Source organism: Engystomops pustulosus, chromosome 7 (assembly GCF_040894005.1).
Source record: "Engystomops pustulosus chromosome 7, aEngPut4.maternal, whole genome shotgun sequence".
NCBI classification, from domain to species: domain Eukaryota; kingdom Metazoa; phylum Chordata; class Amphibia; order Anura; family Leptodactylidae; genus Engystomops; species Engystomops pustulosus.
The window spans coordinates 145,422,709-145,494,797 of record NC_092417.1 but is presented as its reverse complement, the minus strand read 5'-3'; the positions used below and the strand labels follow the sequence as shown (position 1 = coordinate 145,494,797).

Sequence of the window (72,089 nt, the reverse complement as noted above, 5' to 3'; positions counted from 1 at the left end):
AGCTGTGTTCCTTGCCCTGTGTGATTATCCTGATTTCCCGTTGTGACCTCGATTCCGTTGTCTCTGCTTCACGATTCTGCACCTCGCCTTGGCTACCCCTGCGAACAAAGCCGCGCATGTGGAGCGACCTGGTGGTACCACGCAGCAACAAGTCCAACCCAGTGGGGGTGAAAATCAGCTTATGTCATCGTCCGCGGTGCTCCAGTGGGTCTCCCCCTGATCCTGACAACATATATATATATATATATCGGGAAAATACATTTATGTTTGTGGCTGTAACATTTAAAAAATAGGAAATGTTGAAAGGGTAGGAATAGTTTTGAATTCCACCATATAATTATTAAATGTTTTTATCCTGTCATTGATCATTTCGCCTACATTTACCCTAAAAAGTGAGCCCCAAGTGATGACAATTTGGACTTCATTTTGCATTTTCAATTTTCACATTCAACGATTCTGAAATTTGTTCAAATGATTAATATGGAGATTATTTCCTTCCCTCACGTACAGTTAAAGGGGTTGTCCATTATTTTGTTTTATTAGTTACCTCAGTTGCATCACTGGTGGTTTTTGTTGAAGTCATGTAGACAGGGGTCACCCGCTACTGCCCAATACAATTCTCAGCCACAGTCCATGCTGTTGCCGGTGGTGATAGAAGAAGCTACACTGGACCTGGCTCATACAGAAACATTCCCCTTTAATATACACACAGAGAATGTGTGGCCGACTCAAAATGTTTTTTAGGTACACAAAATACGTTCTTGCTGGTTGCCGCAGATTTGACCTGTGACTTATTACCTTTGAACTTCCACAAAGCATCGTGATGAAGGTATGCTGCCTCATAATACTGCCCAACTAAGTGTTTTGGACTGTGCAGACTACTATGTTTTCCTATATTACATGTTGAATGTCTTTTTGGCCTCTCATAACTTTAGACCTTAATTTATTTTACAAGTGAGATCTATCCTAACAGAAAGCTTGAATGCATTGTACCAATGCTTTCTAAAGCCAAAAAAAACATACCGGTACATGGTTTAGTAACAGAGGGCAGAATTGTGTCAGTCTGAAAGCGGATTTCTCACATTACATTCAGACCCTATTCACATGATGAAGAATAAGTATCTGATCGCTCAAATCAAACTACTTGGACCCCCACTTATTTCCAAATATAGGACGCAGATGCTCAAGTATTTCTCCATTCACTTCTATGGCAATTCCAGGACAGCTTTCCAAGGGTGAATTTAACCTCTCTGCAAAGGTCCAATAGTAATGCTTCATGTTATTTTTAATTTACCCTTCCGACATTGGATGGAATATTACAGCATGGCGGGAAGTGACGTCCAGCATTATGGAGTACTATCATGTCAGCTTCTGGCACAGGCCCAGAAGATACGGGTGTCAGCTGTATATTACAGCTGACACCCTTCTCTATCACCGGCGACCAGATATACCTCCGATCAAGGATATTAACCCCTTACATGCTGCTTTCAGGCATGAATGTGACGTATAAGATGATTCTGCATGTTCCCTTTGTGGATCAAACCCCTATGATCCAACTGGGAGGATCTGATCCTTCCTGTGGCAGCCCTTTGGTCTGATGACTGTGGCAAGGGGTTAAGTGTTTTGCTCATGCTGTGCAACCCACCATCATACCCTCCAACTTTTGTAATGGCCACATTTTTGGTTCACATTGGCAAAGCTAATGCAAAGACAGCATGGCAATGTGTAAAGGTCTACAGCAAAACTGCCAAATGTAGACGTGTACCTTACCTGGGAATAACAGGCACAATTTGGATGTTGGAGTAAAGGTTTATTCAATTACCAATAAAAAAAAAAACCTTAATGTTGTAGGGTAAAAAAAATACAGAAATATGTCTTTTTTTTCAAATGGTTTTTATTACTTGTCTGCTAATAATAAAATGAAAAAAATAAAACAGCTAATCTAGCAGAAAAAATGTATCATAAAAACTGCTACATTATGCAAAGCTAAGAGATATTATAATTTGAAAAACTTATGTGCAAAATATAATTATATAAATATATATTGCCCCCGATCTACCCCTGCATTTCTTCATGCCCTGTCTAGACCCCCACCTAGCGAGCTGCTCCTATAGGAGGAACCAGGGGCCGATTAAGACTGGGCTCTGGGTTGTATGAATATTTTTGCCCCTACAAGTCTGGAATCACTTCCTACATATGGAACTAGAATCCGCTTCTTGGGGAATGGAGGATGTGTCCCTGCTTTCAATCTGCGGTTTAAGGACCTTTGAAGGGCCACATGGCCGTGTGCTTCAGGTTTGGGCAAGCACACTACTGTGTGAATAAGGTTTTAGGCAGTTTGTAACTCTATGCTATGGGCACCAAACCAGAATTTTTTCCTTGCCATTTCTGCCACTTTACCTTGCCTCAAAAGTAGAACTGAAACTGCAGCAACAATTATGCACATTTCTTTAAAGACCCCAAAATCAAAGCATCCAATAAGTTCTGATCACAAAAAGAACACAAAATCCATATTTTCTTGTTTCTAAGTTCAGTGTATATGCCTGGAGTTTTCCTGGGGCATATGTTGAACATATCCAAAAATTTTGATGGGATTTTAGCCTTAGGCGTAACTTGAGGGGGTGCAGAGGATGCGGTTGCAACTGGGACCAAGAGGCTTAGGGGGCCAAAGGTGTCACTTCCCCATATGAGAAGGCTACTACTATACACCATACATTATAGTTTGGGGCCTGGCACAGACTTAGCGCTACTTTAACCTCTTAACGCTCAGCGTCCGATATATCGGACACTGAGCGCAGTGACTTAGCGCTCAGCGTCCGATATATCGGACGCTGAGCTGATGCAGGTTCGGCTCAAGATCTGAGCTGAATCGGCATCGGGAAACACGGGGTGCCGGCTGTGACTGATAGCCGGCACCCCAGTGTAACACCCGCGATCGGAGTTGTCTCCGATCGCGGGTGCTTAACCCATTAAATGCCGCAGTCAGCGCGACCGCGGCATCTAACATGCAGCTGGGGGTTCTTTCCCCCACGATCGCCCCGATCGTTGCTATAGTAACTTTGGGGTCCAATCTGGACCCCAGAGTTACCTGCAAGAATTGCCAGTAAGATGGCGTTTGTGACGTCATCTTACTGGCACAGTGCCAGCCTATGCAAGTGTATAGGCTGACACTGATAATATTCTGCAATACATCAGTATTGCAGAATATTATCATGAACAAGCAATCAGATGATTACTTGTTCATGTCCCATGGTATAACAGTGAAAAAGTAAAAAAAAAAAAGTTATTCAATAAAAAAATAAAGTAATAAATCACTAAAAATGCCCAAAAGCCCCAAAACATATAAAGAGACATATAACTCAAAAAAAAGTCTAAATCATAACACAAACCCCACATATATAGTATCACCGCGTCCGTAACAACCTGTAGAATAAAAGTAAATCATTATTGAACCCCCACGATAAACGCCGTAAAAAAAACCTGTTATAAACCCTCCAAAATTTATGATTTTTACCTTTTCAATCCCACAAAAAATGCTATAAAATGTGATCAAAAAACCATATGTACTCCGACATGATACTGGTGCAAAGTACAACATGTCCCGCAAAAAACAAGCCATCAACCAGCTCCGTAGCCAAAAAAGTAACAATGTTATGCCACTTGGAAGACGGCAATACATAAATGATAGATTTTTCCCCACATTAGGGTTTTGTTTGACAAATTTAGTAAAACGTAAGAAAATATATTCATGTCTGGTATCCCCATAATCGTATCAACCCATAGAATAAAGATAACATGATTATTAGTCTATACGGTGAACACCAAAAAAAAAAGAAGTAAAAAATCCAGTACAGAATTGATGCTTTTCTACTCATGTCCTCAAAAAAAGTTCCTAAATTTTCAACAATAGGTGATACAAACCCAAAAATGGTAACACTGGAAAAAGCATCTCATCCCGCAAAAAAAATGGCATCACATGACCCAAATAACGGAAAAGCGAAAATTTTATAGCCTTCAAAAGGGGCCAATGAGGAAACTAAAATCCTGGCAGCTGCAGGGCCCTCCTTCCCTTCTGCGCCTCGCTGTGCGCCCATAACACAAGTCACAGCCACATGTGGGGGGTCTTTGTACTCAGGAGAAATTGCAGAACAAATTGTATGGTGGGTTTTCTCTTTTTATCTTTTGGAAATGTGTAAATTTTAGGGCTAAATGAACGTATAAGGGAACAATATGACCATTCTAAATTTCACCTCCATTTTGATTCAATTACTATGAAGATCTCAAGGGGTTAACAATCTTTATAAAAGCTGTTTCTGATAGCTTGAGGGGTGCAGATTTGAAAATGTGTTGGTTATATAGGGAAGTTTTGATGCTAAATATGTAAAATTTCATTCAAAACTGTATTTATCCCCAAAATAGTCAATTCTGAAAATCCGGAAAAGCGATATTCTATTTGCAAGCCGCGTGACATCAAAATAAATTATCCAGAGATTTCAGAAATTATGAAAATGTAAAGTAGACAAATGGGAAATGTTATTCAGCAAGTTATTTAGGTGGTAAATCGATCTGCCTGAAAACGCAATGATTTTGAATTTCGAAAATGGCTAATTTTTCCAAAAATTTATCATATTTTCTTTTTTTTTGTAAATAAACGCAAAACTTATTTGCCAAAATTTACCACTAAAATGAAGTACAACATGTGGGGAAAAAAACAATCTCAGAATCGCTTTGATAAGAAACAGTGTTCAAAAGTTATAACCATATAAAGAGACGCAAGTCAGAATCCAAAAAATCGGGCTGAGCCTTAATCTACAAAATGGCTGCGTCCTTAAGGGGTTAAGTAGAAGGTCCTGCTTTGTAGAAGCCGCCTGTGCACCTGATGCTGCTCCACACTATTTACTTGTGGTGGCGCCCTGAGGTGTTAGGTTCAACAGGCTTAGCTTAAAGCGGTGCACCTGCAGTTATCATCGCTTTATTACATCAGACACTTTTCCCTATGAGTGTGCAGTCACATGTTGCAGTTAAAACTGCATCACAATCATTTTTAAGGTGGTTTTAGGTGCAGTTTTGTCAATTTCCCAGGTGAAAGACATGAGCTGAATGGGTGAATTTGATTTTGAATGAGAAACCTGTTCAACAAATGTCATTCACCTGTTGATTTGATTTCTTTCACTTGTTAAAATAAGTAATACCACCTAAAACCACCCCAAAACTAATAGGGATGCAGTTTTAACTGCAATGTGTGACCGCACCATCACCGGCGACCAGAGATACCTCAGATCATGTATGTTAACCCCTTACACGACACGTTCAAGCATGATCCTGACATGTAAGATGATTCTGCATGTTCCCCTTGTGGATCAAATCCCTATGACAGTGATGGTGAACCTTTTACAGACCCAGTGCCCAAGCTACAACTAAAATCAACTTATTTACCGTGAAGTGCCAACATGGCATTTTAAGCAGTAACGTATTGCTAAGTGTTCTTCCACATCTTTTAATCATATCAGCGCCTGAGGCCACCAATACAGTTGAAAGAAGTAGGGCTAATTCAGACTATAATTGTAGCTTCTCTCCATGGTCTCTCTGTACAGGAAGAATGAAGGGTCTAAAACAGTTCCAAACAGCCAATGAAGTGTCGCTTTAAAATAGCGCTGAGAGCAGCATCTGTTAAGTTGCCTGGGACTGCACCAAGATTTAGTGGATTTGTTTATGTCTGGTGAACTCTGTCCTGGGGCGATGGCCTGAGTGCCCACAGAAATGGTTCTGAGTGCCAGCTCTGGCATCCGTGCCATAGGTTTGCCACCACTACCCTATGATGTGACTGGGAGGATCTGATCATTCTTGTGGCAGCCCTTTGGTCTGATGAGTGTGGCAAGGGGTTAAGTGTTTTGCTCATGCTGTGCAACCCATGACCATACCCTCCAACTTCTGTAATGTGAAATTTTTGGTTCACATTGGCAAAGCTAATGCAAAGACAGCATGGCAATGTGTAAAGGTCTACAGCAAAACTGCCAAATGTAGACGTGTACCTTACCTGGGAATAACAGGCACACTTTGGATGTTCCAGTAAAGGTTTATTCAATTACCAATAAAAAAAAAATTAATGTTGTAGGGTAAAAAAAATACAGAAATATGTCCTTTATTTCAAATGCTTTTTATTACTTGTAAAATAAAATGAAAAAAACAGCTACCGTAATCTAGCAGATAAAATGTATCATAAAAACTGCTACATTATGCAAAGCTAAGAGATATTATAATCTAAAGAACATATGTGCAAAATATAATTATATAAATATATATATAGCCCCCCGACCTGCCCCTGCATTTCTTCATGCCCTATCTAGAATTGAGGATGCGTCCCTCCTGCCTGCTTTCAATCTGCGGTTTAAGGACCTTTGAAGGACCTGCAATGGTCCGGAAAAGACTCTTGATTATTGATTATATTGGACTATTCCTCCTGCAGTTGATCCCAGCTGGTATAGATGCAACCCTGGGAGCGCTCACCCATCCTACCTTCTCCACCTGGCCATGTGCTACACCAGGGATCCGGTCTGGGCAAGCACACTACCGTGTGAATAAGAACTTAGACAGTTTCTAAATCTATGCTATGGGGACCGAACCAAAAATGTTTCCTTGCCACTTCATCTTTACCTTGCCTCAAAAGTAGAACTGAAACTGCAGCAACAATTATACACATTTCTTTAAAGACCCCAAAATCAAAGCATCCAATAAGTTCTGACCACAAAACGAACACAAAATCCATATTTTCTTGTTTCTAAGTTCAGTGTATATGCCTGGGGCATATGTTGAACATATCCAAAAATTTTGATGTGATTTTAGCCTTAGCAGAGGCGTAACTTGAGGGGGTGCAGAAGGTGCAGTTGCAACTGGGCCCAAGAGGCTTAGGGGGCCAAAGGTGTCACTTCCCAATATGAGAAGGTTAGTACCATACACCATACATTATAGTTTGGGGCCTGGCACAGACTTAGCGCTACTTTAAGTAGCAGGTCCTGCTTTGTAGAAGCCGCCTGTGCACCTGATGCTGCTCCACACTATTTACTTGTGGTGGCGCCCTGAGGCGATAGACTAAACGCCCCTGACTGCAGGTGCACCGCTTTAAAGGGGTTATCCGGGTTTAAAAATCTTTTTATGGCCGGGCTGGGGAGGGCTAGTTAAACATAATAAACATGGACTTACCTCCTCCGGCGCCGCCGATGTCCCGCGCCGCGGTCACTTCGATCCGTGCCCCTGTAAACAAACAGGGTCACGGAAGCCGCGCACAGGGAGCTTCCGGTCCGCGTTGTGGACGGCTCCTCCCATCCGTCCCTATCTCTCAGCGTTGTAAGCGCTGGGAGATGGTGCACATGGGAGCATCCGGCCGGCCGGAAGCTCCCTGTGCGCCGGTGTAATGAAACCGGCGCACAGAGAAGACGGGCCGCGGGACATCGGCAGCACCGGAGGAGGTAAGTACATGTTTATTATGTTTAAATAGCCCTCCCCAGCCCGGCCATAAAAAAATTTTTTAAACCCGGATAACCCCTTTAAGCTATTACCTCTATTCATAACTAAGTCAACAGCATGTGGGTGTATCTTGTGCGCCGGGTCTAAACCTACAGTACATTTTATTATGTCTGTGGCCAACATTTAAGGGGCAAGTAAAAATATATATAATATATTGCAGCTAATTTCTGTATTTTTAACATCCCAATATTACCAGGCCACAGAGATATAAGGACAAATTTACAAAATTGTGTTACTAGTAGAATTCGATTAAAACTTGTTTAACCTCTTAACGCTCAGCGTCCGATATATCGGACGCTGAGCGCAGTGACTTACCGCTCAGCGTCCGATATATCGGACGCTGAGCTGATGCCGGTTCAGCTCAAGATCTGAGCCGAACCGGCATCGGGAAAGACGGGGTGCCGGCTGTGACTGATAGCCGGCACCCCAGTGTAACACCCGCGATCGGAGTTGTCTCCGATCGCGGGTGCTTAACCCGTTAAATGCCGCGGTCAGCGCGACCGCGGCATCTAACATGTATCTGGGGGATCTTTCCCCCACGATCGGCCCCCCCGAACCGTTTTCGGGGTGCGCCGATCGTTGCTATAGTAACTCTGGGGTCCGATCTGGACCCCAGAGTTACCTGCAAGAATTGCCAGTAAGATGGCGTCTGTGACGTCATCTTACTGGCACAGTGCCAGCCTATGCAAGTGTATAGGCTGTGGGGATTTGGCCCGGTAGAGACCGTGGTAGCGGGGTGCTGTGATGCAGTTCAAGACAGTGACACCAAGGTACAGTCCAAAACAGGTCTAGCCTGCGTTTATTGCAGCAAAAAGTAAAATAAAACAGCCTTTACACTCAGGCATCCAAACAAAATAATATCCTACCCGTCAGGGTGCTAACTAAACATAAGATCACTAACTCACAATATCCAAAGTACACGTGGCTGCTCCAGGCATAGAGGTCAGGGCTGTGTGCTCTCAGCCTCCTTCCACAGAGAGACAACATTCTGAGCTCTGCTGAGTGGCTTTATTGGCCTGATTGGGCTGTTCCCCCACCTGTGTCCAAGGTGCTGGACAACACAACCTCAGCACTAAGGCCTTGCGTAATAGGAAAACCTAGGGGAAACATACCGTCCATCCACAGTTAACCCCTTCAGTGTCTCACATACCCTCCCCCTCTGTTTGACCCTGTGGGGGCGAACACTATTGGCCATCAGACAGTGGGTACGAGACAGGGCATCGGCATTCCCATGCAGCTTTCCTGCTCGATGTTCCACCGTGAACTTGAAACCCTGCAGCATCAGGAACCACCTTGTGACCCTGGCGTTCCTCTCTTTGGCCTAACTCATCCAGGTGAGGGGAGAGTGATCGGTCACTAGTGTAAACTGTCGCCCTATCAAGTAGTATCTCAGGGATTCCAGAGCCCATTTTATCGCCAAGCACTCCCTCTCAACTATGCTATAGTTCTTTTCAGGAGGTGTGAGCTTGCGGCTCAGGAATGTCACAGGATGTTCCTCACCCTCCACTACTTGGGACAGGACAGCCCCTAAGCCTACGTCCGAAGCGTCAGTCTGTACGATAAAGGTCTTGGTGAAGTTAGGGGTGATCAGTACCGGTCCCTCGCACAAAACCGTCTTAAGTCGCTGAAACGCCCCCTCAGCCTCTTCACTCCACTTTACCATCACCGCCCTGCTACCCTTGGTCAGGTCAGTCAGGGGTGCCGCTATTGTCGCAAAATCGGGGATAAATCGGCGATAATAGCCCACTATGCCCAGGAAGGCCCTCACTTGCTTTTTGCTCAAAGGTCGTGGCCACTGCTGGATCGCCTCTACTTTATTTACTTGGGGTTTGATGACCCCTCGCCCAATACGGTACCCCAGGTAACGGGCCTCTTCCAGACCCAGTGCACATTTTTGGGGGTTCGCTGTCAGCCCTGCTGCCCTCAGGGAGTCTACCACTGCTTGCACCTTGGCTAGATGACTCTCCCAGTCGTTACTATAGACTATGATGTCATCTAAGTAGGCCGAGGCATAACTCCGGTGAGGTTTTAGCACGAGATCCATTAACCTCTGGAATGTGGCGGGAGCCCCATGTAGCCCAAAGGGGAGTACCACGTACTGAAAAAGCCCATCAGGGGTAACAAAAGCGGTCTTCTCTTTAGCCCTGTCAGTCAGAGGTACCTGCCAATACCCTTTCGTCAGGTCAAGGGTGGAGAAGAACCTAGCCTGTCCAAGTCGTTCTATCAACTCGTCAACCCTGGGCATGGGATAAGAATCAAATTTGGACACCTCGTTTAACTTCCTAAAGTCATTGCAGAACCGTAGGGAACCATCAGGTTTGGGAATCAACACAATAGGACTCGACCAGTCACTCTTAGACTCCTCGATTACCTCGAGATCCGTACTTCAGGCACCTTGGCATCGGGTACACCTACCTCCGGTGTCACCTTCTTGGGGACAGACGCCTTTTCTACTCCCATGGCCATCAGGGACTCTCTTTCCCTCCATGGCTTTAGGAGGTTCACGTGGTATATCTGTTCGGGTTTCCTCCTCCCCGGCTGAGATACCTTGTAGGTTACCTCCCCCACTTTCTCCATGACCTCATATGGTCCTTGCCACTTTGCCAAGAACTTGCTCTCAACGGTGGGCACCAGAACTAGCACTCTATCGCCTGGGTTAAAGGTCCTGAGTCTGGCTGACCTGTTGTAGACTCTAGACTGGGCCTCTTGTGCCCTTGTCATGTGCTCCTTTACAAGGGGCATTACCGCCGCTATGCGGTCCTGCATAAGGGAGACGTGTTCTATCACACTACGGTGGGGGGTCCTCTCCTGTTCCCAGGTCTCCTTGGCTACATCCAACAGCCCACGTGGGGAACGGCCATATAACAGCTCAAAGGGTGAAAAACCTGTAGAGGACTGGGGAACTTCACGTATGGCAAACATCAAATAGGGCAATAAACAATCCCAGTCCTTCCCATCTTTGCTGACCACCCTCTTTAGCATCCCCTTCAAGGTTTTGTTAAACCTCTCGACCAGGCCATCTGTCTGAGGATGATACACAGAGGTGCGGAGCTGTTTAACCTGCAGTAATTTACACATCTCCTTCATAACCCTAGACATGAATGGGGTACCCTGGTCAGTCAAGATTTCCTTGGGGAGGCCTGTGCGTGAGAATACCTGGAACAGCTCCCTAGCAATATTTTTGGAGGAGGTGTTCCTTAATGGAATCGCCTCGGGATACCGCGTAGCGTAGTCCAGGATAACCAGGATGTATTGGTGCCCCCTTGAGGATTTGACTATGGGGCCAACCAGATCCATTGCAATCCGTTCAAATGGCACCTCTATGATTGGTAGCGGGACCAGAGGACTCCTGAAGTGGGACACCGGGGCAGTAAGTTGACACTCAGGGCAGGAGCTACAATACCGGTTTACCTCCTCCCACACCCCGGGCCAGAAAAATCTCTGCAGGATCCTCTCTCGGGTCTTCTCTGCACCTAAGTGCCCTCCCAGCACATGTTTGTGTGCCAACTCTAGCACCAGCCTACGGTGAGATTGGGGTACTACAAGCTGCTCAACCTCCTCACCCCGTATCTGGTCGACCCTGTACAACAGTTCCCCAACAATCACCATTCGGGGGTATATTTTGTCAGCCCCTGGTATTTGGAGTACCCCATTTATCACCTTAACATTCTCCCGTGCTTTAAACAAGGTAGGGTCCTGTAGCTGTGCAGCCCCAAAATTTTCACGGGAAATCTCAAGGTCCGGCAGGTCGGCTACCTCCTCGTGGCCCTCGACCTCACCAGCTAGGACCTCTAGGGGAGAGAATTCATCACATGGGGTCACCCCTACTGCTGGTGTGGGTACATTGGCCTCAAAGGGTTCAGGGGCCAAGGCCGGACACACCTGATGTCCATTATCTGCAACAGCACCTGAGGTGGATCTTCGTCTCCAGAGGTCCCAAAACACCGGTAAGTCTCTGCCGATAATAGCCTCATGAAACAGGGTCCCCACCACCCCCACTTCATGGGTGACAGTACCACAAGGTGTATGTAGGTTGATGACGGCAGTGGGATATTCGCGAGTGTCCCCATGTATACATAGCACTCCCACTTTCCGCCCACTGTACAGTCCAGGATCAACCAAAGTTCCCCGCACCAGGGTGACCAGACTGCCTGAATCTAGCAAGGCTTCCACCGTGTGACCACCGATTGTGACCATACACACTTGGGGTTCTGCATCCGTGACTGACTCGGCTGCCAGAACCGGCCGGGCAAACAGTGACACTCGCCGGGTCTGGTTGCAGTCCATTGGCTCCACTGACAGGGGACAGTTGGCAGCAATATGGCCCATTTCATGGCATCGCCAGCACTGGATACGGCTATGACCTCGGTCACGAGCCTCACTGGGTTTCTGGGTATCCACGCCCCCCAATGAACCCCCTCCCAACCTGACATGTCTCCCCTTTTCCGCAGTAGTAGTCTTACCAGACGGTTTGGTGACCCTGTCACTGGCACTGGTAAGTAGAAAGTCCTCCGTAGCCCGATATCTCTCTACTAGGGACACGAGTTCCTCAGCTTTTGTGGGACCGGCCTGTCCAACCCACCGCTGGAGCCGAGAGGGCAGAGAACGGGTGAATTTGTCGAGAACCACTCTCTCCACCATCTGTGCTGGGGTGCAGACCTCTGGTTGTAGCCACTTCCGGACAAGATGGATCAGGTCATGCATTTGGGAGCAGTTTTTCTGAGTAAGCCCACTGGTGGACCCGGCTCGAACGAACTTGAACGGTGACCCCAAGACGAGCCAGAATCTCCGCCTTTAGCTGGGGGTACTCACGGGCCTCCGTTTCACTCAGGTCGTAGTAAGCCTTCTGCGACTCGCCTGTCAGGAACGGTGCCAGGACATCTGCCCACTGCTCGGCTGGTAACTCCTCTCGCTCAGCTACTCGCTCGAACACAGTGAGATACGCCTCCACATCGTCGGTCGCTGTCATCTTTTGTAAAGCCTTCTGCACTGCAGCCCGTGCGGAATGCTGGACAACCGGGTACCCTTGCAAACCAGTATGGGACCCCTCAGTAGTCGTCGCTTGTGGTGCTGCCATAACGCCAGAAAACTTTTCCATCATCAGCTGGAACATGGCTCGGGACTCTTCCTGTTGTTGCTGAAGCATGGCTTGCTGCTGGCGGGACCTCTCCTCCTGCAGCTGGAACATGGCTTGCTGCTGGCGGGACCTCTCCTCCTGCTGCTGGCGGGACCTCTCCTCCTGCTGCTGGAACATGGCTTGCTGCTGGCGGGACCTCTCCTCCTGCTGCTGGAGCATGGCTTGCTGCAGCTGCCGATTAGCCTGGGACTCTTCCTGCTGCTGGCGGGACCTCTCCTCCTGCTGCTGGAGCATGGCCTGCTGCTGCTGCCGATTAGCTCTGGCCTCCTCTTGCAGGTATTTAATAAAGTCCTCCATCTTGGCTTTATCCTGCACTTTGCCTGCTGCTTTCACCCAGGCCATGCAATGTTGCAGGATGTAGCGAGCCTTTCAGGTGTGTGTCTTTTTGAACTGCCCGCAATCCGAAGCACCATATGTGGGGATTTGGCCCGGTAGAGACCGTGGTAGCGGGGTGCTGTGATGCAGTTCAAGACAGTGACACCAAGGTACAGTCCAAAACAGGTCTAGCCTGCGTTTATTGCAGCAAAAAGTAAAATAAAACAGCCTTTACACTCAGGCATCCAAACAAAATAATATCCTACCCGTCAGGGTGCTAACTAAACATAAGATCACTAACTCACAATATCCAAAGTACACGTGGCTGCTCCAGGCATAGAGGTCAGGGCTGTGTGCTCTCAGCCTCCTTCCACAGAGAGACAACATTCTGAGCTCTGCTGAGTGGCTTTATTGGCCTGATTGGGCTGTTCCCCCACCTGTGTCCAAGGTGCTGGACAACACAACCTCAGCACTAAGGCCTTGCGTAATAGGAAAACCTAGGGGAAACATACCGTCCATCCACAGTTAACCCCTTCAGTGTCTCACAAGGCTGACACTGATAATACTCTGCAATACATGAGTATTGCAGAATATTATCATGAAGAAGCAATCAGATGATTGCTTCTTCATGTCCCATGGTATAAAAGTGAAAAAGTAAAAAAAAAAGTTATTCAATAAAAAAATAAAGTCATAAATCACTAAAAATGCCCCAAACCCCCAAAACATATAAAGAGACATATAACTCAAAAAAAAGTCTAAATCATAACACAAACCCCACATATATAGTATCACCGTGTCCGTAACAACCCGTAGAATAAAAGTAAATCATTATTGAACCCGCACGATAAACGCCGTAAAAAAAAACTGTTATAAACCCTCCAAAAATTATGATTTTTACCTTTTCAATCCCACAAAAAATGCTATAAAATGTGATCAAAAAACCATATGTACTGCGACATGATACTGGTGCAAAGTACAACATGTCCCGCAAAAAACAAGCCATCAACCAGCTCCGTAGCCAAAAAAGTAACAAAGTTATGCCACTTGGAAGACGGCAATACATAAATGATAGATTTTTCCCCACATTAGGGTTTTGTTTGACAAATTTAGTAAAACGTAAGAAAATATATTCATGTCTGGTATCCCCGTAATTGTATCAACCCATAGAATAAAGATAACATGATTATTAGTCTACACGGTGAACACCAAAAAAAAAAGAAGTAAAAAATCCAGTACAGAATTGATGCTTTTCTACTCCTGTCCTCAAAAAACGTTCCTAAATTTTCAACAATAGGTGATACAAACCCCAAAATGGTAACATTGGAAAAAGCATCTCATCCCGCAAAAAAAATGGCATCACATGGCCCCAATAACGAAAAAGTGAAAATTTTATAGCCTTCAAAAGGGGCCAATGAGGAAACTAAAATCCTGGCAGCTGCAGCGCCCTCCTTCCCTTCTGCACCTCGCTGTGCCCCCATAACACAAGTCACAGCCACATGTGGGGGGTCTTTGTACTCAGGAGAAATTGCAGAACAAATTGTATGGTGGGTTTTCTCTTTTTATCTTTTGGAAATGTGTAAATTTTAGGGCTAAATGAACGTATAAGGGAACAATATGACCATTCTAAATTTCACCTCCATTTTGATTCAATTACTATGAAGATCTCAAGGGGTTAACAATCTTCGTAAAAGCTGTTTCTGATAGCTTGAGGGGTGCAGATTTGAAAATGGGTTGGTTATATAGGGGGTTTTGATGCTAAATATGTAAAATTTCATTCCAAACTGTATTTATCCCCAAAATAGTCAATTCTGAAAATCCGGAAAAGCGATATTCTATTTGCAAGCCGCGTGACATCAAAATAAATTATCCAGACATTTCAGAAATTATGAAAATGTAAAGTAGACAAATGGGAAATGTTATTCAGCAACTTATTTAGGTGGTAAATCGATCTGCCTGAAAACGCAATGATTTTGAATTTCGAAAATGGCAAATTTTTCCAAAAATTTATCAGATTTTTCTTTTTTTTTGTAAATAAATGCAAAACTTATCTGCCAAAATTTACCACTAAAATGAAGTACAACATGTGGGGAAAAAACAATCTCAGAATCGCTTTGATAAGTAACAGTGTTCAAAAGTTATAACCATATAAAGAGACGCAAGTCAGAATCCAAACAATCGGGCTGAGCCTTAAGCTACAAAATGGCTGCGTCCTTAAGGGGTTAAAGATCCAAGGCAATTCTTGTGCAAAATCTCACATCAAGATTCTGTGCTCCTTTTCAGGCTAAGTGGAAAAAGTCACTTTCAGCTTTTCTGTGTGGATTTTGTTGCAGAAAATACACAGCCTAATATTAGAAGAAGGAGATCAGCGTTGAGCATTAGGCCGCGGTCACACGTACCGCTAGACGTCTGTTCATAATGCGACGCTAGCGCACAGGGGGAGGTCCTCGGCTTAACAATCGCATGCGTTTCCCTGGAAACGCATGTGCGTTCGGGCCAAGGACCTCCCCCTGTGCGCTAGCGTCGCGTTATGACGGACGCCTAGCGGTACGTGTGACCGCGGCCTTAGAGTGAAAGTGATTTGGAAAAAGAACTATAAATACATGTACAGGTGGTCCCCTACTTAAGAACACCCCACTTACAGACAACCCCTAGTAAAAGGCAGACCCCTCTTCCCCCTGTGACCTCCGGTAAAGCTCTCTGGATGCTTAGTTCCAGACTGCAGTGATCACCTGTAAGGTGTCTAATGAAGCTTTATTGATAATCCTTGGTCCAATTACAGCAAAAAATTTTAAAACTACAATTCTCACTGGGGCAAAAAATTTTTTGTCTGGATCTACAATTATAAAATATACAATTTCGACTTACATACATATTCAACTTAAGAATAAACCCATGGAACCTATCTTGTACATAACCTTGGGACTGCCCGGAATAGGGCCTAACCTTCTGATCAGTGGGGTCCACAGATCATGAAAACAAGGGTTCCGATGGGGTCCCACATACCTCCATCGGACCCCTCGTTTTTGCGATCTGTGGGGGTCTCAGCACTGACACCCCCACTGATCAGCAAGTTATTCCCTATCTACAGGATAGGGCCTTACTTTTCTTCGTGGGTATACCCCTTTAAAACCTTTGGAGCCCGGGGGATCTCAGGCTCATCTGCATAATTTTAAAATCCTTTTTTGTAAATACCAGTGAATCAGAAGCTAACCAGGGACGTTGCTAGGGTGGAAAAAAATCCAGAGCAGGGGCCCCAATGCATGTGTAGCGCTCTTACAGTAATACCCACTAATGTACATAACCCCCTCACATGTGGTTGTGCCACTAACAACAATACTTCTGGTGTGTACAGCTACAGACACACAGGGAAATCCCTACTTGTTACATCCAGTGACTGCAGGTGACACCTACTCCATCTTCTCCATTAGGCATGCACCACATCTTATGTTCCTCATTGTCCCTACATCTTGGTTCCCTGACAGTGTTATCCTGCTGCTGCCCCCAACAATCTCCCCCAAATACTGTAAGGCTGCGTCACCCGCTTGTCTTGCATTTAAACAACACCAGGTGCTTGTTACCCATCACATGTGTTTTACTAGAAACGCAAATAAGATCAAACCGAGGCCTGTCCTTGTGTCACGTGTGAATGTGCCCCAAGAAATGTGCCCCACACAGATACCCCCACTAATGTCCCCCACATAGCCCCCAGTAATGTCCCCCACACAGCCCCCCAGAAAGTAATGTGCCCAAACAGCCCCCAGTACTAATGTGCCAACACAGCCCGCTAGTAATGTCTCCCACACAGCTCCCCAGTAAATAATGTGCCCACTCAGCTACCCCCAATAATGTCCCCCACACATCCCCCCAGTAATGTCCCCACCCAGCCCCCCAGTAAGTAATGTGCCAACACAGCTCCCCGGTAAGTAATGTGCCAACACAGCCCCCAGTAAGTAATGTGCCCACACTGCGCCCAGTAAAATGCCCACACAGCCCCCCAGTAAGTAATATGCCCACACAGCCCCCAGTAAGTAATGTCCTCACACAGCCCCCTGTAAGTAATGTCCTCCACACAGCCCCCCAGTAAGTAATGTGTCTACACAGCCCCCCAGTAAGTAATGTGCCCACACAGCCCCCCAGTAAGTAATGTGCCCACACATTTACCCAGTAAGTAATGTGCCCACACAACCCCCAGTAAGTAATGTGCCCCCACACAGCCCCCCAGTAAGTAATGTGCCCACACAGATCTCCAGTAAGTAATGCGCCCACACAGTCCCCAGTAATATGCCCACACAGCCCCACAGTAAGTAATGTGCCCACAAAGCCCCCCAGTAAGTAATGTGCCCACACAGCCCCCAGTAATATGCCCACACAGCCCCCCAGTAAGTATTGTGCCTACACAGCTCCCAGTAAGTAATGTGCCGACACAGCCCCCCAGTAAGTAATGTGCCCACACAGCCCCCAGTAAGTAATGTGCCCACACAGCCCCCAGTAAGTAATATGCCCACACAGCCCCCAGTAAGTAATGTGCCAACACAGCTCCCCGGTAAGTAATGTGCCAACACAGCCCCCAGTAAGTAATGTGCCCACACTGCGCCCAGTAAAATGCCCACACAGCCCCCCAGTAAGTAATATGCCCACACAGCCCCCAGTAAGTAATGTCCTCACACAGCCCCCTGTAAGTAATGTCCTCCACACAGCCCCCCAGTAAGTAATGTGTCTACACAGCCCCCCAGTAAGTAATGTGCCCACACAGCCCCCCAGTAAGTAATGTGCCCACACATTTACCCAGTAAGTAATGTGCCCCCACACAGCCCCCCAGTAAGTAATGTGCCCACACAGATCTCCAGTAAGTAATGTGCCCACACAGTCCCCAGTAATATGCCCACACAGCCCCACAGTAAGTAATGTGCCCACAAAGCCCCCCAGTAATTAATGTGCCCACATAGTCCCCAGTAATATGCCCACACAGCCCCCCAGTAAGTAATGTGCCCACACAGCCCCCAGTAATATGCCCACACAGCCCCCCAGTAAGTATTGTGCCTACACAGCTCCCAGTAAGTAATGTGCCCACACAGCCCCCCAGTAAGTAATGTGCCCACACAGCCCCCAGTAAGTAATGTGCCCACACAGCCCCCAGTAAGCAATGTGCCCACACAGCCCCCAGTAAGTAATGTGCCCACACAGCCCCCCCAGTAAGTAATGTGCCCACACAGCCCCCCAGTAAGTAATGTGCATACATAGTCCTCCAGTAAGTAATGTGCCCACACAGCCCCCCGGTAAGTAATGTGCCCACACAGCCCCCCAGTAAGTAATGTGCCCACACAGCCCCCCAGTAAGTAATCTCCCCACACAGCTCCGCAGTAAGTAATGTGCCCACACAGCCCCCCAGTAAGTAATGTTCCCACATAGTCCTCCAGTAAGTAATGTGCCCATACAGCCCCCAGTAAGTAATGTGCCCACACAGCCCCCCAGTAAGTAATGTGCCCATACAGCCCCCAGTAAGTAATGTGCCCACAAGAAATCCTCATCTCTGTGATTATGTTAGTAGGTCTGCTGTCAAATCTATAAGCTGTCATCCACAAAAGTAAATGTAATTTTAACTTGTTATTTGCATATATAATCCCTTCAGTGTGAAGCATCCATATGCATCCATAATGACAAAAAAATGGAACGGCCGTTGGCTATTTAAGTCACCCAATCAGATTGGCCATTCCGTTTTTATGTCAGTTCTATAGAAAATCCACCAGACAAGAAGGATATAGAACACCACCATACCCAAATCTCATCTATGAATCCATCTTGGCTATTCAAACGTGCTATACAAAGCCTGATACCACCTTTCATCCTGCACAGATGGAACATTTGCAGATTTAAAGTGCATGAAGGCAAACCTGTAGTGTGCACAGAACCCTAGTGGGCATGACCAAGGATTACACCACACGCCTCTGGGGAGTCGGAGAGCTGTACATGAGCTAATAAAACCTGTCGCTGGCTACATGCAGTTAGTTGTATACGAGAAAACTACGAAAAGTAAGTGACTTCCACTTCTTGTCTCACCTACAACTCCAGTAGGTACTCGATATCTACAAATCTGAAACTAATCATTGTATTGGCTCTTATATCCGCAGCTCATTACTATTGAGACATTTGTATCTATGTGCCTATTTATTCATGTTTAACTATGTCAAGGTTTACCAGTTGCATATGGATGCTTCACACTGAAGGGTTGATGTATGGAAATAACAGGACGAAATTACATTTACAGTTGTGGATGACACCTTATACATGTGACAGGGGTCTTATGCAAATAACATAATCGCAGATTAATAATCGCAGATTATAGCATACTGTCAGTTATTATCATATCGTACCAACATCTGTTAAGGTTGTGCTGTTAGCCATTTTTTTTCAAATATATACAGGCAGTTACGGTTACAAGATAGGGTCTGGAGGTTTGTCCTTAAGTTGAATTTGTATGTAAGTCGAAACTGTATATTTTATTATTGTAGATCCAGACCAAAAAATTTTGGCCCCAGTGACAATTGGAGTTTAAACAATTTTTGTGCAATGGGACCAATAATTATCAATAAAGCTTCATTACAGACACTTTACAGCTGATTATTTCAATCTGGGAAAATAAAGCATTCAGAAAACTTCACCAGAAGTCAGAGGGGTCTGTCTGTAACTATGGGTTGTCTGTAAGTCGGGTGTCCTTAAGTAGGGGACCGCCTGTATGTGCCAATCATTTTTAATATACATTTGTCAATCTTCTTATGTGCATTACTGTATTTTGGTACAAGGACCCTGCACTTGAAGTGTTTTTGTGATGTACCACAACTATAAAGTTTAAAAGGATTATTACAGTATTTTTTCTTGTGAACAAAACCAGGCAGTCCCCGGGTTACGTACAAGATAGGGTCCATAGGTTTGTTCTTAAGTTGAATTTGTTTGTAAGTCGAAACTGTATATTTTATAATTGTAGATCCAGACAAAATTTTTTTTTTGCCCCAGTGACAATTTGAGTTTCATCATTTATTGCTGTAATGGGACCAAGGATTACAAATAAAGCTTCATTACAGACACCTTACAGCTGATCATTGCAGTCTGGGACAATAGTGAAGCATCCAGAGAGCTTCACCAGTGGTCAAAGTGGGCAGAGGGGTACATCTTTAATAAGGGGTCCTTTGTATGTTTGGTGTCCTTAAGTAGGGGACTGCCTGTATTTTACAAGTGTCTCTTATTTGAATCCCTTGCCTGAGAAACCCTGGTTCCTGGGTTAAGGACATCTATTATTATTATTTATTTATTTATAGAGCGCTATTAATTTCATGGGGCTGTACAATAATTAAGGGGCTCACATACATTACATTAAGACAAAAACTGGTGCAAGTACAAAATACAAAACTACAGTGATCAGGAGACAAGAAGGAGGAGGACCCTGTCCATGAGGGCTCCCGATCTATAAGTATCTATATATCTACCGACCAACAGGTTAAAGGATTGGAAACCCAGCACAATGACATACAGGTGTTTGCTCCGACTGGCAGGATCTGCTCTTCTTTTAGCTTCTTATGTCCTGTTTTTTTTTTTTTTTTTTGTTTTACAAAAAGGCTTTTAAAAGAGGGGCTCCGGGCTCCATATCTGTCAATGGAACCCATTGGGCTCATTTGCATCATTTTTAAAGATTTTTTTTTTCTTAAAAACAAGGACATAGGAAGCTTATAGAAGAGCAGATCCTGCCAGAGGGGGCACACACCAGTATGTCAGTGTGCTTAGTTTACAATCCTTCATCCTGGTGGTAGATGTCCTTTAAATCTTACTGGTATCATCCGTAACGCCCCTATACTTTTATCATTTTCTAGGGTTGAGGAGGATTGGGGGCCTGATGATAGGTATATTAAAAAGTTGCAGCCCTGAGACATCTTGTCACAGATTCTGTAACTTTTTACATACATTTTCCCATTACTGTCCATAGTATAGATATCATGTCACCCTTCCGTATTATATAACCCCACATAGATCTCTTCCTCATCCCTATTACTGGTGCTTTCATGTCCACACTACACAATGCTGCATCCTGGATCAGTTCTAAGCATCACTGCAAACCACAAAGGCTCTTCTCATCCACTAGGAACCTACCATCCCACCAAATAGGGAGGATATTTTATCAAATCACGTAGTCTTAAAATCAAATCAACTCTATATTCATCACAAGTTGCGACATTGACATCAGAGTCATCACTATTATTGTAATTTACAACTCTTTCTGGAAAAATAAACGAATAACAGCGTAGATGAAATTGTCATTTATCCACGTCCTCCCCGGTTACAGAATGGTTCCGCCCGCAAGGTGTGCGCGCGTTGGCGTGGAGATGGACGCCGGGGTGCAACCTAGTTCCTTGCGGTCCCGTTAGCTTAGACATCTGATTGGTCAGTTTCCGATTCGCGGCCGATTCATTGGATGGAGCATGCCTGTGTTTTAGAGTGGTCCCGAATCAGGCTTGGTTGCACTGCAGCGTTGATGCTTTTGTAGAGGAGAAACGGAGAGAGAGAGACAGCGGGAGAGCGAAGAGACAGCCCGAGACTGAGACTGCAACGGGGAATCTACGTGACAGCAGGGAGATGGGAGGACATTACTACGAGGAGGAATAAAGAGACGGCTGGCAATGAGTGGAGGGAGAATGCACAGACAATTAGACAGTCGCTGGTAGGGAGAAAGAGACGTCTGGATTTTTTATTTTTTTCATCTGTGAGACACCTGTGGAATGAGAAGGTCTCATGCGGTGCACAGTCATCATGTGAAGGGGGAGTGAAGGACACCCGGACAGTGAGTGACATCCCCGGTGAGAGAGAGAGAGCGAGCAGGGGAGGGGGTGACCTTACACTGGGCCTCACAGGAGGATGAGTGAGTGAGGCTTATGTGAGTGCATGCCTCATAGCCTGGCACCTCACCCTGTGCATCCCTTCTCCACACGTCTGGAGATTTACATCAATCCGAATTTCTCATAAAATCCCCAAAATCAAGACACGGAGGAGCCCGGCGCATCTGAATAGGGCACCGGCCATATAACTTTTCCTTGTCGGGGCACGTTCACACCTGCAGGTTTTGATCAGGTATTTCGATGCGGCGTCTGCCCTTTTTTACACATCCACTCCTTCAAATATGACAAATTCTGCTGATAATTTGCACGTGTGAATATCCCCAGCTCTATATTATATTCCCTCTTACATTCTGTGTATGTGGAGTATTGATTGACAGATCAGTGCCCGCTTAGTGTCGCCCTCCATAGCCAGATCCATGTTTATACCATGCTGTGCCCCTCGCCCCGGGCACCGACTTGGATATTTGTAGAATTAAGTGCAACATGTGTCACGTTGATGCTGGATATTTTTGTTACTTTGTTTCATTCTATATCTTTATGTCAATATTTGTTCTTTTCGTGCCATCTGACTGTATCTCTCCTCTCATCACAGACCCCCCCCACCCTGTCTTTGGATTGATGTGTGTATGAGGGAGGCCAGCCCGCGGCCCCACCGCTGCGCCTGGTGATGGTGCCAGCAGGATGCCTTGGTTGCCAGTGAAGAAGATCCGTAGGCAATTTAAACTGCTGATCTTATTGGTGCTACTTACCTCCGCTGTCTGGGTCACCTACCTACATATCAGTCTAGCAAGGCAAGGCAAAGCTCTCCGGCTGCCCTTCATCTACAGTAAAGGTAATTGTCATTGATACTGTCATCTTTCCCTACAGGGAGGCACAACATACTGAGATAGCAATATCCTTCTTTACCTTTCTACTAAGCTGGATTATAACTTCAGGCTACACCTGTACTGTATTTTACTTGATAGTTGTTTATGATGTAGCAGAGCTGAATCTGATTTAACTCTTGCATTTCGGTAGATCATCATTTCCACCCTACAGTATGTAAACCCCAACTAGCAGCTCTGCTCTATATACATATTTCGCTTGCTAGCTATACCCTTGGCACGTTCCTATAGCTGAGTCTTCACTCGGAAGGATTGGGATTCCTGTTACTTTTGGCAGAGGGCTTGTTGATGGGAGGAGCCCTGTAATTAGGGACCTCGGTGGCTTGTTATTACATTAACTCTCGGTACTCGCTTGGCGAACCCCTTCGCTCCCCTCCCTGAGCTGTTTGGGTGACTCAGGGTTGGTTCTTCCAGCTGGCAGGAGAGGAGTAGCAGGGAGGAGGTGAAGCTGTGGGATCCCCTCACTAACACAGGGGTGTGTGTGCCCAGGAGAGACCCGCAGCATTGTACTCATTATTACAGTGTGTTGTACTATGAGCAGTGATCCGGTTTTATGTGTATCTGATGATGGATTTGTAAATCTCATTAGGTAGAGGAGATGTAATCCCGCTGACCTGTACACTGTGCTCTTCATGCAGTCACCGTGTTCCTTATACCTACAGAAGCCTGTGTATACTATCCTGACATGCTGGGGCTAATGATCTAACAAACATGAAAGTCCTTGTGTATAAGGTCCTTTCTCATGTTCGCCCACCTATCCACCAGCCCTGAATAGAGCATAAATCTTCTCCAATTCTCCCGCTTGGGGTTATCTCCCTTCTGATACGTGATGAGTATTGTGTATGGCTTTGTCCTGGGGCTGATGTATCATGCCTTGTTCCTCTGTTTTTTTGCAAGGTATGAAAAAGTTGCAATTCCTGATGCAGCCATGGAAATTGTGACTTTGTGGCCCAGTTTTGAGAAAAAAGTGAAGTAGTGGGATCTCGTAGCTAGACAAATTCACTCAACCTATAAGTGATGCACCAGAACTACTAAGTTACAAGGGCAATCTGCATGTCAGGTGTGCCCCTGGTGTGTATGTGTATATTTGCTTTGATCAGGATCAGTGCAGTCTTGTGACTTCGTGGACATTCAGCAGGACTCTAAGGGCCACATTTACCATATGCTACTGAGTGATTCAGCCCTCGGGAGCTTCTAGGCTCCGACCTCCTGAGAAATCTGCAAGGTAGATGCGCCACGCTGTGCTGGCAGGGCATTTCCATGCCAGGTCCCACACCTGAATGGGGGCAGGCCATAGCTTGTACACAGGCTCTGGACCCCCTTTCGCACCCCTCCACGTCAACATGACCATGACCCCCTGACAACTTGTCTATTCTTGACATCTTGAAATCTGTCTCATTCAAGTAAATGGTTCCGAGTTGTAATACCAAGTACAGCCACTGTATGTTGCACAGCACTGTGCTGTGTAAGGAGTAAGTGGCATCATTTAGATCGGAGTGATGAGTGTTACACCTCCTTTTACACTCGGACACACTGGAAGCCGGTTTGTGCCTTGTCTATGCTGGCAAATCCGAGACTGCGTATTGTGCTTGGGTTGAGTATTCTGGACCAGGACACTTACAGCCAAAAGTAGAACAAACAGAACCAGTGTTATATTAAAGGACCTGTCACAATGTAACCCAAGGCAGCGTTCTGTACTCGCTTTTTCACTACATTGAGGATGTGGCTTTCTCTGGGTAGTTTATGGTGACTTGTTTTACTGTACAACAAAGGACTGAAATGCCTCTAGTTACAGTATACGTGGTGATGTTCTGCCTTTGATATGTAGATTTAGTTTCGGGAGATCTTCAGTCACTGGTTACTCCTCTTTAGAAGTGATTTTCTTTTCACGGTTCTTGGTTTAGGTTTCCAAACTGGGACTAGAGGGGTTTCCGATGAAAGCCTTCCATTCAGAGCGGTCTCTACTTAGTCTGGGCACGCTCACACTCTCTTGGAGTGCCAGGAAGAGACCGCCTATGTGTTTTAGGATGCTTCTTTAACCCCTTCCTTGCAGGAAAGCTAAAATACGGTATATTTCTTCAGCCCTTTTTGTTTGGAAGCAGTAATAGGTCCTTCGGTGTGGGTGTTGCTGCAGGTCCTTAATCCTAGAGTCGTCCTACATATAGTCATTTAGATGTTTAATACAGTGTAGCTGTGACTTCCTGATATAGACAATAACAATTACAGCATTGAGAAACATCCTGAATACATCCTATGTTCAAGATTTTTGTGTGCAGAACAATTATTTATGGTTATAAATGACCTTATTTAAAGGGAACCTGTCACCAGATTTGACTCCACCTAACTGCATCAGGTAAGGTATGTAATGCCCTTTCTACAATTCCCTCTTTTATGTGAATTCTCACCCGTTTACCTATATAAAAAATCTCTCCCAAAGTCATATGAAAATGAGCAGAGAAGAGTCATGTTTTGCCTGAGACGAGTCAGATTCAGAGAATTGAGGTGCTGAATGCTGTTTCTATGTCCCATGGTACCAAATATATGGCCACTTGTAAAGACTCTCCTTCTGCAGTCTCTAAATTTAACTCATCTCTGGAAAAAATAATTGACACTTCTCTGCTAATTTTCACACCATTTTGAAGTTGTTTTTTATGGGTAAACAAGTGAGATTTCACATAATACAGGGAATTCTAGAAACAACCTTTCATACGCTGCCTGAGGGGGCACGTAGTTTAATGGGGTAAGATCCAGTGACAGGTTCTCTTTAAAGCGGTTGTCCGGTAGCACAGAGAAGAACAATGAAGAGTTTTGTATTCGGATGTACTATAATAAAGGTTAATCCAAGCATTGGGCATAGTGGTAATATAACACTGCACTCTGCTCTGCTATCTGTTATATATACAATGAAGGCGGGCAGGACCTCTGCATTGTAAAATACCATGATTATGTGCCTAAGAGATTAGCCTTACAGGGGTTGTCACAAAAACAGGTCCCATGTATACGGAGCGGTGGGGTCACATTTCAGACACTTGTGACTAACGCTCCGAGATGGAAGCTTTGACATTCCCATAGATGTGGGTAGAGCGATGGTCACAACTAGAGATCAGTGAATCATTAAAGATTCGATTTGGATAACGCCAAATTTTCGAATTCTTCAGTTTGGGTCCAAATCAATTTGAACTGAACCGATGTTGCTCCATTTGTCCAGGAAATTGATATGTAACTCCCTCTAGTCAGATTTTTCATGACAAGGTCTAGTTTCGTTAATTCTTTACTAAATGTATAATTTTTCCTTTCCCTGCCTCCCTACCTACCGGGAGCTTAGACATTAGTATTTTACCAGATTTGTCGCCTGAACCAAACGATTGGATTCGGCCCAGAAAGTAATGGCAGATAGGACAATTTCTGGCCACCAAGACTATTGGTCACAGAAGTCGGTGACTGGGTCAAAGAATCTCCTAAAAGGGTTTCCTATGGGCAGAGGTTATTACCTTCCCAGGTGGTCACAAACAATGAGGACCCTCATATACAAGATGCATTTAAAATCCATTATGATAAACCAGGGGCACTTCTCATAGATCCAGGCACCATGACTGGGGTAATCTTGTTATATTTGTCATCCATGGCCTCCTTCCTTCTAAAATCAACTTTTAAAGTGATTCATGGCTCTTTGGGTGTTACCAGAGCCCCTCCGTAATGTAGCTTCGCAGGATGTTTCACTGTCTCACTCCTGCTTCCTCAGCGCTTTCCCCCTTCCTTCTATAATCTCACGCAGTGGTAGGGAGAAGTGTTTTATGTACGAGTTCACACGTGGCGTTTTGAGACCCATTTCGAACGCCACGGAGAGTGCCTTTCCCGTTGCGTTCTGAGTTTTGTTTCTTTCATTCTGGTGTTTTGGTTTATGCCAGTGTCTATTAGTAATGTAGATATCTAGACTAATGGCTCTAAGGGCTTTAGAGGCAAGTTACCCCCTAGTTACATAAACTACATTACAGAGCCCCGAGGGTAGCGATCATACGCCATGCGGCAGGTGCTAGATGTTCACCATCTCTTTATAATACCTGCAGGAGCCCTTTAAAGGGTTCTCCAGGTTTTAGTAGAAAGACGGGTGCTTTTTTTCTGCTTTTTGATTGCTAATGTGTTTTATACCCAAGATCCACGCGGTGCTTTTTAGCAGCTTCAGGGGATGGAGTATTTTAGTCTGGTGCCCGGGGGAGATGTCCGTGTAGAGAGTGCGGGCGCGCTGTGGATTGCTCGCTTTACCGTGTCCATCTCTTTACTTCCCGCTGCTGTATTTATGCGTTCGGTTGTTTCTCTTGATGCTCTTCACAGCTGTCGGCAATTTAGAAAAATGTAAAAAAAACACGTCTCTAGGTGTCTGCTCGTCTCCTATGGCTCATAAATCTGCTAACACGGGCTGTGCCATAATCCACACCCATAGTATCGCCTGAGCTATGCTACTGCTAATGCTGAGATGAAATAATAAAGGCATCATCTGCGACCTAACCCATCCTTATATAGTCCAGACCCTGTAAGTAACAGGCAGATGCATTGCTGGATTTTACTGGGTACAACATAGTGACCACCTACTCAACCATCAAAGTCCATCATGATAACCGGGGACACTTACTAATAGATCCAGGCACCGTGACTGTGGTAATCTTCGTATATTTGTTATAGGCCCTGGGAGTTGTTACCAGAGCTCCTCCATGCTGCATCCTCACAGGTTAACACTGTCTCCCCCTGCTCCCTCAGCACTTCCCCTCTCCCTCTGCCTGCTGTAATCTCGCACAGTGGGAAAAGGAAGTTCTCCTGCACACTGTAACAGACTATGAAGCTATAACACAGAGGGGCTCTGGTAACGCTGCCTTTGACTGTGCAAATTTTTCCGCTGTTGACAGTTTTGTGGGGTTGCCTCCCCTATGCTTTGAGAGACAACAGAGATCTCTCGTCATGCTAAAAAAAAACTGTGCCATGGATACTGAGAAATCGGCACCATGGGTGTGGCCATGAGGTCCAGTGCACCTTTTCTATTACATAGGGCTAGCTGAGTACCATCTATAAGGACCATATGGGAGGCACTGGCCATATGGAAGTGACCTCATGGCCATTGCTTATACTGCACCAAAATTCTAATTTATATATGTAAATACTGTATATATAATAAAAAAGATTTCAGCATATACAGGATTCGATTTCATTTATATGAAATCTTGGTTTGCTGGAATTTTTCTTTTGAGAGCCATGCACCGAAATGGGCTACACTGCAGTATCCATGTCCAGCCACTGCACGGTGCATGGCGCTGTGCTTCTGGCCGGTATACTGTGCAGCTGGTTCTAGTGTGCGGAGGGCTCTGCCATCAGCTTGTGTGTTAGAGCTGTATGTTGATGCTGATTTAACTTTCTTTTATGTATTTGATATACCCAGATGGAGAAAGACTTGAAGGAACCGATCCTGCCCGCAAATTGGGGAAAGTCCAGGCCTCTGCTCCTCACTCGCAAGCAGGCGATTCTAGTGAGGAAAATCCTACGGTAAGAAATACAAGGTTTGTTTCTCTAAAGGAAATCTAACATCAAAATCACAGCCGTGAAACTGGTGATCTTTTTGTTATCCCTGGCCTCCTTCCTTCTAAAATCAATTTTTAAAATCTTGCTAATGAGCCAGAAGGGCTTTTGGGGAAGTTCCCAGAACCCCTTCATACTGCGCTTCCCTCCTCCCACTTGCTCTGCTGCAGTGAGATTACATCAGGCAAAGGGAGGGGGAAGTGTAGAGGGGGGAAGGAGATTGTGTAAAAGTCGGTGAAACTGCAGTCAGAGGGGGCTCTGGGAACCGCTCCAAGAGCCCTTCTGACTCATTAGCATAATTTTAAAAGTTGCTTTTTGCAGGAAGAATGCAATGGAGAATATAAGGAGATTACCACAATCACGGTGCCTGGATCTATGAGTTGGTGCCCATGGTTTATCATGATGGATTCTGATGGTAGATTTCCTTTAAAGGGGACCTACCACCACGATTCTACCTATAAAGGTAGATCGGGTGGTAGGTGGATGAATGGGACGTGAGGATAGCCCTTTTTGGGCTAATCCTTACGTCCCAGCTATCCTTTTGTAAACTTTAATGTCTTTTTATATGCTAATTTTTTTTAAGCCGCTACTGGGGCGTGGAGTAGCCGGACATGAGGCTACTAGTAGTGGCTACTCCACGCCCCAGTAGCCTCGTTCCCCGCCTACCATGTAATCTTCGCGCCCTCGTGCGAATACCCTGCGTTCTGTGCATGCGCAGAACGCAGGCCTACGGGTGCGCAGCCGTAGCTCCGAGGCCGGCGCTACTGCGCATGCGCAGAACGCCGGGTACTCGGACGAGGGCGCGCAGCTACGAGGAGCTGCGTGCCTAAGATTACATGGTAGGCGGAGTAACGTGGCCACTGGGGCGTGGAGTAGCTGCCACTAGTAGCCTTAGGTCCGGCTATATGCTAAAAAAATTAGCATATAAAGACATTAAAGTTTACAAAAGGATAGCTGGGACGTAAGGATTAGCCCAAAAAAGGCTATCCTTACGTCCCGTTCATCCACCTACCACCCGTTCTACCTTTATAGGTAGAATCGTGGTGGTAGGTCCCCTTTAAGGCTTCCTGCACATGGACAATATCGGCCCCCAAATAACAGGCCCGGGCTCTGTTGTTTGTAACCCATGTGTAATTGGCTCATACAGTGGACAGTAATGTGTGTGAGACCATAGAAATACAAGGGAACGTGCGTTGGCCGGTTAAACAATGGCTATTATGTGGCCCAAAAAATCATGAGGCTTAAGGGGAATGTAATATTTTCAGCGATGCAGGATGGTTAATAACTCATTCACTTCGACAGATGGACTCCCCCGGATGGAAGAGAAGCCACCGATTACACCCGAGCCTAGATCAGGTGAACCTTACTGACACCCCATTGCCCTGGGATGAGAAGGTAAGTGATTAGATGTTACCAGCAGTGCTGTATAGAAGGATCAGTGCTGAGCGATGAAGCCGCAGTCGCTGTGTGACCTAGTTTTCTTGTAGAGATTCACAGTGTAGTCAGATATGTAGTGATGATAATAGAGCAGCTCTTTCAAAGGTTAAAAGCACTGGGACACCTGCTGTAATTAAATAGGCGATATATCGCCCCAAATTTTATTTTAATTAATTTTTTTGCACTTTGCAGATGTGTTAAATTAGAAAATAGGCAGCAGGGTCATTCTTTGGGCACCTGACCCCGAGGGGTATCATCATTACAGGTCTAAATGTCTGATAGCTGTACTGGGGGGGGGGGCCCTTTTCACCCCTGCGTCCTCAAAAGGTGTCATTTCAATAAATGGAGCAGTGTTTGCCCATGTTTAGCTTTCTCAGACTCTATGGGAGTCCTGAGAACGGTGAAGCCGGTGCACTCTGCTCTTCTGTGAACCCATGTAGCAATGAAAAAGATGGCTGCAAAGGATCTGGCACCTCTGCAGCCACATGGATGGCGGGGGGATTTGGGAAACCCTATAACAGTATCTCTTCCATTTAGGGTGAGCACCAGATTTGGGCTCCATGCACACAATTCATAGAGGTCTATTACACCTGGTCACTGTACAGTGAACCCTCAGTCACATAATATAGAGCAGGTCTTCTTTTCAGCACTGCCACGTGGTTTCCTATGGAGAGGGATGGGGTGAGGAGCGCTCATCCCCCCCCCTACCTTCTCCACATGGCCGTGTGCTGTGCTCCAAGTGAGCACACGGTCATGTGTATGAAGCCTTAGTGTCATGTAGGAGGATCGGTATAATTATCATATCAGTCCAGACCGGTGAAATGTATAGGTCTAAATGGCTCCTATGTCAACTTTGGTAGCATAGGTAGCATTCCTGTGAAGCAAGATGCCAGTTGTTTGTTGCAACATTGATAATTCGAACCGCTCATTCACATCTCCAGGACTTCACCCAAGCTGCACCAATTCTCTGGAATGTCCTTCCCACGATCTATCAAACTGATACCCAACCTCCAAAGCTTCAAACATGCTCTTGAAACCCATCTCTTTACGCATATCTATCAACACTCACTAACCGCATAAAATGTCAATTCTTTCTTTACTAATCCATCCTATGTCCTCCACCTGTCGGTTATCCGACAAGCACCAGATATATACCAAGCTCCAGGCTTCTCTGCAGTCACTGTCACCTTGGTCTTTGTATATAAGATGGTGGGTGATGACTGGTTCAAGCATCGGCATCTTTATTTATTAAATTATTTTATATTGTTCCCTTATAAAGAATGGCTGGAGCATTATACAAGCTCTTATACCTTGTGTCATCCCCATACTCTCCTCTCTCCGGTGCTCTGGTGCAGCATGGCACCCATCACTCCTGTATTGTTTGTATACAGAGGCTTAACCATGACCGTGTTGATGAAGCAGCGAGTACGTCCTTTAGCAGGTGCGTAGCTGTCCAAGTGACGTCACTGAGGATTTGTATACCGGATACAAATCCAATCCGCTGTGCTGAACCCGTGCACTACAGAGCTGAGATTTGCGTGTTTGTTATTTTTATAATAAAAATATATTTAAAAAAAGAAAACTGATCCTGCACACATGGCTGCTATTTCATATTAACAGCTCTGGGACCTGTTTGGTGCTGCCAAGTTCTTTTGAAGCGTACAGAGCTTTAGATAATCCTTGTATCATGGACAACTCCTTGAACTTAAAAGTCTCTTGTTATTTTTAGTTCTTATTGAAATCCATTTTCTCTTAAAGTACAAGGGCAAAGTGAATCTTCATGTATTTGAGGACTGGTGCGGCGGGTCAGTGCTGAACCTCAAGACTAACCTCCACTTCCCCCTGTACCCTCATGTAAGTTACCATCTTTCTCGTTACTCATGGCTTCTTTCTCAGACCACCATTGGGTCATAGCTTAATATTTTTTGTCTCCCCTATAGACACGCACTACCGTCACTAAACTTGCCGTATCGCCAAAATGGAAAAATTATGGACTACGGATATTTGGGTACATACACCCCTATAAGGATGGTGAGTGTGAGCTATAAATGAAAACTCTATCTCCCACTACAGAATAGTAGTGTTTGTGAAGAACTGGCCTGTAATGTACAGTATATTCACTATAGGAGGCACTGCCGATAAGTCTGTATTAGAAGGATGGTCCAGGATTAAAATTTCCACACCCTATTCATAGGTCAGCGTGTATCTGATACCTGTTAAACCCCCAAGGTCAGCTGCTACCTCCTCAATCCTTACCAAGCAACATGGTATAGGCTGAAAAAGCTTTTTAAGGAATCATACCCAGAACTTACAGATGTGCCGCAACGCAGCGGGGGCCTTGTACGTAACACACTATAAAGTAAGTTTCACTCCTAACAACAAAATTACGGGCTTTAAGGATCACTCCAGTCACACCTGATTCATTGAATTATACCTGGTGGAGGGCCTGAAGGGAGGAGCAGGACTCTAGGTTCTAGGAATACAATGACAATGAGTCCTGCTCCTCCCCTCAGGCCCCGCACCATGTATTCTTCAATGAAGAAGCTTACACTAGAGTCTCCCTTTAACTCTGCATCACAATGAAATGCTACTCCTGCACACCTGCTAGATCAATACATCACACTAAAGTCTCATGTCATTTCAATAATGGCGACATCGGGAAGCAGGACAAATGGACCTGGAATCACAGGCCATCAAGTGGTCAGTGGATCAGTGACACTGGTAACCCCAAGAATCTGCATAAGTGTCCTATGTTTTGCTAATTCTAAGCCATTTTGTAGAGTCCTTTTTTTCAATCTCTTTAGTTTTCAGTCCCCACTGGGCAAATTTGTGTTGTAGATGTTGAATGGTTATAATTTTTGATCTTTGCAAAAGGAGTATTCCGATCTGGGACATGAATGCCCTGTCCATGGGTAAGGAATATGTACATATAGTTTTACTTTTTCATCCCTAGAAAAACTTACCACCAGGGCTACTTTAAAGGAAACCTACCATCTCGGGTCTACCTATTAAGGTAAATCCGGTGGCAGGTTCATCTAATAAATATCATTGGAGTCCTTTTTAGGGCTAATCCTTCAGTGCCCACTAAGTTTTGAATAGTTTTATTACCCTTATATGCAAATATCTTCAGGGCGCAGCGTGGAGTAGCCGCGCCGTGTAGCTTCAGCTACGGCTACTCCACTCCCCAGTAACCTCTTTCGCATATTTGCACATAAGGGTATTAAAACTATTCAAAACTTAGTGGGCACTGAAGAATTAGCCGTAGAAAGGACTTCAATGATATTTATTACATGAAACTGCCACTGGATGTACCTTAATAGGTGGATCTGAGATGGTAGGTTCCCTTTAAATAAGGCAGCCTGGAGATATGACATGTGACAATTAGCCAACAAGTCTTTTCTAACTGTGTAAAGAGCTGTTTCTATGTTAGTACACAGTGTTAGTGTAGAGAAAAGGTTTGGATATGTAGCACTGGAGGCAGAGTTTTTCTTTTCCCGACTTGGAAAAGTGTAGTTGCATATTCCTTACCCAGAATCCCCAGAGGAGCATGCATTACCTTTAAAGGGAACCTACCAAGACACTAAACCAACTACAGGTCGTTGTGGTGCTTTTAGTGTCCTCTGAATCATCCTGACGGGTTCTCTTTAAGACTCTGTACACCTAAAAAGGAAGAAGGAGAATGAATTCCTTCCTTCATATCCATAGGATATGTCTTAGAAGTGTAAAAGTTCTCAACTCGGGCAGATTATTTTCTGAATGCCCATAGAAATAAATGGCAAGAGACTGAGCCCTGTGTGCTTGGCCACCTCGGAGTGTGGGTCCTAGATGTGTGACCCCCCTTATCTCTTGGACTTATGTCATACACTACATACAGGCAGTCCCCGGGTTACATACAAGATAGGGTCTGAAGGTTTGTTCCTAAGTTGAATTTGTATGTCGGAACTGTATACTTTATCATTGTAACCCCCTGCCAAATTTTTTTTGGTCTCTGTGACAATTGGATTTTAAAAATGTTGAATTATCATTAGAACCAGGATTAACAATAACATTGTAGACACCTGTGATAACTGTTATAGCTGTTTATTGTAGCCTAAGGCTAAAGTACAGTAAATTGCCAACATCCAGAGGTCCGTTTGTAACTAGGGGTCGTATGTAAGTCAGGTGTTCCTAAGTAGGGGACCGCCTGTATATGCTTTAAAACACAGTCCCAAGTGTTGTGATATATATATTTTATGAATAACACTGTATGACTGTGCTGCTAGTAGGACCTCTGCGCCATGACTGCTACCAGAACCACAGGTACGAGATGAATAAGAAACCAATGGCTCCAGGTGTAGAGTTTGTGTCTGTGTTGTTCCTGCAGTTATTGGCTGTGTGGGATCTGTATGGATGTGTTAAGCCCTCAATAATGATCCCTCAATAGACTTTGACCATCAATTTGCAGAATATACTCAGCTTCTGCTGCTCCCAGGGACTGAATATGAGCGGAAAGTTTCTGAGTAAAGTGTGTGCTGGATGTTTTCTCTCTGTGTATAATCCCGGCTGTGCCCTGTCATATTCCATATTTGTTCACATGGCTTGTTCTGATCTCAGCTCCTTCTTTTGTTGTCGGCAGGAGACTTTCAGTTTGCTGTGGCCTCAGAAGATAACTCTGAGTTTTGGTTGAGCACAGAGGAAAGCCCTTCCAGCGCCCAATTGATCGCTTATGTAGGGAGGGTGAGTGAGGACACATGCAGCTTTTCTTTTCTTACAATTGTTAGTTTCTTATTTTTTTTTTTATTATGTGCAAAACTATGGCTGGATTACGGTATATCTTTCCATTGTGTTATACCTGGTGCAAGGGAGGATATATCCAAGCCTGGGCCTACACTTGGCTAAAGGGGTTGTCCCAAGTTACAGGGGGATAATAAACTGATACGGTAACCCCAGTAATTTGGAAAAAAGGGCTCCTGTCCTCAGTAGTGGGTGGTGTGGCAGATCAAGCATTCATCCCATCGCGCCATTCAATAGTAAAGGATTGTTGGAGTACAGTGCTCCGCTATCTCCAGTAAGTGTGTCCCAGAGATAGCTGAGCGCTGTGCTTGGCAATTCCCAAAACACCTGTACTGTTGTATAGCATCAGGACGCATGATCGTACTGCCACTCCACTCATTAGTGGGAATAGGACTCCCATTCTCCAGATCGCTGGGGTCCCATTCTTGTGCTCATTGGTGATCCCAGCAGTCGGACCATCATCAATCACCTTAGGATAGGGCATAATTTGAAGACTTTAGACAACCCCTTTTGCCTTAATTTGTTTATAAATAATGGGAGATCAATAATTGACCTATGATATATAGATTTGGAGTGAGATTTTTTTTTTTTTTTTTTGGGAAAATGCTGCGTAAATGTAGACAGGACTGTAAAGGAAATCTACCATCGAAATAAACCAGGGACAATTACTCTTAGATCCAGACACTGTGACTTTGCTAATCGTCTTATATGTTATACATGGTCTCCTTCCTTGCAAAATCAACTTTTATAATGCTGCTTTGCAAGTAGGCAGCTTCCAGAGCCCCGTTGTGCTGTAGCTTCACAGGCTGTTACACTGTGCAGGTGGATGTCCCCACCCTCTTCCTCTGCTGCAGTAGGTTTACAACAGGGAGAGGGAAGTAATGGGAGAGCAGAGGGGGATAGGGAGCAGTGTAATAGCCTGAGAAGCTACAGCACGGAGGGGCTATGGTAACACTCCCAGAGTCCTTCAGGCTCATTAGCATACTGTTAAAAGTAGATTTTAGAAGGAAGGAGGCCATGGATAACACATATAAGAAGATTCCCACAGTCACTGTGCCTGGATCTATAAATTTCCATGGTGTAGAGATACTATGTGCTTGTTACTCTGCCTACATAGGGGGTCATTTACTAAGGGCCCGATTCGCGCTTTCCCGACGTGTTACCCGAATATTTCCGATTTGCGCCGATTGTACCTGAGTTGCCCCGGGATTTTGGCGCACGCGATCGGATTGTGGCGCATCGGCGCTGGCATGCACGCGACGGAAATGGGGGGGGCGTGGCCGAACGAAAACCCAACGTATTCGGAAAAACCGCCGCATTTAATAACCGAAAATGTGTCGCTTGGGAAGCGCTTACCTTCACCTGGTCCGGCTCGGTGTATTCCGGCACGTTCAGATGCATTTCAGTGCAGCAGCGCCACCTGGTGGACGGCGGAGGAACTGCCATCATAAATCCCGTCCGGACCCGAATCCTGTGCAGAGAACGCGCCGCTGGATCGCGAATGGGCCGGGTAAGTAAATCTGCCCCATAGTGTCACGGGGAGAGCAGTGTGTAGGTGGGGTAATCGGGACTCTTTTTTTTGTGTCTCCTAGGAGTCCTGTTAGATTTACTCTGCTTTAGAGGCTACTGACACATGAAACGTGTGCAATATCAGGCTGTATACAACAAACTTGGGTGACACGGGGACATGTGCTACCAGCCAAAAACACACATAATGGCTTTCTGAACACTTCTGCTCTCACTCCATCTACTTCCCTCTATCATTTCCAGCCCGCAGAGACGGCACAAACCACTTGTTGAGTTTTCATGGTTTTCTATTACATAAAAAATGTGTGTTTTTACCATCTCTAAATTTACCTTTGACATCAGAGTAACTATGGGTATCACAACAGAATCAATCACAGAAGTAGTTATTGATTAGTCGTGTCTGCAGGGCGTATTAATAGAGGGGAGCCTCAGGATTATTCCCAGTGCTGGCCCTACACCGGCTCCTCTTATAAATTGTGTATGTAGATGTAATTGATGTTGGACATGGCAGGGAGTTCTCCACAGAGTTGATCTGATGGCGCTTTATAGAATAAGCCATGAATTTCTTATGAAATGGGATTTCTCATAATGTCTTGCTGGGCTTTATGTGGTTTTTTGTGCATCTCTGGAGCAACACAATTGTCCTTATTCAAGATATAGATTTTATAAACCTGCAATTTGTCACAGTCCACACTGCTTACTACTCCGCCTGCGCTGCTCTTGGCAAGCGGCCTGTATATACAGGGTATACATGTAATGTAGGTCTACAGATTCCCTATGATACGTTGACAATACTCTTTATTGCTTGCCTTAGGTTGGCTCCGAATGGACTGCACCAGGGGAATTTACAAAGTTTAGCTCCCAGATTTCTAAACCTTTCAGGTAAGGATGAATCTATGCATTTACACTGTATCAGCTGTATTACAATGTCATCAAAATTATTACATTGGGGGTCATTTACTAAGGGGTGATTTGCGTTTTTGCGACAGGTTAACCGAATTTTTCCGTTTTGCGCCGATTTTTCCCTGTATTGCCCCGGGATTTCGGCGCACGGAATCGGATTGTGGCTCATCGCCACCGGCATGCACGCGACGGAAATCGGGGGGTGTGGCCGTAAAAAAAAAACCGGAAAAACCGCCACATTTTAAAAAAAAAAAAAGTGTTGCTTGACACGCGCTTCCCTTCATCCAGGATGGCTCGGTGAACTTCAGAGCGCTCCGATGCTCTTCAGCGCAGTAGCGACACCTGGTAGACGTCGGAGGAACTGCCTTAGTGAATCCCAGCCGGACCCGAATCTGCCCCATTGTCTGTTAAGATTTTCTAGTGTTAAAGGAAATCTACAATTACGCTTATTCATTGAGCCTGGCACTTTGACTGTGGTAATTGTCTTATATCTTTTATCCGTGGGTCTAAAAGCAACTTTAAAATTATGTTAATGAGTCAGAAGGGCTTTGGGAGGGTGTTACCAGACCCCCCTCCATGCTAAAGGTTCACAGGCTGTTAGACTGTGCATGAGCACTTCCCCCTCCCACTGTGAGAGGGGAAAAGGTGCAATGCCCCTGGGCCCTCCTGGATCATCAGCATAATTTTAAAAGTTGATTTTTAGAAGGAAGGAAGGCCATGTATAACAAGTACAGGGTGGGCCATTTATATGGATACACCTAAATAAAACAGGAATGGTTGATTAATATGAGCTTCCTGTTTGTGGAACATTATCACATAGGAGGGGGGAAACTTTTATCTTTGGGTTCTTCTGAAGGAAATTTTCTATGTGAAAACCAAAAAAAAAGTTGGATCCAAAAGGTCCGACTTCAAATTGGCTGCAATTGTCAACACCGATCTTGAATAGTTTCCCCCTCCCATATACTAATGTGTCACAAACAGTGAGTTGATATCGCCAACCATTCCCATTTTTTATTTAGTTGTATCCATATCAATGGCCCACCCTGTAAGAAGATTACCACAGTCACGGTGCCTGGATCTATGAGCAAGAGTCCCTGGTTTGATGGTAGATTTCCTTTAAAGTCCCATAACTTTCCTTTCAATGTATTTTCCAGTAAACTTTTGGCAAAGAGGCTCAGTGAAGGTAAAAAATGAAGAGAACCAATGTTCATCTCTCCCACACTGCTCTGGTTATGATGATTCTTTGGCTATATGCAAGTTTCTTCTCTATACTATACAAATCGCTGCTTGGCCTCTGTGACCACTAGTGATCGGCTTGCTGATCACAAACCACTTCCTGTGTTTTGTTACAGGAACAGGAAGTGGAGACCTGCAGGGAACTGGCCAGCCAAAGGAGTAACTTGAGGCTGCTAAATCAGTAACAGGCCCCACAATTATAAAGTATTGTCTATAGTGCTAGTTTCTTCATAGGTGAAAACGCCAAATTATTGGCCTCATAAGGCTCCAGGGGCCGGGTGCAACGGTACACTCTGCATGTCCTTAACTTAATCTAGGAGATTAAGTTGGAACGTTGTGGAGATTATCAGATCTTTTATTTCCTTCCTTTTAACCCCTTCTGAGGCCACAGCCACTACCTTTCATTTTCACTGGAAATCCCCAGTACTCCTACCCTATTGAAGCACGGACCCCCCCAGAAATTTATGTCACTGCACCCCTGACAGGACAGATCTCCCTTTGGCTTGTACACTGGGTCCTGTGCAGGGGGACCTGCATTAGTTTCTGATTATTACATATAATACAGGTTATCCGTGATCTTTTTAGAACTGACTGAAAGACAACATGTGCCACTGAGCGCTGTTACCGGACCTTACAATGTCACGCGCTAGTTGCTAACTTACAACCGACCAAGCTAAACTGATGATTTATTATTGCTCATGGATTCAGGGCCTCGCTCTGTGAGCCACAAAGTGGCATCTGAATATCTGTCATGTAATTCTACATGTCCCATTCTATGGTAATACTGACTGCAGAGGTTTGTAGAAGAGGGGACACTGCAGTTATCCGATATTCTGATATTCACATCATGTGAACCGTGACTCCCAGCACAACTATAATATATGGATTGGGAAAAGTGGAAAACCCTTTTAAACACTTGATAAATATGTTGCAGTTTTAGGCACAGAACACATATATTGATGAATAATACAATGACTACATCTCCTGTAAATTATAATAGCTGTGAATTTATTGATGGTTGATATTGTATAATATTGAAAAACTGCATTTTATTCATTGTGATGGTTCTATAATAAGCATGTGCTGGGGCATCTATAATGTCTGTTTACCCAGCTGAGACCAGTGATATTCACCAGCGCTGTGTTCAGGCTTCCTCTTCGCTTTCCTTCATCCAGATCTGTTGTTGTTGCTGCTCCCGTCGCAGGCGCTCCTCAAGCAGCAGGACGCGCTCAGCTAAGGCATTGTTTTCCTTCATAATGTCAGAGATGTGCGTAGCCTGCTGGCTGAATGACGATTCCACTTCATTTAGCAGCGTTTCTGCCTCCTGAATACGTGGCGAGAAGCCTTCAAGTTTCTTGTCTAGCGCCGTCAGGGCTTCCCCCAGGGCGTATAGACGCTCCTCTAATGGATGCCAGCGCTCTCTAACCCCTTCAGGCGTTATGGAATCGACGTTCACGTATTCTCCAGACACGGTGGGGAGGGACATAGAGTCCACGCTCCACGTCTCCCAATCGATGGGATCTATTGGCACCATCCCTATGCACTTTGTGAAAGGGTTTATATCTATTGTGCCAGGGGACACCATCGGGATTACACTGATGCCAACTGTGCCCAGTGTCACAGAAGCGACATTCACTGCCCCCATCTCCAGGCATTTTTCTGGCAGGGAAGCCATATGCCAGTCAGCCTCTGTGATACTAAAGTGAAAAGCTGTAGATCCTGCACCAATTTCATTCAGCGGCTGCATATTGTTTCTTACCAAAGAGACGTGCAGCGAGTCCATGGACACCAGACTGAAATCATCCGCTCCTGGATCGTGTGTTTCCATGAATTCTGTGTCGGAGGAGAGAGAATCACATGACGGTAGGTATTTTCCATCAGCGTCCACCTCCGGCTCGATCACCTCCGCATCCAGTATGAAGGAATCGCTATGCACCAAGCTGCCACCAGAGGCGCCCTCATCTGTAGATGCCGCTCTTAATGTGGACAAGTCACTATAGGTTCTTTTCCTGCTAATGTGGACATAGTCTTCCTCGGTATTGCTGTCATCTGTCACTTGCTCCCAGGTCATATCGTTCCCGTCTATGCTCTCCACATCTTCCTCTCTGAAGGACTCTGGAGATGTCATAGCTCGATGTAAAAGGTCACCAGACACAAATGTTCCATCAGAGACGTCCTGCAATACACGTTCTGCATCCAGTATGAAGGTCTGGAGCATCTCTGGGTTACAACCAGGTGATCCCTTTTTTATGGAGTCTATATGATCACTGTTCTCTGTGCCCAATTCTGAAGAGCCGTCTTCTAGTTTCAGGAATTCTCTATGGTGCAAACATTGAATGTCCGCGTTAATGTCTGCTGCAACCTCTTTGCTGCAGAGGTTTGGACCCTCCATTGCATTGCCAGTCCCAGTGTATTCAACGGGGTTCAGGCCATCCGATGCCATGATGAGTGAGACATGAGCCTCAATGCCAGTCGCCAAGCAGTCAGCGCTCCGTCTCCGGCACTTCTTAATATTCCCACGTCTCTCTCAGCCTGTTTCCATTGTCCTTGTCTAGGTATTATTTTCAATCAGAAAATCCTCTTAGCCTCATGACGTGAGTCATACACACGGTGTCAGAGGGGGACGCACACAATATATTTTCGAGTTGACTCGGAGGCTATGGAGGGCTTCCCGGAGTGATGTATATGGTGATCATCAACATATGTTTGTCTTCATGTTCGTGATTTTATACAGAATACCAGAAGTATTTATAACTTTTTATAAGCTGCGCTGTTGGGGCGAAGTCTTTTATCGTGATCCAAGTCGTTCTGTTGTAAATTCCATCGTAAAACTCGGTCATATCATGACAAGCGGAACGAAGGCTGGGAGAGGAGTAAAGTGCAGGAAGGGCTAAAAACTGTAAGGATCGATTTGGAGGCTTATAAAAAAAAATTAAAGGGGCATTTCCACATGATAGGTCCTCAATGTGTGGTCACTGCTATCCCAGTCCCTGGTATACTGAGGCGCCAGCAAACATGTGGGCAAAGACTTTAATACAACGGGCGACCCGCTTAAATATATGGATCTTTCCCGATGGGAAATGTAAAGATTGGACATGTTGGATTTCAACTGCCCGATCCTTTTTTTTTTTTTTCTCGGGTGGATACAGATGTATCTCTTTCCCTTTTACTAGTCTTTGGTTGTGTGGTAACATTCAGCTGAGAGCAATCTGATGTGTATGGCCAGCTTTATTCTCCACATTATCATTAAACTGCTTGAAAAATCACAGAGAATTTAAAGGAAATCTACCATCATGATAAACCATGGACTCATAGATTCAGGCACCTTGACTGTAGTAATCTTCTTACATTTGTTATCCATGGTCGGAACTTTTAAAATTATACTAATGGGACAGAAGAGCTCTAGGGAAGTTGACAGAACCCCTCTGTACTGCAGATTCACACGCTGTTACACTGTGCAAGGAGCACTCCCCCCCCCCCCCCACACTCCCTTTTTCCCCTTCCTTTGTTGCAGTGAGATTACATCAGGCAGAGAAGTGGGTAGTGCTTAGGGAGCAGAGAGGGAGATGTAACAACAGTTTGTGAAGCTGCAGCACAGAGGAGCTTTGGTAACGCCCCCAGAAGCCCTTCTGGATCAGTGGCATAATTTTTGAATGAAGGAGGTCATGGATAACGAAGATCACCACAGTCACAGTGCCTGTATCTATGAGGGTTGTCACACCATCACAGTGTGTATTATTAAAAGGGGTTGTCTTATACTTCGCTCTCTCTGTGCTCTAGTTCACCCACGCCAGACAGAGTTTCTGACTTTAGCAGGTGTGGTGCCGTCGTCCCGATCACAGCCGCGCACCTGCTACAATCTGAAACCCTGTCTGGCGTGTGGCCGTAAGGAAGTTTATCAGAAGTGTCTGCGCGCAGAACTGTTCTAGTTACCCATGGCAACCAATCAGAGATTAGCTTTCATTTTCCACTGCTGTTTATTAGATTAAATCTGAGCTCTGATTTGGTTTTCATGGGTAACTAGAACAGTTTTACCTCAACATCTTCTAATAAATCTCCCTCACTGTCTCTTTATAAAAACAGAGACGCTGTTGTGCCGGAGGAGGTGAGTATGAGAGGTTTGTTGTTTTTATTCCTCCCTCCTTTTTTTTTGTTTTTTTCCTGGACAATATGGGGCTTATTTACTAAGGTTCCCATGGGCGCATTTTTGTCGGTTTTGCTGACTTTTCGGGGAATGTGTCGCACGCGATCCTTTTGTGTCGCAATCGCGCCGGCTTTCACACCACACAAATCTGGGGACGGGCCGTTGGACGATTCGGACTATGCACAGGATTTAACATTTTAAATTTGGGTTGCATCCAATCCACTTACATACACCGGGAGGAAGATGGTGAACTCCGGCGGACCTAATCGGGGAAGCGACATCTGCAGGAAATCGGTCACACAATCTTCATTAATTGCGGCAAATGTGCATTCACGTTGGACAGTCCGGATCACGGATCGCACAGGGACCGGGTAAGTAAATGTTCCCCTATATGTCTACTCTAGTCACTGCTGTGTGTTGCTCACCATATTGGCTGAAAGTGGGGATCCCGAGCAGCAGCCATATGGACCTTTTATTTTTTTGGTTTTAATTTGACTTCTTCCGAGTCCTTGAGGGATGAGTTGTATTTCATAGTTTATACGGTTGAAAAAAGACACTTGTCCATCAAGTTCAACCAAGGAAGGGAAGGGATTGGATGAGAAGGGATTTAGGGGAAACAATTCTATATAATATAACCATCAATGTTATTTAGGTGTAAAAAGGCATCTAGACCCTTCTTGAAGCTCTCTGCTGTCCCTGCTGTGACCAGCGCCTGAGGCAGGCTTTTCCACAGATTGACAGTTCTCATAGTAAAAAAGCCCTGTCGCCTCCGGTGATTAAACCTTGATTTCTCTAAACAGAGACAGTGCCCCCTCATCTTTTGATTTGATTTAATCTGAAACAACTTACCACCATATTTTTTGTATGGACCATTCATATATTTATATAAATTAATCATGTCCCCTCGTAGTCGTCTCTTTTCCAGACTAAATAAATCTAGTTGTTTTAATCTTTCCTCATAACTAAGAGCCTCCATACCCATTATCATTTTTGTGGCTCTACGTTGAACCCTCTCTAGCTCCAGGGCATCCATTATATGGACCGGTGCCCAGAACTGGACAGCGTATTCCAGGTGAGGCCGAACCATTGCCTTGTACAGTGGTAATATTACATCCCTATCACGAGAGTCCATACCATTGCTGATACATGGCAAGATCCTACTAGCTTTACAGGCAGCTGATTGACATTGCATGCTGTAATTCAATTTATGATCTACTAGAACCCCTAGGTCCTTCTCAACAAGGGACTCTCCCAGATTTACTCCCCCAAGGACATATTTTGCCTTTGGATTATTGGCCCCCAGGTGCATAACCTTACATTTATCCACATTAAACCTCATTTGCCAAGTGGATGACCAAACACTCAGTTTGTCCAAGTCACCCTGCAGCCTATGAACATCCTCCATAGACTGTGTTACACTACACAGCTTGGTGTCATCTGCAAAAATAGACACAGTGCTATTAATTCCTACCTCTATATCATTAGTAACTATATTAAATAGTAGTGGGCCAAGCACAGAACCCTGGGGTACACCACTCATAAATGGTGACCATTCCGAGTAGGAATCATTGACCACAACTCTCTGGATACGATCCTTCAGCCGGTTTTCAATCCAATTGCAAATTATTTTTGCCAAACCAATAGACCTTATTTTACCCATCAGGTGTCTATGAGGGACAGTGTCAAATGCCTTTGCAAAGTCCAAGAACACAATATCCACAGCTGCTCCTCCAACAGCAGAACTTACACCAGTCCTTCATAGTACCCCTAGTCCAGTTACAATCCCGGAATATAAATATATATTTTTTCACAATCCTGCTGCTACTAACAACACACACAAAGGAATGGTTACACAGTTCTCCAGGGCCAATACCTCATACTGTGTACAGCTGTGTGTGCTTGCAGACTCCTTCGGCGCTAACAGCTATCTCTTCCCACTTTCCCATTGATATGCACTCTCGGCTACATGTGCATATGTTCTGGCCTATTATATGACGGCTTCCATACTTGCTTGCATCCAATGTCTACGACCTAAATACAGCCAATTACACACATCAAAGTTGTCAGTAGACAACATGGGGATCTAATCTTTGAGGTCAGCTGTAGATCCCCCATTCCCTGGAGGTTATTGGTCATAGAGACGGATGACTTTGTAGGGTTAGCAGCGACTAGTCAGTATAACCTATTATCTTGTTACCCCTCTTCCTCCATCTATATTCCAGTCCCACCGCCACTCCATTCCAATGTCAGATGGGTGGACGGGTTTTACGATGGAAATGAGAGGAGAATGATTTTTATTGCTGTTCAGCAAAGCGACTGCGAAATAGTTAAAGGGTCAATCACATCTTGACAACTTGATAACTTTTATAATAAAGAGAATTTATCGGCTTCATTATATTCTCTTGCAAGTTTTTATGTGCGTGCAGTAATTACATCATTGGGAAGATTTATGTGTCTCACAGCAGCGTATTGCCGGAGATGCGTCCTGCATATGTATGTGCTCAGAGCACAGCTGGAAGGTGGTCCGGTCACACTATAGATTCAGGTGCTAGTATGCGGGTGTAGTCGTGGATTTAAAGGGATTTTTCCATGATAGGGACAACTTGAAAGGGAATGCCACTTTCACTGCCTAATTCATTGGATTGCAGGTTACTGTGTAATGGGTGGGATTACACCCATCACACCAATCAAAAGACAATGGGGTCCTTTGCACCCCATATAAATGGAGCGGCTGGTAATTCATGCCAAGACTGCTCGGTTCATTCACACTCCTACTAGTACAGTTCTGAAATGAATGTGAATGAATAAAGTGGATGAACATGTGTGACCACCGGCTTCATTCATATGAGGGATATAAGGGATTGCAATCCCACTGATCAGACAGTTGTAGAATAGCTGCTGTTCCTGTAGTGATATTATGTAGGAATGTTAATACTTTCGTTCTTTTTCTTTCCATCAGATTGATGAGTTCTCGGCGGTATTACTTTGAAATTCTTCACAAGCAGGATGATCGAGGCTCTGACCATGTGGAAGTAGCAGTAAGTATATATATTACTCAAAGTATCAAGGTCTGTCTGGGATTGTCCAGTCACAACAAGTTATCCCCTATCCACAGGATAAGGGATATGTTGCTGATTGTGAGGGTGCCAGTGGAATCATAAGAATGGGGTACATTGTTGCAGCAAGGTGGTGGTTGGTAAATTATTGTCTCCATCCCCCAAATTCTCAAAATAGGCCACCTGGAGTACAATGGAAGGCAGGGGATATGTACAATGCATCTCCAGTAACATTACTGACAGGTTGTTTTTGTATTTTAGTGGCGCCTTTCTCTCCCAGGGATGAAGTTTGAAATTGTGGACTCTCAGCACTTGTCCTTATATACTGGTAAGACAATGGCCTGTACGGCCGGGGATTACACACTTCATGATAAATCTGGGCTCATTCTCAGCAAATGTTTATATCCCCCAGATGAGACGTCTTATAAAATGAACGAGATCTCCCACATCCCACAAACGCTGTCCAGCGTGATTGACCATCGCACGACCAGAGACGAACCCACTGTAGATATCCTGAGACAAGATCCCCGAGACACTTTTTACAAGAGTAAGAGTTTTGGTGATTTATATAATATATATGTTTTTGTTTTTTTCACCAAGTATGGGTTATTAATCTGTATTGTCCCATGCAATGTGAATCCACTTGGAACTGTGTAAATGACTAGTAAATTGGAAACTTAACAGTACCGTATCTCAGTCATTCTGATACTATGAACACTTATAGGCACTGTCAAGTACAAACAGTCATATGGAACAATAGGAGTCTGGGCCCTGCTCTCAAGAGCTTACAGTCTGAGGATGATATAAGAGCTTACAGTCTATCATTATTGACTTCTTATATGGATCGCTCATTCATACTTTTAGGCTTGAAACCCCTTTTATGACTCTGGGTCTGTAAAATAGGTGCTGAAGAAACACCGATGTAGTGCAGGAATTGGTATAGTAGCCTCTGTTATAGGATTGTAAGTAGTTGGGAGTTTGTCTTTTTAGGTTTTCTAGAAATAACAACTCCAAAAGCAGGTTGTAACGGTGAGTCTGCCTTCTCCCGTCTCTCTGCAGCGCCTATGATTGAACAGTCCAAGGTGGAGAACGTGCTGGTCCCCTGTGCGTACAACCCCACATACGTGGTGAAGGATTTCCCCATTGCCCGCTACCAGGGCCTGCAGTTTGTAAGTGAATACGGACATAACTCGCTCCCTTGCCTCTTAGCACGTTCCAGGGCTGTATTTTCCTTGTCTATTTTTAGGTCTACCTTACGTTTGTCTATCCCAATGATTTTACACGTCTCACCCACATGGAAACCGAAAACAAATGCTTCTACCGAGAGTCCCCTGTGTACTTGGAGAAGTAAGTTGTTTGTGGCTTGTACTGACCTGTCTCTCAGCCCTGATACAATTTAGACATTCCCTCTTCCTTTCTTAAATTGTCTCCCAAAACCACAATCCTTCATAGTTACCATCGCTGTAGTCACACAAGTTGCTTTGTTTTCTTCCTCCAGGTTTGGATTCTATAAGTACATGAAGATGGATGACGATGATTCTCCCCAGATGCCGTTCCTCTTCTTCAATCGTCAGCGTATGTCATCCTATTATAGATTTTATATATATATATATATATATATATATATATATATATATATATATATATATATATATATATATACAGTGCCTTTCACTCTTCACAGGTGTATGACAAATCCGTGACTCATGTGCCCTTTACTGCTTCTTCTTGCAACTGCTGTAACATTTATAGCTGAACCTTGTCAGGTTTTTGACACTGAGGTTATTGCTATATATTAAGTGTTTCTGTTCTCGGATTGAAGCACTTCCAATACGCACAGGGGAAAGAAATTTTTAAAGACATCATGAAAACTAAAGGTGGTCAAACAATTAAAGGGAGCCTCCCTTCGGTTTTGATTATTTAAAGTTAAAGAGAGTTTTATAATCCATGTGAGTGATGTAAGGGAACCTGTCACCAGGGACCTCATTTTCACTAAAGACAGGTTACAGAGGCCCATTACAGCTGCATTGCAAATATATATTTCTACTTCTCTAAGCATTCACATTACAATATAATTGGGTGTTATAACTTACCTTGCATCCTGATAAAATCCTCTGTGTAGTCCCAGAGGTTGAGCTTTGGTTTGGATGCATTTCAACACGCAAAAAAAAAAAAACACACGAGACTGTTCTACAGTCTCCTCAGCCATCATTCCCCACTTTTGTGCTCCTGTACAGCTCCTCCCCCCTGCTCCATCACAGAGCTCACAGCCTGGTGAGCAGACATCAATGGAGGGAGGAGCTCTACAGGAGCACAAAGATGGGAGCCAAGTGCTGAGGAGTCTGTTTTTTGAAATGCATCCAAATCCGAGTCCAACCCCTGGGACTCCACAGAGGATTCTGCCAGGGTGCAAGGTAAGTTATAACACACAATTATATTGTAGTGCAAATGCTACGAGAAAGCAGAAAGACCTATTTGCAATGCAACGGGCAATGTAACGGGCTTTTGCAACCTGTCTTTTATTACCTTTAAATGGAACTGGTTATCTACTTATATGTTGGACTCGATGGACTTTCATCTTTTTCCAAATTCTTTTCTTTTACTCGATTAAACTACTAGTCTTCTCGTGTCAGGTATGAAATCCTTTCTAGAATTCCTACTATTATGTGAAATCTCAACCATTTACATATATAAAAAAAATCTCCCCCCAATGTCATGTGAAAAAGAGCGGAGATGAGTCATAGGTTCCTGAGATGAGCCAAGATCAGAGGCTGCAGGGGGTGGGTCAATTCAAACACCTATGTCTTGGGTTCTCTGGCAGTTAGAACCATGTTTCTTGTATTGGATTAAGGAAGAGAATCCCCTCTTTCAAATTGTATCAGGTTTGTGTTTCTGGGAGTTACAAGCAGTTTAAATAAAAAGTCAGGAATCGTATCTCTACTTACAGCATGCATTCCCAGCTATAATAATAATAATTCCCTTAATTATATAGCGCACGCAGATTACGCAGCACTGCACAGAGATTGTATGACTTTGCCAGTCATAATCCTGTGCTTTCAAAGGTACAATTTAATCTCCTTTTAATACGATACCAGAACCTTCGTTCTAGCTGCTATAGAACTCAAGATATTTTTTAATCTAAAATCGCACCCTCTCTAGTCTGTGATTCTGCCTCATCTCCGATAAAAGGTGACAGTTTTCTGTTTATTTTCACATCACTTTGGAGGATATATATTTTTTTAATAGATTAACAGGTGAAATTTCACATATAAGGTGGAATTTTAGATGGAACATTTCATAATCAACCTGAGGGGGTTGCTAGTTTTAGTGGGGTAGAAGTAGGTGACCGGTTCCCTTTAAGTGCATTAGGATGTGACCTCACTCTGCTATGCTCTGCATTGAACTGCTCCAGTGCCCTTCCCCTCAGCACAAAAGCTGTAGAAGGCTTCTGGTTGGATACAACAGCATTATGAATTTATGAAGGGTATCAATTTGCAGCATTATAAGAAAAGAATATCCAGAGATCTTATCGATCTTTATTTACTACAAATACCTTGTCCGGAACGGATGTTGTAGATTGCACATTTGCTCTATGGATATCACAATTACAAGATTGCTGATCTAATAGGGTGTAGGGATCAAAGGCTTTGAATTTACAATGCGAACCAGACATTTTGTATATTCATTAAATTATGGAAAACACAATTATTATCCTTTTTAATTCAGGTTTTACTTTTCAATCAGTGAAATGAATCCATGAAAAATTCCATCAGCGTCAAATGCTTTGCATCAGGAACAGATGTCTGAAAGACCTGGGGGGATGGGTGCCTAGATGTGCCCTAACTATCCATAGCTGTGATTCCCAGTCGCTGTCCATCCTAAATCCCTGTAGGAAACTACCTAGGAGCTTATTGTATCCTGATTTATTAATGAATTTATTGTGTAACTGCACTCATTAGGCGCCCTCTAGAGGCCACTGCTGCTGTAGAAGCTAATGGCCCAGATTTGGCAAAAATAGTGCAGTCTGTACTATGTGCAGTTTGCCTGTGTAGTGTGCAGAGTGCAGCAGATTCATGCAATGTGTTGCACGTTCTTCATGAATCTGGAGCCCCCTCCACTGCCCGGACAGAGCGCACCAACTTTTTTTTGGTGTACCTATAACATAGGGTGTGCAATACAATTCTGTCGGACACTACATGGTAAATGTGGTGCACAGTCCGACTGAGCACCAAAACGTCCCTTTATGTGCAAATGTTTGTGTCGCGTATGCAGCCATGACACAAGTGTGTCTCGGACACTTTATAAATCCGTGTGCAAGTAGCTTGTACAGAAAAGAATGTGCAAAGTCGAGCAGAAAACTGGCGCAGGGGCTTTCATAAATCTGGGCCATTGTGTTCTACCATTAAAATCAAGCATGATAAAGCAGGGGCACACGGGTGTTACCACAGCCCCTCCATGCTGTAGCTCCACATGCTGTCATACTGTGCAGGAGCACTTGCCCCTCCCACTGTGGGCTGTAACTTCTTTTGCCGCAGTGAGATTACATCAGGCAGAAGGAGGGAACAGTACTTGGAGTGCCGGGGTGAGGGTTAGACAGTGTAACAGCTTTGAATGCTGCAACACGGAGGGGCTCTGGTAGTGTCCAGAGCAATCCAGCACAATTTTAAAAGTTGATTTAAGAAGGAAGGAGGCCATGGATAACAAATATAAGAAGATTACCAAAGTCCCAGTGTCTGGATCTATGAGTAAGTGTCCCTGGTTTATTGTGCTGGATTTTAATGGTAGATTTCCTTTCGGTGCCGGGGATTTGGACTTCAGTATTAAAAAAAAAAACCATCAGCACATACAGAAAATAGATGCTGCATCCACTCATTGTAGTTCACTTCATCTACAGACTGAAGGAGCTCACATACCTTCTATAGCCGCTAAGCACTTTATCTCCTGGCCCTCTTACGCGTATATGTGCATGCTTGGCTGAGCATCCGCGTGTTGTGACGCAGAAAAGGACGTTTCCAGACATTTCATACAGTGGCTTAATGCGAGGCCAGGGGGCTCCTTGATTTTGCTCTATTGAGGGCCCCCCAGTTTACAGTAAGCCTGGAGACCAGAAAACACTGGCGTACCGTGAATAGTAGAACCACCACCCAGGTTTTCTGGTCTCCAGGCTGATTGTAAACTGGGGGACCCTCAATAGAGCAAAATCAAGGACCAGGAAACAAGTGGTCATCAACAGGCTCCCACTTTAGTGGGTGCATAGCCACAAGTATCTAGGGTGTAAGTCTTCTGTTCTGGGTCTCTATACTGGAGTGGTATTACTGCTTCACTCTCTTCTAACACTGTAAATCCTGATTACAGGTTCCCTTTAAGGGGCCTCTACACCGTCAATAGCTGCTAGCTAAACACTCAGCTGTCAGCTATTTCTCCTGATGTCCCCATAGAGGTGCACACTATGCTTAGCCGAGAAAGTGCATTTAACAGGGAGAGGACAGCAAGACACGGCCACACATGTATGATGGCTCCTTCTCCTGGTATTAGAAATCATGGACCACAATTTGCCTTTGATGTCACCAGATTTGACCCCATTAATTTACCAGACGCCTCAGGTACGGAATGAAATGTCCTAGAATTCCCTCTGTTATGTGAAATCACGCCCCTACTTTATATGAAAAATGTCATGTGAAAACGAACAGAGAAGAGTCATATTTGCCTGAGATGAGTCGCGTCTAGAGGCTGCAGGGGAAAGTCACTTCAGATGCCCCAATCTTTGGTTCTATATTATCTAGAAACAAGGTACTTGTGTCCATATTAAAGATCAGAACTTCTTCTTTCTGCCTGCAACTCTGGTTCTGTAGCTCACAGAAGCACATGCCGCATGCGATCGGAAAGTTGAGATTCTTTTCTTTAACATGAGCAACAAACGCATGTTTGTAGGTTCTGCAGAATCAAAGAATGGGGTGTCTGAAGTGACACTCAAGCTTAAGTATTGAAATTTGACTCATCTCTGGCAGAAAAATGACTTTTCTCTGCTCATTTTCACATGGCTTCAGAGGATTTTTGTTATAATTAAACAGGTGAGATCTCACATTAAAAAGGGAATTCTAGAACAGTCCATACCCTACTTGAGGCGGCTAGTAGTTTAATGGGGTAAAATCTGGTCCTTGCCCTGATATCCTCTGTAGGGGAAGATTCAGGAGGCCCCCAGAACCCCTAAAATTAAGGATTTTGAACATTTCTAAATTCATTATTGGTTACAAAAATGCTGCATTGTTTAATATGTGTGTGTGTGTGTGTATATATATAAAATATATATCATTATTTTTATTTAATAAAATATTTCCTCATTTTGTAATTCGCTACTTTTCTTAGATTTCATGGATGATGATGATGATGAGGACGACTCATTGTTGCCTGGTGTTTCACCAAAGAAAAACATCAGAGAGGAGATGAGTGATGCCGTGTCGCCTGCCCCTATGCTTCCTCAGCTCTCTAACATCCATTCTAATGATTCCCTACAGTCTCTACCTATGATAAATGACAGCACCAGGTCTTCCCTCAGATCTCTCCTGTGGGCACCAAGGGAAAGCCCACCTGCTCATCGAGGAAGCAGAAAGCGACTAATGCCTCTGCTTGCTGGGCAGGGAATTGACGATGATCCAGAACCAGCAGAAGGGAAATCAGCTCCGAGAACTAAAGAAGGAGAATTTATTGATCGTAGGACAAAGGGAACCATTTCAAAGAGTAAATCCAGAGGCCGAGAAAGGTCAGAGACTCTGAGGCGAGGCTACAAATCCGAGGTGAGAAGTAAACCGGGGAAATTAGAAGAAGAAAATGTAGAGATGAGGCCTAGTAAAGAAAGCAGGGTAGAGGCCACCACAAAGGTAGAGAATGTAAAACAAAACTCAAAGACCTCTAATAAACAAGAATCGGATAAAGTGTATGTGACACGACTCCTCTCTGGGGTTAGAAGGTCTCGAGGTCAAGTCTTCCCTGGGATGTTATTGCCAAAACCTAAACCGCAAAGGACCTCTAGAGTTCAAGAGCACCATCATATCCCTACAACTCCTAAAGTTACGGGAAGAAGATCTAAACCCTGGACTCCGCCTGATACCTCAGAACTAGGACTATTCAGTTGGGAAGGCCAAACTGAAGTCCCGGGAATACCCCTCCCTACCTCGCCTAGTCTTCCTGGTGGCCCACCCTCACTCATCTTGTCTTCAGAAGCCCCAGCAGAAGAATTGCAGGACTACAGCTATGAAGACGCCGAGCCTCGGCAGTCCTGGCCAGAGGATGCCATCAACTGGCAACGTACGTTTAGCGTAGGAAACGTAGACTTTGAAATGTTAAGGTCAGACTGGAATGATCTCCGCTGCAACGTGAGCGGTAACCTGCAGCTTTCTGAAGCCGAAACCGTGGATGTGGTGGCCCAGTACATGGAAAAACTCAATGAGAAGAATGGAGGGTGAGAGACGTGTTACCTATGAATTTATTCAGGCTGTCGTGCACCATTGCCTTATTTTTCACTACTTGCCATCTTTTCATCCCTCTTTTTTTTTTTTTTTTTAGCGTGTACACCTTACTTCGTATAATCAATGTGGAGAAGCGTCGTGACTCTGCAAGGGGCAACAGATACCTCATAGAGCTGGAGCTGGAGGAGCGAGGGCGTAAAAGAGTGAGACTGTCAGAATACGTGTACCTGCTTCTGCACCGAGGTGCTGGCGGTGACAGTGATGAGAGCCCACCCGCAGAACCACCCGAAGTCTCCCCTAGTCCTTCCATCTACACTAAACCAATTTTGTGCCGACCGGTCAGTGTGAGCTGGAATCCCCGTGCCACGGTGCACTTTGTAGTGCCTGGTGAGTTCTCACTTCCTCAACGTGTTATCAAAGTATTCTTCTTCTGCTATTTTCATTTCATAATCTTGTCTATTAGTCAGGGTAAACTTAGATTAGACCACCAGATGCTTGTCACAGTCTGGGCTGTCACATGGAATTTTAGGGTCAAAGCAATGTCACGCACATTAGGAAGTTAGTCAGTGACTACAGGACTTGATGACATACAGTTACAAGTGGAATCCAGCAACTTAAAGGTGACGATCTGCTCCATTGAATATAGAACTGTATGTTGTGCAGCTAAAAATATGGTTGCAGTTGCTCTGCAGTGGTTGTGGTGCCTCCGCAGTGGCCAATGGTTGCGGTGCCTCCATCGGCTGCTGTGCTTTGCTGTGTACTAATGAAGGATCTGAGTCTCAGATTCAGATCCCAACCCTGACGCAGATGACATGATGATCAGTGAAAGGATATGGTATAATTGATTATTTGTTACCGAATATTTGGAACTCGATCACCCTTTACAGACAGCTTTAAAGAACTAAAGAAAATGCACAGCAACGTCTGATCTTTACACTGCCAAAATGTTGGTGGCTGAAAAATATGTAAAAGGTTTTGGCACACAATTTTGCATCCCAAGCTTTACCCATTTTCATAATTGTCATTCTCCCCCATGGGCCAAGTATTAAATAGTATCTGAAACAATTATTACGTGTGGTCAGTATGCTTCTATAGCCTTTTCATTGGATCTGCCCTGGTAGAGTTTTTTTTTTTTTTTTTTTTAATGGTTCACTAGGAAAATTTTAGAAATTATTTGTTTCAAGATGTAGTGAAGAACCACCTCAATGTTACTTTATTCTGAAATCTTTAGTAGGAATAACCAAAACAACACAACATAGAAGTCTAAGGACAGTTGTTCCAGGATTGTTGGTATATGAGGAATACAACAGACTGATGTCTCCTACTCTAGATCATGCTGTATAAGGCTGTAATGTCAGATTAAACGCACACTGGCTGATGTTTACGACTGTTTGGAAGGAATGAGTTTGATCATACAGTCAGTAGGGAGACGCAGGTTATAGGGACAATCCCCAAAGAATCCCAGGGAACAGACTTAAGAGGGGAGATACATCTTATAAAACATCAAAATACAGTATACATTTACTGAAATACTGCCATCTAAGTGACTTGTGAAGTTTTTTTCAATTTGTTGCTTACACAACACCATATAAATGTCCAAACACGAAGTAGAGAGAATTAAATGTAAAGAATTAAAGAGCGAAGAAGGGAAAACAATGGACCGTATATAAAGCTCATCTTGGTTGTTGATATCTAGTGACTTACATCGAGGATCCAGGGGAGATTCTTAATCCACAGGATAACAATCCAAACCAATAATTTTGCCGAATTGTTCCCGATGCTTGAGATAGTTTCATGTTGTCATATCACTGGTACTCTTGAAGCATTGGATCATTGGTGTTGTGAGCACTGCAGCATTTAAAGGGGTTGTCCAGGTTACTTTATTTTAAATAACAGCGCCACACCTGACCATGGATAGTCTGTGCTACTGCAGCTAAGCCCCATTTACATGAATTTTTTTTAAAAAATGAGGTTAAAAAACATAACTGGTTTCTTGCACAAAGGAACAAAGCGGCCATGTTTTTTAACCTCCGGACAGCAAATAAATATTTTAGATGGTGTTATTGTACAGTATGTATTTTCCATTACTCTCTACCCCTCATTGATGCCACATTTTCTTCCTCCGCCTTACAGTTAAGAACCAGGCACGTTGGGTCCAGCAGCTGATCAATGATCTGGAGTATCTGTACCTCCAGACGCGAGATGACCAGTTCAGCCTCATACTAGTGGACTATGACAGCGAGGACATGGATGTAGAGCAGGCTTTGCGTCGTGCTAAACTGCCAAGGTATTTATCGTAGGTGGATGGTAAAATGGAATTTACTTTCAATCAGCTTTTTATTACAACATAATTCAAGAACGTTTTTATTTCAACTAACAAGTTATTGCTTTAGTCAGACTCTAAAGCTCCTTGCATGGCATTTGAGTGCGATGCGTCCAACTCGCAGCATTTGCTGGCTAGAACAACTGTCCCGAGCTCTGAGCAACCAGAACTAAACTCAGCATGTCCGCTCAGGTTGTCAGCATTTGGGCCGGATGTTCCAGCCAGTAGGGGCCTAATGCCTTGGATCTATATACATGATGTAAACACCCTATCACAGCCTATAAAACAGATTTCCTTGGTGTAATGGCTATGAACACCTTTGACATATAAATTATGATTTTACACATGTCAATGATTACCTTGAGTCTTTAGCTCTCATGTATTAGCACAGCTTCATTGCTGGGCTGAATACTCCTTCCGGAGATATTTCCCTTGTCTGATTTTCCAGCTATCCTCTCTCTCTCTGCACTCATACAGTTTGCTAATAACCCCCTGCTGACGGCCTAGTTATTGCTTTACTCTCTATCTATGCCCTTATATACAGCTTGCATTGCTTGATCTCCCGTCCCTGAAGACATGGATGCTTTCTCTCGTTCGACTCCCAGATCTTCTGTGGACAATGTCCTACCCTTCCCTGTATTGTAACGCCGGGAGGTGTGAGTGGTAGTGCAGAGATTAAGCACAGTGAGGAGTAGTTTTATGTCAAGCCTGTGTTAGAAGCAACAGAACAGCTTGCTATGTGAAGCGGTTTCACAGACAGCACAACAGCAAAACTTATATAGTGGCAGTGGGTTATGTACTTGCTGTGCCACCTAATGCTTTCAAGTACCTTATCTATGAGAACCTGTTGGTTTTCCCCTTGTTAACCTCAGCATAGGAATTCCGATAAGGTTACCGTGTACTAGGCATAGACCTAGGTGTAGGTGACAGCTGAGACAAGTGGGTCGAGAGATGCAGGTGAGAAGCACCAGGGGTAAGGCATGGAAGAGTCAGTGGCAAGCCAAACTTCAGGCAGTTCTATTGCAGTCATGAGAGAGGTCAAAAATAAAGTCTTGCATTCGCTCCTACTGAGAAGTCTTCAGCACTCAGCTTATCGTACTTGCGTGCACTCTTCTGCGAACCCGGAGTTCTGTGCACACTCAGTAGCTCCAACTTCGGAGCTGAGGCTGCGCAGCTGCAGGTGTGTGTGCTCTGCATACAAAGGGGGTCATTTACTAAGGGCCCGATTCGCGTTTTCCCGACGTGTTACCCGAATATTTCCGATTTGCGCCGATTGTACCTGAATTGCCCCGGGATTGTGGCGCACGCGATCGTATTGTGGCGCGCCGGCATGCGCGCGACGGAAATCGGGGGGGCGTGGCCGAACGAAAACCCGACGTATTCGGAAAAACCGCCGCATTTAAAAACCGAAAAAGTGTCGCTTGGGGAGCGCTTACCTTCACCTGGTCCGAGGTGGTGCATTCCGGCGCGATGAGATGACTTTCAGCGCAGCAGCGCCACCTGGTGGACGGCGGAGGAACTACCTTCTTAAATCCCGGCCGGACCCGAATCCAGAGCAGAGAACGCGCCGCAGGATCGCAAATGGACCGGGTAAGTAAATCTGCCCCATAGTCTATAGTCTATGAGCTACTGCACACGTTCAGAACTCCAGATTTGTAAACGAGTGCGGTCAGCTACAATGAGCTGCGGGCTGATGACTTCTTAGTAGAAGGGATCAAAAGACGTTTCTGGGGTGTGCAGTAGCCATAGCTCCCACTCCACGGCACGGCTACTACATTCCCCTGTAGCCTCTAAACAAAATTTGCAGATAAGTTAGATTATAGTTGTTAGGTAGATTTGTGATGGTATGTTTCCTTTAGGGCGCTTTCACACGATGCGTTGCGTCACGTTTTTTGATGCATTTTTGACGTATTACAAAGGCTTCAGCCATGATCACATGCTGAGGATGAATTGCATTTTATCAGATGCAGTTGTAACGCAATGTAACCTCAGCATGTCATCAAGGCTGATGCCTTTGTAATGCGTCAAAAACACATCAAAAAACGCAACGCATCATGTGAATGCGCCCTCAAAGAACAAGTTGGACAGCACAGCTGTATGTAGTCATGACTAGTCAGGACTGCAATGGCAGAACGACAGATAAGGAACAAGATTAAGAGATTTAGTTGTAGAACCAGCTAAGGTGAGGTATACAAGCAGAAATGAGGCAGAGAATTTAGCACCCTCATGTGTTGGGGACAGAATAGTAAAGGGTGTGCGCTGGCCCTTTAAATTGCAGTCTCTGAAGGATTATAATTGGAGCTCGGATGATGTGAATACAAAACATTAATATATTTTATGTTCGCTTTATTTTATTAGTGGCTGCACGCTGAATTTAATTTGCTCCTACTGGAGGATCCCAACCAATAACAATCATTTTTCTATTTTTTTTCTCTTTGTGTCTGAGCTTAGTCATAATGGCCCGGGCTGTACAGACGCTTTGCTGTTATTACGTGTGCAAATGTTTTGTGCGTTTTTTCCACTTTAAATTAGATGTGAATTATACAGGGGTGGGGGGGTGGGGCGTATTATTGTTTGCGTGCATCAATTCCTAAAAGCGCAGGAAATGAAGCTGGCAGTTCTTAGGCGTTTGTTATAGATATTATTTTCAGATGGTTTTGCAATCAATAGCAATGTAATTAGCTTTGTTTGCTTTAATGCATTTTTTATAATGTGGAAGCCAATAGCTGGCAGCAGATTTGCTTGCGCACCAGTTTCCATTACCGTTTCTCTTGCTTTATAAAGAAGGCTTTATAGGTGTGTGTTTTCTTTTTATAAAGTTAGCTGACACAGACACTATGTCCCACTATATACACTAACTCATTATCCACTGGATACAGATCGTGCACACTCAATGGGGCACATTTACTTACCCGGTCCAAGGAGTTCACAGAAAGGGCAGTGTCTGAACGCAATGCACAGCTGCTGCGATTTACTAAGATCGTGCGCCCGATTTCCTGCATGTGTCGCTTCCCCACTCAGGTCCGTTGGAGTTCACTTTCTTCTTCCTGGTGCATGTAAGTGCATTGGTTGTGACACAATTTGAATATTAAATCCCGCGCTCAGTTCGAATCAGTCGGATTGTCCAACGACCCGCCCCTCGTTTTTCTGCCACATGAAACCCAGCACCGTTGCAGCAAAATCCGATTGCGTGCGACACAATCCCCTTAGAAATAGCTGTCACAACGGCACAAATCCCGAAAATTTCCAAAATCCTTAGTAAATGAGCCCCATTGAGTCCACAATGCCAATAACTCAACTCTCACCCTTTTCACAACACAGAGGTAAGACCTCAGTGATGAGGAACCTATCTTCTAAGACCCCACTAACTCTGCTGAAGTTCCAGAGTTTGCTCAACCAGCGCCCCATTTACGTCTATGGGATAGACTTCATGTTATACTTGACTTTCTCCATCAATTGCATAAAAATTAGTGAGAAGTTGGAGACCCTAAAATTCATCTGTGGGACCCTCTCCCCGGGACATAGAACCTCATGCTGACTTTTCACATTGTGTATATTGATTATTTATAACTGGGATACTTTATTATTCCTTATTATAGACACATCAATAGCAGTGGATCGAGAAGAAACTTCACGGCTTCATCTACACCAATGTGTGAATTATAGGACACATCAGCAGCTGATACACAAAACTATATAATACACATGTTGCTGACAGTATAATTTATAATAAGGACTAAAGCATCCAAGCTATATACACCTTGAATGCAGTAAAGTTCCTTCCTGCTCCAGACAGTTGTCTTCCAGAGCTTCCTCTACACCAGGGGTCAGGAACCTTTTTGGCTGAGAGAGCCATGATCGCCACATAGTTTAAAATGTTATTCCATAAGAGCCGTACAATATGCACAAGCCCCCCAGTAAATAGGGTGTCACAAGTCCCCCTGCAATCTACTTCTCAGATCGCAGGCACAGCTGTGCCCCTCTCAGTGGCAGCGCCCCTTTCTGAGTTCACTCATCTTTCCACGTTGCTGCTACCCACTTCCCGGGTTCCTATAAAGACCGGCAGCTCCCAGCATTCCTCACCGGATCTTAGTGCTTCATGCCTATGAGGAAGCTTTCCAAAGTGTTTCCTTCCCAAGTGTTGACCTCCTGTTGTGACCCTGGACCTGTTTCTTATTCTGCTCCTTCACTGCCATCTCTGACCTCTTGCTCCGTCCCCAACCTTACATCGTTGCCGCCTGCCTTGATCGTCTGCCTGTTCATGACCACGAGAGTGCCTAGTGATCCTGTACCTTGACTTTGGCTGCCACCGTGAACAGTTCGCGCCTGTGGAGTACCAAGCTCCAGCAAGACCATCCTGCTGTGCGGCAGGCTCTGGTGAAGATCGGGTGCCACTTGGATTCCGGTCCCAGGTGTCTGCTTGCATCATAGTCCGCGGTAGTTCAGGGGGTTCACTACTCCAAATCCTGACACCCACCACATGCCTTCCAGTAGATAGGTAGTCCCTGCACATGCCCCCCAGTACGTAGGTAGCTACAGCACATGCTCCCAGTAAATAGGTAGCCACAGCACATGCCCCCAAGTAAATAGGCAGCCCCAGCACATGCTCCCCAGTAGTTAGGTAGCCACAGCACATGCCCCCAAGTAAATAGGTAGCCCCAGCACATGCTTCCCAGTATATAGGTAGCCCCAGCACATGCTTCCCAGTATATAGGTAGCCCCAGCACATGCTTCCCAGTATATAGGTAGCCCCAGCACATGCTTGCCAGTATATAGGTAGCCCCAGTACATGCCACCCAGTATATAGGTGGCCACAGCACACGCTCCCCAGTAGTTAGGTAGTCACAGCACATGCCCCCAAGTAAATAGGTAGCCCCAGCACATGCTTCCCAGTATATAGGTAGCCCCAGCACAATGAATATAAACTTACCAGCGCTCCCTCCAGCCAGCTCTTCATTGCTCCCATGCTCTTCTCTTTGACCCAGGCCTAGACTGTGGTGGCGATGGCACCTGGGTCTAACAAAGGACGTAGGCAGCGGTAACATCGCTGCCTGTGTCCAGTGATCAGTCTAAGACACGCAGCAGCCATCACTAGTTATTAAAGATCTGTCTGAGAGCCAGATGCAGCCAACAAAGGAGCCACATCTGGCTCCCGAGCAATAGGTTCCCTACCCCTACTCTACACCATTGGATAAATTATAAGAAACAGCCACATTGGCAGCTGAAAAATGAAACTGTAGAACTATATATGTTAATTCCAGTGCAATGTATAGCTTGGATACATTATTATACATACCAATACATACAGTTGTCTTCCAGAGCTTCCTCTACACCATTGGATGAATTAGTAGAAACCTCTGTATCGGCAGATGATGCCCAGAACTTTGTTACTGCCAGTATAAGTTATTCGTTATTATACACATCTCTACAGCGTTATAGTTCCCAGGATCCTTTACACTATTGTATGAATTATAAGAAATGTCCATATCAACAGATGATACCAAGAACTGTAGAATACACAAGTTACTGCCAGATGAAGTGTTAAAGGCAACCTGCTATTAAGTAATCACCTTTCCTGTGCTGCCTACATGCCACATTCACCTTAAAGGGGTTTCCCACATAGCAAGTTAGGCCCTATCCTGTGTATAGGGTGTAACTTTCTGATCAGTGGTGGTCTCAGTGATGGGATAATGAGAATTATAGGGTACGATGTACCCTCATCAGACACATCATCGCTCCCTGAAATAACCGGATAAGTGGGTCATGCATGACCAGGCTGCACCGTTTATCGCCATGGAGCGGACATAGATTGCAGAGACATTTTGCAACATGCAAAATGTGAAAAGTCTATAGTTGGGCAAAGTTTTGCTACTGATTACCAAGTTATCTCCTGTTGGTCACCCCCATTAAATGAGTTGTCAAGGAGTAGTAAGAAGAAGAAACTGCAGGACCTGTATAAGCACAGAATGTGGGACCTCCACCTTCCTGTAATTGATTTGTATATTGTGGATATGTGATCAGTTTCCAAATCTTTGACAACCCCTTTAATTCCACGTGGCCACGCACAGTGTATATTGTTCTGTACATGCAGTCCCTGGGTTACGTACAAGATAGGTTCTGTAAGTTTGTTCTTAAGTTGAATTTGTATGTAAGTCGGAACTGTATGTTTTAGAATTGTAACCCCATACAAATTTTTGGGTTTCTGTGACAATTGGATTTTAAAAATGTTGGATTGTCTTCAGAACCAGAATTAACAATAAATCTTCATTACAGACACACCAGATAACTGTTATAGCTGGTTATTGAAGCCTAAAGCTACAGTACAATAAATTACTAACATCAAGAGCTGCGTCTGTAACTAGGGGTCGTCTGTAAGTCGGGTGTTCTTAAGTAGAGGACCGCCTGTATATCTTTCCATCCTGTTGATGAACATTGCTTCACGCAGAAGGTTGAACAGAACCTGTGATATCTTGCATCCATGTCCTTCCTATATGACTAGAGACCATTTGTATCACTTGCCATGAATAGACCTCACCCTGACACTTTTTTCCCTTTCAGTTATCAGTATCTGAAGAGAAGCGGCAACTTTGAGAGGTCAGCAGGTCTGCAGGCAGGAGTTGATACTATACAGGTTAGAAATGACTGCGATTGAAGATGTAAATGGCTAAGGATCCCTTTAATGAAGATGGCGCTATTCATCATTGGTGTGTTTTCTGCAGGACAATCATAGCATTGTGTTCCTGTGCGACCTGCACATACACTTCCCTCTCTCAGTACTGGACAGTGTGAGGAAGCATTGCGTGGAGGGAAGGTTGGCTTTTGCACCTATTGTGATGAGACTGAGCTGTGGAAGCTCTCCACTGCAGCCTAGAGGTAGGTACCTGATCATTAAAGGTCTGATTTATTTTAAACACTGCAATACCCCTGTCCATTGTTTTGTCTGGTACTGCAAGGAAAGGGGGCGGACCTGCAATTCCACATATACCCTGCAGGCAGTGGTGGCACTGTTTTTGGAAAAAAAGCCGCCATGTTTTCCTTATCTTGCAAAACCATTTGGTAATTGCTGAACACAGCACTTGGTTATCACCGGCACTTGCTATCTATGGGGGCACTGGAGATAACCCAGCTTTGTGCTCAGCAATTTCCAACAATTCTATAACTTAAATGGATTGGCCACCTTTAATACATTTTAACAGGTTAAGTGGTGATCCTAATAGGGTAACCCATATTATACTTACCCTGTTCAAACTTCCTTGATGATGATCACTCCTGGCCAGCTTAGCTAGGGCTTTCTGCTCTCATGTCCTGCTAGATTCTCACAGATGAAGGGAGCCGTGTAGTCCTTTCTATCTGCACGCCCCCTGCATGCTTGAAGGGGTGTGCAAAGGGCAACCTCTCGCCCATCCAAACACTAATAGGAGAGTGAATATGATGAATGCACAGCACAGAAGCCAGCAGGACACAGGAAGACCCAAATTATGATGGCCATGGGGGAACATATGACCCACAGCATCAGGAGTCTCCTTGTGGCTCGAACTAAGGTTTAACAGGGTAAGTATAATATGGATGACCCAATTAAGATCATCCATTTACTTCCTGTTAAACTTCCCTAAAGCTGACCAACCCCTTTAAATAGTTGATAGAAGCCTCTGCCTGCTGATAAAAGATCACTCCTTATACACATACAGACCTTTTTGTACAAAAAACCTTTATCTTTTTATTCCTGTAGGCTACTGGGAAGTTAATGGCTTTGGTCTTTTTGGAATTTACAAGTCTGATTTTGACCGCATTGGTGGAATGAATACAGAGGAATTTAAGGATCGCTGGGGAGGAGAGGACTGGGAGCTGCTGGACAGGTAAAACCATTTAGTATACAGGGCATACATTGACTCGGTCATGCGTCTCTACTATATCTGGGACTGTCAGCACTGGTTACTTGTTGTCCAAGTCTTGGGGGGGACAGAGGAAGAATAACAGGGGAGAACAGTACATGTAGTATTCACAAACAATGGCGATTTTATAGAAATACTATTATTGACACTGTGAGGTCCATTCGCGATCCAGCTGCGCGTTCTCTGTGGTGGATTCGGGTCCGGCCGGCATTCACTAAGATAGTTCCTCCGACGTCCACCAGGTGGCGCTGCTGCGCTGAAGTTCCTCGAGGTCCCGCCGGAATGCACTGAAGTTCACCGGTCTATTCCTAGTGAAAGTGCATGCCAGCGCCGTCGCGTGCATGCCAGCGCCGATGCGCCACAATCCGATCGTGTGCGCCAAAATCCCGGGGCAATTCAGGGAAAATCGGCGCAAATCGGAAATATTCAGGTAACACATCGGGAAAACGCAAATCGGGCCCTTAGTAAATGACCCCCTGTAAGTTATCCTGCTGGTAGATAAGTTGTGTCTCCAAATAAATGACTCCTTGGAATGAAGCCATATCAACCGCTGCGGCAAATGAGGCCGGTACATCTACTAATGAACATAGGAAGACGTTAGCGGATGCCATAATACGCAGCGGAGAAGATCTAGCTTGTGAATTACTGGCAGGACGCCATCATTGTGTCAGAATTAATGCAAAATTTTACGCCACGACTTTTAAATCAGATGCTCTTTAGAAAAGCGTGACATGGGTGTAGTGTTAGGTCCATTGTCTACAATGTAATAGTTCAGTCCTGACAATTATAATCTATATTCCTGTAGCGCTAACACTAATGATAATGGGAAAGCAGGATTGTGCTATGAGATGTTCTTCCTAGAGCGCTCACGCCTTCCCCAAAAATCCTTGACATCATTTGGCATAAACAGCCTCCGTGGACCTGGCATTTTTATAGCTGGATGGTGAGAACATGTAAGCATCAGCGGCCCAGATCCTACTCGGCGTTTGTACATTTCTTACTTTGGCCGCCTCGGCTTCCTCGTAGCTGGTAATTCCTGGAAAGCACAACGTGTCTTTGCACTTGTGTTATTCCTTTTAGACGTCAACATCTTTTCTTTTATTCCTGTTGCTTCAAATCTTAGTCACGTTTCCATAGAAATGATAAAACCGTTTCTGTGTTCTGCTTCTGTGTTAAAGGTACATCAAAATGTAAAATATACATGATTGGGGGGAGAGAAAAACCCACGCACAACATTTTAGACATCTACATGTCATGTGTATGTATAGAAACCACAGAATTGGGGTGACTAAATCCCCCCCCCCAATATATATTTATTAGTTTGGGTAAAAATTTATGGAATCTATGAATTCCTCCTTCCTCATCTTTCCATCCACCACAACAGGTATCCAAAAGAGAGATGAGCTCCCTCCATTATTAGTTGTACTTTTGGCCCAGTCAGTTGTACATGTGAATGAACAAGGTGGGGGGGGGGGAGGCTAATTAAACTCTCACATATTGAAAGCGTTAGAGGGAACCTGTCACAAGATTTTAACCAAATAACTAACTTTTAGCCCCGTCAGTATGAAAGGTCCTTTCTAGATTTCCCGTAATTATGTGAAATCTCACCCATAAAGAAAAACCTCCTCCAATGAGCAGAGATGAGTCATATTTTTACCTGAGATGAGTCAATTTTTAGGGGCTCTTGTAAAGATGTTCTCCCTGCAGTCCCTATCTTTTGGTACCCAAAAACAGCAATTTTTAGAATTCCTCTGCGCTGTTACACTGCACCAGCAGTGAGCACATAGTGGGAGGGGAGAAGTGCTCCTCTAGAATATAATAGCATAATTTTGAAAGTTGATTTTAGAAGGAAGCCATGAATAAAAACTATAAGATAATTACAGCAATTATTGTTCCTGGATCTACGAGTAAGTGTCCCTGGTTTATCATGCTTCATTTAGATGGTAGAATCTCATCTTTCAGATCGGATAAGGCTTGTAGTTCTTTAAGATACAGAAGAAAAAATACAAGCAGTTTAAAAAAAAAATAGTGGGATTTGTCTTAACTGCTTCTATAGACTGTGGAGCCATAAACTTGATCTGATATGAAAAATGAATTTCTTTAATCTTTAATATGACATGAGCAGCATGTTTCTAGGTGCTGTAGAACAATAGATAGGGGCATCTGAAGTGACACTACCCCTGCAGCCTCTAAACTTGATTCATCTCAGGCGATTCATCTTGACTCTTCTGGGGTTTTTTTTCTCTGCTCTTTTTCACATTTTCACTTTGGAGGAGACTTTTATGTGAAATCACACTTTTTTTACCCATAAAAAGAGGGAATTCTAGACAGGACACATCATGCCCTACCTGGGGGCCTAGCACTATAATGGGGTGCAATTTGTTGGTTTCCTTTAAGTAAGATAATGAGAGATTCTTCAGAGCAGCGTGTTCTAGATCTTTTTATTTTCCATTACTTTCATTAGATATTTCCTTTTATAAAGTAATATAAGCATCTACTAATATGACTTCTTAAATTACTCTTCACACTAGAACATTAATCCTCCAGACACATGAAGTTAATAAATGGCTGCTTATTACAGCTCCAAGAAATGTAAAATATGAGGCTTTTTCAGACTAATTTGTTGGATCAGACACTGTGTCTTTGCAATTTATGGAAAGTTAATTTGATATTGGCAGAAAAACCTGCAAGTCTTTCCACCCTTTTACTAACTTGATTTTTTTGCCGATATATTAGGATTCCCTGTGATTTGTTCTGAATGCTCTGGGGAAGTGCGCAGTGAACACTTCTGTATTGTGAAATCAAGTGGTGGGTTTAAAGGGAACCTGTCGCCCCATTTTCAGATCTACAGCTAGTGACTGGTTCCCATAGAGCCTGTCTGCAGTCCATAGAGGTTGCCATTTATCTTATATTTCCTGGCTTTACAGGGGAGTGTCCTGGTGGGATGGCCACTCCCACCTACCCCTCATCATGTCCCATGCCTCAGCATGTCATGTGACCAGGGTGACATCATCCAAGGTACTGTTTACATCTGCAACGTCTACCCCATGTATGTATTAGATCAAATGAAATGACAGCTGCTTCCGTGGACGTCTGCTACTCCCCATCCTTCGTGGAGACATGTTGTCATTTCATGTGATCAGATGCATACATCCATGGGGTAGATGTTGCAAGTGTAACTGGACCTTATTGATGTCATCCTGGTCACATGATTTTAAGTGCCCAATGATTAAACCAAGCTCTCTCAATGTTCTACACAGCAGCATATTGTAGCACTTAGACCTGTCAATCAGGAACAAAGAGAGTGTAGTGCAAGCAAAATTTAATGTGCAGGACTCGCTTAGGGTTATTTGAGTCATCTCAGGCAAGTTGCATATAAGTTTACAAACTGATTTTAATAACATTGCAACCAGTGGAAGGGACCATTTAGGGATACGGACAATGCTTTTTAATCCATAGATTTTATTTTGGGTGGGTTAAAGGAAATGTTGCATATAATTAATGTGGAGCATGTTATAGAGCAGGTGGAGCTAAGCAGATTGTACATAGGGTCCTATCTGCAGGTGTTCTGTTAAAGACCAGGAGGAGCTGAACAGGTTATAGAGTAGGAGAAAAAAATGCAATATTATTTATTCATTTAAAATGATTAGGACTTTTAGTTGGTGACAAGATCCACCCTATGCTATTCTGATTTTAAAAAGGCCTTTGTCAACATTCTGATTGATTCAGCAGTTTATAATAGTTTATTTCACATTACCTGGCTCCCTGCCAGTAGTCCTCCAAATCATTGCCATGTCCATTGAACAGGTAGGGGAGGGAGGGGGATGGTATGGAGGAGAGGCGACACAGGCTAAAATGAGTTGTGACTTTCAGTTTTCACTTTTACCGACAGATTTATGACTGTTTAGACCTCTTTTTTGCCGCATGATTGTGGCGCGACATAGACCAACCTGAAAATGCTCTAACATCAATGGGAAAGGATAATAGTTCTTGTCATCTTTTCAGCCTGTGCGTCGTAATGTTTTCCAAAATGTATCAATCGTATGACTGTTGTTACATTCGTGCAATGGATACATTTTGGAAAACATTACGGCCCCATGATGCTGTAGCATTGCATCATTGGAGAGATGGACAGTCCATGCGCTGTCATCCTTCATACGTATTCATGTGTTATCACTTGTTACAGTTCTCCTCCCTCTATAATTCATGCAGGGTGCTCCAGAACGGGTTGGAGGTGGAGCGGCTACGTCTGAGGAACTTCTTCCACTACTATCACTCCAAGCGAGGCATGTGGAACACCCAGAGCCAGGAGAACGCTGCCAAGGACTGAATGGGCGCTGAGCACCTCCCGCTATGGAAACCTCCATCCTCTGGTTTGTGGCAAGCACAGAGGGGCCGCTTGTTCTGTCTGATAAACACGGTACTGCCAGAGTAACCGGCAGAGTCTGTCCTTGCACATTTCACCCGCTGCAGGCTACTCTGGTCCCGTTCTGAGAAGGCTGCGATACTCTGCAGGACATGAGCGAGGACAATAGGCATATAATATGTAGTGCATGAGCTGAGCTACTCGTCACAAAGTATTCTGCTGGATGAGTAATGGGAAACTGGCTCTCAGGGTCCTGCTGCCAAAAGCTTCTCGGTGTTTCTGCACTTGTATATTTGTCATTGGAGCGGTATTATACACCGGTAAGAACAGCAGTCCTGCTTGTTCAGTGCCCACACAAGTGCACTTGAATCAAATGGGCTCAAAGGCAAATTTCCCGCACTTAAACGACTCACCACCGGGTGGCGCTCATTGATTGCTTCACTTATTGAGTATAGTAAGTTATTACCAAGGGACCACTGACCACAAGGGGTCACTACATAGTTTTAAAAATCTGTTTTAAGGACATAAAAAAATCCGCAATAGAGTCACTACAAGCCATTGTATAACCAACGGTGCTACAATAGATTATTTTACACTGTCCTGCCTCTACCTCTCTCCCCAGAGTAAAAGACTTGGTTAGTAAAACCTTAAGCTCTTTGGAGAAAAAAAAAATATATATATATATACATATAATTTTAATCCCTAGGAATGAATTGGCGGATGATTTGTATCTCTTGGTTTGCACTTAGCGGCATTATTTATTACCAGGCCCTGTGCCAAATGTAAAGGTATATTAATATATTATCTGATATCTCCCCAGAATTTGGAGAGGTGCCCAGTAGCACTGAGTAAGCAATCCCCGAGTCCTCATCTTTATATAATATAGGATTTACACACCATACAATCTTCTCCCCGAAGGAGAAAGTACCAGAAAAGCTGCTGTTGTCCTCTCCTGCAGACATCCAGCCTCGCTCAGCGTTTACAATGATTTCTGTGAAATTACAATGTAGCAAGAGGTTTTTAGACGTTTTAAATATTTTATTTTCCTTTTTAAACTGAAATTAAAAAAAAAAACGTTTTCAGTTTGGCTTTTATCGTTGTCTCTTGGTGATTTTTATATGTTTCCCCATCTGCTGCTGGCTTCTTCCTAGCCTGAGATCCATCCTGATATATACTGTAGATCAGCGTTGCTTAGAAAATCTGCTTCTGCTGAAGTGGGCGGACACTTTCTGGTTGAGACATCAGCTAAGGGAACTGAGGCCAGAGCAGCTTCCCTCACTACCCATAATGCTGAGCTCTCCTCAAATGCACTACAGCCTGTCCTTGCTGTACAACACAGATGTGACCCTAACACTCACACATATACGCCTATACACAGAGATAGGCCTATAATCTAATACAACCTATTGACTTCTATACACACACAACCTGCTAAGATGCATGGATTAGCCAGGCTGTTTAGCAGATGCTGTAATTCTCCCCTTATCCCAGGACAAAGGGAGAGTACAGTAAACAATAGGAAAGCAGCTGCTGACATCCAGGAGGACAGCACAGACAGAGCACCACACAAAGAATCTAAAGAATCTTACTGCTGTGCTGATTCCCCCCCCCCCCCCTTTCTCTTCATTATCCCAAATGTAGCTTTTGGCAAAGCCTAGAGAGAAGGGGTTGGTGTGCAGAGCAGACATGTGAATGATATTCTGTGTACACTAGATCACTTTTTTTAAACTGATGACCTGCAGAGGGAAGGTGGATAGGTGCCATAGTGCAGGGCTGAAGGTAGAAGGACTGAGACAGGCAGAAAGCAGATGATTACCGATTAAATGGCTAATAGAAGTTAATGAATGTATATTGAAAAAATGTTAGTTTTCAGCTATAGCAACTATAGAAAAAACTTTTTGCAATCTGCGTGACATCAATGCACAATTTGTTGCCGGGCTCTATTTTCGTATAAACGGTCCATGTGCATGTCCATATTAGGTTTTTTTGGTATTTTTTTTATCTACTCCCATGGGAACTCTGCTGCAAATAGAGGATGCAGCCAAATATTTCTGCAAAAAATTAATAAGTATTCCCGACTGAAAGAACATGGTGAGTACAGGCGGTCACCTACTTAAGGACACCCGACTTACAGACAACCCATAGTTACAGACAGACCCCTCTGACCTCTGGTGATGCTCTCTGGATGCTTTAGTATAGTCCCAGATTGCAATAATCAGCTGTAAGGTGTCTGTAATGAAGCTTTATTGATAATCCTTGGTCCCATTACAGCAAAAAATGTTTAAACTCCAATTGTCACTGGGGCCAAAATTTTTTTTGTCTGGATCTACAATGATAAAATATACAGTTTCGACTTACATACAAATTCAACTTAAGAACAAACCTCCAGACCCTATCTTGTACGTAACCCGGGGACTGCCTGTATTAGATTGTTTTTTGCAGGATTTTTTTTTAATGATTAGTCATTTATTTTCAAATGTTATTAAAGTCGGTCTGTGAATGAGAATAATTGAAAGTCTAGTTCCAGTCAATAACATGACCACCTTTCCTGAGGAAACTGCATCTGTCCTGCGACTGTAGCCCCGGCTGATCTCTTAGGGAAAAACATGAGGCCATCCAAAAGCAAAGAGTATCATCATCACATAGAGTCGAGGAACAAAACACAAGTCAGTGCACCTTGGAAGCAGTCGTAATATTATTATTATTTTGGGGAATTGCACACGTGGCAACTGGATGGTTAGATCATTAGGGGGGGGGGGTGTTGATCTTTTGCCTTGGAAGCCACCCAGTCATATACTGAAGGGAATGATATGATCTGAAAGTTTAAAGGGAACCTGTCAGTAAAAGTAACCCACACTGACAAAACATAAGTTCTTTCAGCTCAGCCGCTCCCCCAGCTTCCTGGTACAGATGACGGCTGTGTGACTCGGGGAAGAGTGGGAGGAGAATTCCTGAAGGAACAAGTTGTGAGAAATTATAAATCTGTCCTCCCTCAGGAATTCTCTTTAGCGAGTCACACAGCTAGCTTCTTTCTCATTCCTGTATGAGGGGCGAATGATGTAGTAGAGCTCAGTTGGCTCAGCTGAAGAGAAAGCACACCCCTTGTCAATCAGGAAGCTGGAGGTGTCGCGGAGCTAGAAGAACAGCAATATGGATAAATGTTGAGTCAAAATTTTATGAATGGACTGTGGCACTTTACAGGCATGGGGAGGAACAATATAGGGATAGTTGTACTGCTGTGTAATAGAAGGTTTCAAAGAGATCTTTGGTTAGTTTAAGTGACAGGTCCCCTATAATCCACTCATCTAGTATTGGAATAAACCTACAATGATTGCAAGATATTCCAATAGTATGACCTTGTTGTATTCATATCACATTGAGGCTTAAGCAGGAAGCAACCCTATACACATGCTATACTGGCTTAAATGAATATGGAAAAGCCCCAGGGGTACAGATTTCTGGTGTAGAAACAGTAAAATAATCCCAAATTCTAGATAATAATGTGCAAATGGGGGCCAATAACTTTTCTTTCTATGGGTCAATACGCATACCAAATTTACAGGGTACTTTTTTATTAATGACCTTCCTTTACATTGCCACTTTCCAAGCGGTATAACTTTAGAATTTTTTCATTTTGGCTGTGTGAGGGCTTATTTTTTGTGAAAAGACCCGTAGAATAACAGTTTTTGTAAGATGGTTGATTTGAAAATGTCAATTTTGTCATAGTTTTCCCTTTATTTTTTTAAAAAACTTTTTGTCGTTTCGAATAAATACTAGTGGAGCTTTGGAGCCAGGCTTGGTGCGGTTGTGGAAGTACAAAATTTGTGGGGCGGATGCATGTAGTTTTTTTTTTTTTTTTCTTACACTTACATGAGATTGTTAGATCATATCCGCCAGTAACCCTCCGCCTGACCAAATAGATACTTGTCAGACTGCAGATTACAGTTGCAGGATGCTGATGACGCTCCCTCCGTTGAGACACTTCAGTCTATGCTTGATTGTGGTGCCTAAAGGAGTTAAAAACCCAGGATCTGACCTTTTTCTTATCCCAGTGTAATGACCCAGAACCAATTACTGAATTGTTATGAATGTGATGTAGTGTCTATGTAATGCAATAGTCATGACAGATGAAATGTTTACCCCTAGTGGCTGTCTACCATTACTACAGGCTAATGAGATCTGGATGGATGGGTACCACATCCTTATTGGTTCGGTCAAGTAAGTGGGAGGAGTTTTTTTCCATCACTTAAACCAAATGTTGGATATAGTGTCAGTGCAGTCTTGTGTTGAGTTTGGAGTTAGTCAGAGTGAGGTGAGGAGGTAGTGAAGCTGTGAGTGAGAGGAGAATTTTAGGAAAAGTGCGAGGTTATTGTGTGAGGGCACTGCCTGAGAGGACCCAGCGTTTATTACTGTGAATAATTATTGGGTTAAGCCCTGCTTCACATACAAAAAGAAAGTAACCACAAGAGTTTCTTATCTGACTAGATCCACACCCCGCAGATGGGGCCACAATAGTAATTTGTGCAGGAGAGGACTCGTGTAAAGCTGCTGCTGAAAAGGACAAGCTTAACAATCCCATCACCACCTTTAGGGGGTGCAGAGGTTGTGATCGCACCTGGGCCCAAGAGGTTTAGGTGGCCCTTATGGAGTCACTTTCCC

The 72,089-nt window shown here is 44.3% G+C and overlaps 1 protein-coding gene across 3 annotated transcripts; it reads left to right on the top strand.

Annotated features, from left to right (window-relative positions):
• Positions 1 to 21,423: 21,423 nt before the first annotated feature.
• Positions 21,424 to 68,522, top strand: B4GALNT4 (beta-1,4-N-acetyl-galactosaminyltransferase 4). 3 transcript variants are annotated; one of them, XM_072118125.1, is made up of 21 exons: positions 21,424 to 21,683; positions 22,451 to 22,690; positions 28,171 to 28,274; positions 29,610 to 29,702; positions 31,503 to 31,598; positions 31,685 to 31,775; positions 34,360 to 34,460; positions 36,859 to 36,926; positions 45,287 to 45,365; positions 45,645 to 45,711; positions 45,796 to 45,930; positions 46,443 to 46,552; positions 46,630 to 46,730; positions 46,882 to 46,958; positions 51,750 to 52,842; positions 52,947 to 53,236; positions 54,983 to 55,136; positions 61,731 to 61,803; positions 61,892 to 62,045; positions 62,902 to 63,028; positions 67,277 to 68,522. In XM_072118125.1, the coding sequence occupies exons 2-21, from the start codon at positions 22,540 to 22,542 to the stop codon at positions 67,392 to 67,394; spliced, it is 3,282 nt and encodes a 1,093-aa protein (XP_071974226.1). In that variant the 5' UTR covers positions 21,424 to 21,683; positions 22,451 to 22,539; the 3' UTR covers positions 67,395 to 68,522. The 3 variants fall into 3 exon arrangements, with proteins under 3 accessions (XP_071974226.1, XP_071974225.1, XP_071974227.1); XM_072118124.1 differs by having other exon boundaries at positions 21,424 to 21,819; XM_072118126.1 differs by lacking the exon at positions 21,424 to 21,683 and adding an exon at positions 21,909 to 22,090.
• Positions 68,523 to 72,089: the final 3,567 nt, after the last annotated feature.

Coding starts and splice junctions, on each gene's coding strand:
- B4GALNT4 (XM_072118125.1), top strand. CDS start 22,540: ATGCCTTGGTTGCCAGTGAAGAAGATCCGTAGGCAATTTAAACTGCTG. Junction 45,931..46,442: donor CCGAGACACTTTTTACAAGA/GTAAGAGTTTTG, acceptor GTCTCTCTGCAG/CGCCTATGATTGAACAGTCC. Junction 46,959..51,749: donor CCTCTTCTTCAATCGTCAGC/GTATGTCATCCT, acceptor TACTTTTCTTAG/ATTTCATGGATGATGATGAT.